Source organism: Salvia miltiorrhiza, chromosome 7 (genome assembly GCF_028751815.1).
Source record: "Salvia miltiorrhiza cultivar Shanhuang (shh) chromosome 7, IMPLAD_Smil_shh, whole genome shotgun sequence".
Taxonomy (NCBI): Eukaryota; Viridiplantae; Streptophyta; class Magnoliopsida; order Lamiales; family Lamiaceae; genus Salvia; species Salvia miltiorrhiza.
In genome coordinates this window covers 52,812,773-52,884,103 of record NC_080393.1, presented here as the reverse complement: position 1 = coordinate 52,884,103, position 71,331 = coordinate 52,812,773, and the positions used below count along the sequence as shown (strand labels likewise).

Sequence of the window (71,331 nt, the reverse complement as noted above, 5' to 3'; positions counted from 1 at the left end):
GGGTTGTAGGTTGCTTGCCTATTGCTGTGAATATTTGATTTTGCTTGTCTATTTCATTGAATCTTTGCTTGCCCATCGCATTGATTTTTTTTTTTTTCATTTGCACAGTGACGAGTTTGGTTTGTATATTCATCATGAAGAAGAAAGATTGTCTGAATATGAGGATTCTGACAAAGAGGGGTTTGAAAGTAGTAACTTAGATGGTCAAGTTGTTAGGAATAAACACCCTAAAGCTGTGTATGATCCAAGGGGAGATATTGTAGAGTTCAAGCTTGTTCTAGGCATGTGGTTTGAGGATACTTTTCAGTGCAAGAAAGCACTAATATCATGGAGCATTGTTAAAGGTCATCCAATTCACTTTAGGAGGGTAAACAAGGATCAGTGTGAGGCTTATTGTGAGGAGCCTTGTAAGTGGAGAATCTATGCTAGTACAAACAAAAAGGAGAGGTCTATGGTGGTGAAGGTCTTGGGTCAGGATCACACATGTACTTTTGCAATTGGTAATAAGCAAGCAAGTTATAAGTGGCTTGGGGAAGAGTACACTAAGGTCTTCAGAGTTAGACCTCAGATATGTGTAGACGAGTTTAGGAATGATGTTAAAAGGAGATTTAACATAGCTATTCCTAATGGTCGGTTGTACAGGGCCAAGGCACATGCATTACAGGTGCTAAGAGGTACTGTGAAAAGACATCACAATAAATTAAGGAGTTACATTGCAGAGTTGATGAGAGTGGACAGAGAGGGCAGATTTGAGCTACTATGTGAAGATGGCACAATATTTCAGGGATTGTACATTGAGTTTTTAGCCTTTAAGAAGGGCTTTTTAGAGGGATGTATGCCTATTATTGGTCTAGATGGGTGCCTCTTGAAAACTCACTTAGGAGGTCAACGGTTATGTGCCATAGGGAAGGATGGCAATAATCAGATGTACCCCATTGCATGGGCAGTAGTAGAAGTAGAGAACGAGGCTTGTTGGAGATGGTTTTTAAGCTTGTTGCTGGAGGAACTTGGAATCAGGGATGACAATGGATTTACTCGTATCTCTAATCAACAAAAGGTTAGTATCATGTCTGAATTTAATTCATTTATTATATTTGTTGACCTTATATGAAGTTCCAGTTAAATTGCACTGATATATGATTATTCGTAGTGATATATTCTTATGATTGTTCCAGTGATGACCTTATATGATTGTTCCACTTAAATTTACTTCATTTGTTATATCTGCTGACCTTATATGATTGTTCCAGTGATTCAACATGCATTGATATGTTTTGATGTGATTTAAGTATGCAGTAAAATGTTTGAGTATGCAGTGATTGAACATGCATTGATATGAAACAGATATGATTTAAGTATGCAGTGAAATGTTTGAGTATGCAGTGATTGAACATGAAACTGATATGAGTGAATGTGTGCTTAATGTAGGGCCTAACTAATGCCGTGAAAGAGTTGGCTCCACATGCGGAGCACAGAAACTGTGCTCGGCATGTCTATATGAACCGGAAGAAACAGTTCAAGGGAGTTTCATTGAAGAACATGTTCTGGCAAGCTGTGAGGGCTACATATGTTGAGGAGTGGGATGTAGCAATGGCCACTCTTAAAACTGAAAATGAGCAAGCATATGATGATATGATGCAGAGAGATCCAACCAGGTTTTGCAAAGCCTTTATTTCCACTTGTTGTGTTAGTGATATGGTAGATAACAATGTGTCAAAGACTTTTAATGGATATATTATGACTGCTCGGGGGAAACACATCATCTAGAACAAATCAGAAGTGGGTTAAGGGAGAGACAATACATGAAGTTGCAACATGTGAACACTATCACTGACATAATAACACCAGCTGTTAGGAGAAAACTAGAGAAACTGAAATGACAAGCTAGGTATTGTACTGCTCACCCTAGTCTAGAGGAAAAATTTGAGGTGTCAATCCTGAACCAACAGAGCCCACACACTCTGAAGACCCTACTCATACCAGAGAGCCCACTGAAGCTGCATCAAGAGGAAGGGGTAGGGGCAGGCCCAAGGGCAGTGGCAAGGGTAGGGGCAGGGGCAAGGGCAAGGGCAGGGATATTGCAATGGAGAGACAAGAGGTATACCACAAAACTTCTCAACTTTCTTATGTTATTTCCATCAATTAGATTGCTATATTCTTTTTTTTTTTGAAAGGGAAATGATATTAAAGATTAAGCAATGTCTTTACTTACAATATCAAGCAACCATTGCGGAAAGTCATCTACCCAAAAGTGAGGCTGCGCACAACTATTACCAAAACGAGCCAAACTATGAGCAGCCAAGTTGGCGTCTCTATAAGAGTGGAAAACCCCAAAAAGGAGGTGTGATCTCACAGCCTCAAAAAACACCCGAATATCATCCGGGATAAGATCCTCGTCCTCATCCGGATCAGTTAAGAGGCGCGCAACAAGGCAAGAATCTGTGAACACCTCAATTGGAGACAAATTAAATTCCAAACACACTGTTATGCCACAGACCACCGCCATGATTTCTGCCATAAGCGAGCCAGATCTCGGTGCTGTTTTTTTTGCCATCGCCAACTTGATTCGCCCGGAATGATCTCGAACTATCACTCCCATGCCAAAACAGCCAACCTCAGGAATATAGCTTGCATCCACATCAACCCGTAGACGTCCCCGTTTCGGTTTCACCCATCTCCTCTCGCCAAGTTTAAACCCCAGCCTGTTTTCTTTGGCATTGATCAGTTTCGCTTTCTGGAAAGATTCCCAAAGAGCCAAGCAGGAAGACTCTGAACCCTGATCCATCAATAACGTATTCTCATGCTTTTTCTTGCATAACATCACCCAAATTTTCCAAACCATGATCACCCACAACTCATATTCATCAATATCAAACTCTCCTCAAATCGCGGCTGCAATATCAATTATGGACAACAGTTTGCATTTACAGAGTACCTGGAAGAACCGACTAGTTTTCCAAAAAAAATTCACACTCGGGCAGAAAAATAAACAATGCTCTATTGTTCCCCATTGATCAAAGCACTCCTCACAGTGGCCACCCACAGGAACATGATGATATTTGAGGTTGACTCCAGTTGGTATAAGATTATTAAGAGCTCTCCAAAGAAACATTTTTGTTTTTGGTAGGACAGAAATAGACCACACATGCTTACTCCAAAACTTGCGATTGACATGACTGCTATGCGCCTCCTCTTCATAGTACCCAATACCCGCAAGATATGCTGTTTTAACCGTGAAGTTTCCTTTCGTTTCCAGTCCCCATTGGATCTCATCTTGTGGCGCCCTCTCATGAATGGGTGTGTTGAGGATAGCATGTTGCTCATGGGGAAGAAACAACAGTCTCACCTTCCTCTCGTCCCAGTCTCCATTGCCATTTAATAGCTCAGCCACCTTCATGTTTCTACCAAACTCGTTCTCTCTTCTATCAGTAAGAAAATGCTTTATTCCCATCGCCCATTTGTCTCTGAAAACTGAAATTCTGCTGCCATCACCAACACTCCACTTTTTTCCATAATTCACAATGTCACGGCTGCCCGCGATGGAACGCCAAACAAAAGAGTAACCGGGTTTAATCGGCGCTGCCATAATATTGCCATCACGGAAATATCGTGCCTGAAAAACTTTACTAACCAGGGCATTCGGGTTCTTGAGCATCCTCCAAATTTGTTTTGCGAGGAGGGCCTTATTAAACGCTTTTAGATCTCGAAATCCTAAACCACCAAGCTCCTTCGGTCGGCATAGCTCAGCCCATTTCCTCCAGTGCAACCATCGTCGGTCATCCTTATCGCCCCACCAAAACCCGGCACAAATTTTATTAATATCGTCGCAAATACCATCAGGTATTCTAAAGTATTGCATTGCGTACGTGGGAATAGATTGAATCACAGCTTTGATAAGGACTTCTTTTCCTCCAGACGAAAACTCTCTCTGGTTCCACCCCATGATCTGGCGTTGTACTTTGTCTTTGATATACCCAAACTGTAAACGCTTTTGTCGTAGGGAGAAAGATGGAAGACCTAAGTACATTTGAAGGCCCTGCGCAGCTCTTACCCCCAAGACTGTTTTCACCTCTGCTGCCACTCGTGGATGAGTATTTGGTGAGAAAGAGATGGAAGACTTATTGAGGTTAATGAGCTGCCATGATGCTCTCTCATAAAGATGTAAAATCTCTTTAACTGCATCCGCACCCACCTTATTAGCCTTGAAAAACAGTAAGCTATCATCGGCGAAGAAAAGATGAGTGATGCTCAGGCTTCGGGGGATAATAGGAATACCTGTCAACCTGTTCTCATCCTCAAAATAGCGAAAAAGAGACGAGAACCCTTGAGCGCAAATAACAAAAAGAAATGGCGAGAGAGGGTCGCCTTGTCGAAGTCCTCTAGACGGCTTAATTGTTCCGTAAATGCAGCCATTCAACAAGAAAGAGTAAGAGACAGAAGATACACACCGAATAATAAGTCGCCAGAATTTATCAGGAAACCCCATAGTCCGCATCACAGCTTCCAGAAAAGCCCATTCCACTCGATCATATGCTATTGTCATGTCGATCTTCATCGCAGCATATCCATCCTTGCCTCGTTTTCTGTTCTGCAACCAATGTTGGCATTCAAAACTTATCATGATGTTGTCCGTAATAAGTCTCCCTTTAATGAAGGCACTTTGTGTTTGGTCAATGAGACGGCTCAGGGTTGGCCTCATACGATTGACAATGACTTTAGCAACGATTTTGTAGCAAGTATTGCACATGCTAATGGGCCGGAAGTCTCCCACCCCATCCGGCTGATCTTTCTTTGGAATCAAAGCGATGAGAGTGGCATTCCACTCAGTGATCTCCGCTCCATCATTAAGAATAGCAAGAACATTATTCGTAACAAACCTTTCCATAGCCGGCCAAAATTGTTGGTAGAAACGAGCATTAAAGCCATCGGGACCAGGTGACTTTGTGGGATGCATATCAAACACCGCTTGTCTCACTTCCGCTGCAGTAAAAGGACTGTTACACTACTACAAAAACGCTCATACATAGCGGATTTTATCCGTTATGTATGACCCCAAAAAACCGATAAGTATAGTGGTGATATCTATGATATGTTTATAACCGTTATGTATAGTAGTATAGATAACGGTATGATGCGCTCATACATAACGGTACATAACCGTTATCTTTAACAATTATACATAACGGTTCCTACCGTTATGTATTAATGATATAACCGTTATGTATTAGAATTTTTAAATTATTTTTTTCATCATAGTTAACGATTTTTTGCACTTTTTATAACGGTTTTTACCGTTATCTTTGATAGAAATACATAACGATTTTTTGCACTTTTTATAACAGTTTTTTGCATTTTTTATAATTGTAATATATTTTTTTCATTTTTCCTGTTATTTATCTCAAAAATTAAAGAAATAATTATAAAACAACAAAATGACATTGCTATCGATAACATATATTGTATAACATCCAAAATATTCATACATTGTCATCCAAATATTCATAAATATCACATACATTTATGTCTAACAATTCTCCCACCATATAAGCACTAGGTTCTTCATATCGCCCAATTTTATACTAACTACACCACCAGGGACAAGAATAGCACCATCTTCTCCATGGAATTAATATAGTTTGCTTCTTCTTATTGAAGTAGTCCCAGAGGCATACCTGTATAAATTTCAGAAGAAAAAATCATGATTTTTTACCAACTATACATCCACACATAATGAAACACTTTATTAGGCATTATGGCAGAATCAACTCTACAGTCCAAAATGAAAATCATCACTTAATTACACCAGATGATACATATAGAATGTATATGGTTTATTTCATTATCAATATATAAAGTATTCATCCAAGAGCTAAGCTTATTTTAAAGTGCTTATAAAGTTGTCAAAGTGTTTGGATAATTGAACTTATAAAGAGAGATTTTTTTGGTTAGAAAGAGATGAACTTTGCAAACCAACAGCACCAACAAGATAGCTGAATAACAGAAAAAGAAGTCCTTTTTATTCATAATCTGTTCTAAGAAACACCACATCTTACAAAGAAACAACAGTGGCATACATATCGAACAATAAAAAAGTTAGAAGAGATAAACTGAAACTTCATTAAATGCATCGCCCTGGTCAAGTATACCAACTAATTCCACATCGCCCAATCAACAATTCATCCTGAGTTTAAAAGATCTAATATAGCAACTTCATTTCACTTCAATCAAGCTATGGTGGAAATAAAAAGCTTTACTTCATCATAAATTTTCAAAAAAGAAGAAAATTATAAGAACTACATGGTATAAATCCCAATGTTAAGAGCTACAGGTACCATCATATCCTCTATGAGATACCCTCATGCTGATTAAGGGCATATTCTAAACTTGCAATACTTAAAAAATCCTTAGATGGCTCTGCATTTTAGTCATCTACTGCATAATCCTAAGAGAGTCATCGTATCTTCACCGTCTACAGCCCACAACCTAGAAAAGGGTAAAGTTTCCAAGAACTCACAGCCACCAATCGAATTTCAAGGAATAAAGTGCATTTTTTCAATACTTTTAAAAAACTTTACCAAACCCTCCAAATGCACAATAAATTTCATGGTTTAAGTTGTTTATAAGCTCAGCCAAACACCCTCCAAATGCACAATAAATTTCATGGTTTATTGCAATATGAATATATAAAGTATTCATCCAAATGCACAATAAACTTACACAATTGAGCAGCCAGTAGTGTTTCGCTTCTTCTGCGACGCCACTTCCTTTCTCCGTGGAGGTTGAAGCACAACCTTGATTGCAGTATCAAAAACACCTTTCACATTCTGCCAAACAACCAACCAAATTAGCATATAATCAATTGAATTAATTCAAGTTGTTGTTGAATACAACCTGTTGAGTCTTGGAGCTGCATTCTATGTAAGCTGCTGCACTAATCTGTTTCCTCAGCTCCTCGCCCAACACAAGTTGAGCCCGCCTTTGTCAACACAATCAAATACCAAATCCAACAATACAAAAAAGAAAGATGTACACACTTGGGCTGTGGTGATGATGTTAGATCCTCCTATATGATCAGCAAGATAACCCCTGTCGTCCCGGAGATCTACACAGGGAAAACGTGTAACCAATGTGAGCCTATTATATCACATATGTCTCCTTTTATACATTCAACCAACTTACAAACTTCAGCCTGATGCCAACTATCCTTTCTTTGATGCATGGGCTGAAAACATGAAGCTAAATAAGCATATTTAACTATGAAAGAGAGATTATGTTAATACACAAGAGCATCTGCCAATTAGTTAACTGTATTAATACAAGTACTATCTGGATAAGTCAAAGGCCTATCTTCAAAAACAATATTAACAATACCTGCACTGCAGTAAATTTACAATGTATACATCAATAGTCACCTGCTTCAAAAACAAGAATATACGAAGCATGTACATTTCTTTACCATCTCAGACATCCACTTACCATCTCTACCAAGGCGTATTTATTTTCCAAAGCGAATACAAATACAAAATTACAAATACGATAGTAGAACAAAACTAGCACCAATGATGGTTGGAAAGCTCCGTTAGAAGAACTCCGGTTGGAGGGATATGATAATGTCAAGAAGGAAAGTTTACGATAGTTTGTCAGGCATAAAAAGAATATTAATAATGTCATCACATACTCTAATGGACTGCTCTTAGCTTTTAATCAAATTCTAGTATCAGATAATTGATTGATGAAATTCATGTTCCTGATAAACTAACACAAGAATAGATAGTATCTATATTTCTTCTTATATTTAAATGAATGACAATATATCTTAATCTAACATTTAGATTGAAACTAACCTGCGAATCATGCTGATTATAACCACTAAACTGGGGACCAAAACGGGCAAGTTTCCCCTAAAATACACGAGGTGCAACTGGAGTTCGACCAGAAGACCATAGTTTCCTCAACAATTCACCAAATGCGAGTGCAAGCTCTCCCTGCAAGATGAGAATAGTCTGAACACTTGCTGAAGAAAACTGAATCTTGATAGCAAAAAACACACACAAACAGAAGAAGTAGTAGAACACCATATGAAATTATTCACATCAATTCCCAACATGGCATCAGCAACGAGAAATTTTTCCGAAATTTAGAGATTAAATTAAACAATAGATAAGTGGTGATGGTTCAGAAGATAATAGCTCATCAAAACATCATTTGAGTTAAAAAGCTAAGCATTTTTCACAACATTTAACAATAAAAAATAGTAAAACTAAAAATTAAAAATAAAATTAGTGAAAACCAAATCTGAAATTAAAGAGAATGAGGGGAGAGAGAGGAGAGCAGAGGCGGCGACGACCGTCAGCGCTGCATGCGCCGCCGCGGCCGCCGCGAACAGGAAAGATGGAGATCGAGATGGAGAACTGAGAGAAGGAGAGAGAAATAGATCTTGAGAGAGAGAGAGAGAGAAAAAAAAAGGTGTTACCTGAGGCAGGGAGCAGCTGTGCGAGGCGGCGGTGGTAGTGGCGGGATTCGCCGGAGGGGCGAAATTCAGAGAGGAAAGAGAGGCTGAAAACCCTAGAAATTGAGGATTTTGTTCTTGGGGAAAAAATAGGGCACAAAAGGGAAGGAGAGGAGGAGGAAGAATAGGGGCCGACCTCGCCGCGCCAGAGGGAGGCTGCGATTCAGGGCGGCCGCTCACCGGAGTCGACAGAGAATGGCGAGAGAGAGGGGTACCGTTTCAAACTTTAGAGAAGAAGGAGACTGTGGGTTCGCTAGTGTGTATTAGGAAATTAGGATTTTAATTTTTTATAATATTATTAAAATTAAAAATAAATATAAAAAATAATACATAACGGTCTTGAGACGCTCATATATAACGGTTAAAACAACCGTTATAAAAAGATGCTCATAGATAACGGTCGGCTTAACGGTTTTGTAGTACCGTTATGTATGTAACTAATAGATAACGCACAAACATAACGGTTTAACTCAAACCGATATCTAAGTGTATGGACAACACTACATAGATAACGATTTTTTGTAAAAACCGTTATCTATTCCAAAAATGCGCTCATACATAACGGTTTTTTAAAAAAACCGTTATGTATGAAGTGTTATGTATGTGCATTTTTGTAGTAGTGTTAAGAGTATCAATATCAGAGTCATTTAGCCGCTCTCTGATGACACTTACCACCCTATCAATGTCTTGAGCAGTCGGCTGATCAGACCTAAACAGATTTTCAAAGAATTCCTTAATAATATGAGCTTTTTCAGTCTCCTCTGTAACCCAAGTACCTTGTGCGGTCCTTAGTTTTTTAATCAAATTCTTTTTCCTCCTCTTCGATGCCTGAGCATGAAACGCACTCGTATTCCGATCTCCATTTAGTAGCCAGTTAGTTCGAGCTCTCTGCTTCCAGTGTGCAGCCTCTTGCTCAACGGCATCCTCTATCTGCCGTGAGATATCAAGAAGATGTTGAGGCGTTTTTTTACCTTCTCCATGAGTCATCAAATGTTGCCTTTCCTTCCTCAGTTTGATGATTTTTCCCCCAAATTATTGAATTTGCTTCCCGCCCATCTTTTCAGAAAGTCCTCACAGTGTGCGAGCCTCCTAGGGAGCTCAACAACTTCTTGTAGGGCAGTCCATTCACATAAAAAGTCGGGAACAAAATCCTTTTCAATAAACCATTTATCTTCAAAGTGAAATCTTCCTCTACCACGAGTAACAATGGTCCGACTGCTTTCCTCCACCCTGCAAAGCACAGGCCTGTGATCCGAGCCAAAGAAGTCAAGATTCTTGGTGCAGGCATATGGAAAGCTCTGCTGCCACTCTCTATTTCCCAGGAACCTATCAAGCCGTAAGAATATGGGATCCTCTGCTCGCTTATTAAACCATGTTGGAGTCTTGTCCTCATATGCTAACTCTTGTAGGCAGCTGTAGATAAGGGCATTACGGAATGAGTTCATCTGACTCAAGGGGCGAGCACGTCCTCCCTGTTTCTCATTGTCCGCAACAATCTCATTGAAATCCCCCCCGTTAAGCCAGGGCCGTGCCTCTCCACATTCCTGATCACTTAATCGTTTTAAAAGCTCCCATGAGAAACATCGTTGTTCTGTAGCCGGGTTCCCATAAAAACCCGTAAACCTCCAATTAGTGTCATCCTTTATCACCAAGCAGTCAATATGTCCAGGAGAATAGGAAAGGATAGTAACATCAATAGGTGTCTTCCACAATAAGATCAGGCCACCTTTTTGTCCAACCGCGTCAACCACAAACAAACCTTTGTACCCTAACATAGCTTTCCAAAACTGACATTTTATAGCAGTGAGTCTCGTTTCACATAAGAACACCAAGCTCTGGGATGTCTCGGCAAGAAGTTGCCAAAGTTCGTGGAATGCATAGGGACTCCCCAATCCCCGTGCATTCCAGACTAGGTAATTCATGGCTCTCGGCGGGGCTGCTCGGCGGGGCTGCTGAGCAGCCTCCGCCGTTAGATCATTGGGAGAAATAACACCACCCTCATCTTCACGTTCAATTCTGGCATGTTTTCCTTTGGGGCCATTTCCTTCTGCATTCAAAAGCAGCCCTCCTGTTCTTTTGATGTTTTTGGCTTCCTTTGAGGGACTATGTGTGTTGTTGTCCCTTCCTCTTCATCCCCATATTTGTTTTCCCTGGCTAACCTCTTCCATGATCGTTTCCCGTTCTGTTTTTTATTCTTAATAAGAGAGGTTGCAGCCGTCTTTGCATTAATCTGCGGAATATTCGCAACCTCCTTCCCCTCTCCCTGTTTAAAATAGATTTCTCTTTCCATACTCTCTTTATGGTCTATCCGATCTTCATGCATCTGTTCCACCCCATAGTTGTTGACCGGGGATTCTTTATCTGTTACCTCGGTGTCTTTACTATTATTACCACCTTCACAGATGAGATTGTCCTCTCCTCCCACAAGATTTGTCGTAAGAGCCATGCTATCATTTTCCACAGTGTGCGTATCAAGAGTCTCACTGGGATGAGATCGGAGAGCCTCTCCTCTTGGTGGTGGCCGTGGACCAATTGGGTTTGCCCTTAGAGACATGAGGGGTCCTGCGCGTGAGGGTGATGTCTGTTGTCTCTGCTGTTGAGGACGTCTATAGTCCACACCCCTCCCAGCCTTGAGCCATATGCCAAAGGTTGGATTTTTCTTAGCTTCCTCATCAAGGTCACAATTTCGCATATAGTGGCCAAGTTTTCCACACGCGAAGCAAAAGTGGTCAGGTAGTCTCTCATATAGAACTAACACCAAAACAGGTTGTTCTTGGCCCTCAACGGCAATTGGCACACATCGAACAAGCGGTTCGGCTATGGATCGTGTTATTTTGACTCTGGCGTACCTGCCTAAACACAAACCACCACTGCCATGGTCCACTTCTATAACCTGCCCAATTTTGTCACCCACGCGTCTCACAATGTCTGCCGTCATGCAAGTAATTGGCATGTTGTGTAACTGCACCCACATCGTAATTTTATCAAATAAAACATTGCCAGCAGTATTATCCGTCTCAGTTTTAGTCAATATCATAAGTTCATGAAAATAATGCCACGGGCCATCTGAGAGAATTCGGTCTCTGTCAGATTCAAGATCGAGTGATATCACGAAGATGTTGCATCCCACCAGTTCAACATCCATGGTACCTCTCGGTTTAAGAAACGTAGGCAGATTTTGACGCAGTGCATCGCGATTGACCAGGCGCTCTGAGAATATCTTGCCCAGTATGAGTTTTTTTGCTATCTTACTTCCTTGATCCTTCTCAGTTTGTGTAAGAGTAATTCCTTTTAAACTCGCCTCCGTTGATAGTCGCAACTCCTCCACCCTTTTTGTGATTTCCTCAGGATCCATAGATAAAAACAGAACCAGAAAAAGAAAACCAGAAAAAGACCGAAAAAACCACAATAACCAGAGAACCACCAGCTTCACCTTCACAATCAGCCAAGGACGACAACCAGGTTCAGAGGAAAATGAGAAATCGACTCTGGAATTCCCAAAATTATAAAACCAGTAAGTAAAGATCAAAGTCGGGTGGTGACGAAAATTGTAATTCAAGAAAGGATTGGGTATGCGTGAGATGTGTCTCTTCCGTAGAAAACCACCAGAACCAGAGAAACCCCAAGCTTCACTTCCAAAATCAGCGAAGGATGACAACAATCCGAGGAAAGAAGACTGCACTCCCAAACCCTAGTCGCCAAGGTTCAGAGGAATTTTATTCAACTAATACTTTTAGATTGCTATATTCTTTAATTGAATGTAAGGAAGCAAAGGAATAGGACACTATATTGGAGAACAAACAGGCAACTCCTATGTTGCAACTGGAAGCTCGGTTAAGCAAATCCCAAGAGGAGAAGAGCTCTCCATGAGAGGCCCTACACAAGAATCACAATCCAATCCTTGAAGAAACTCTGAATTGTATCAAGCCCTATATATTTTTAAACAACCGATTTCTAGGGAAGGCATTTATAAGGCTGATAAAAACAATGGATATTTTGTGTTTGATTTTGTGATAATTTGAATATTTAATTGTAATTATATATAGTTAAAATATTTTTATTTAAAGGTCTAAAGTTTGAATATTATTATAATAAAATATAATATGAGATAATTTTATGAAAATGCCATATTCAAAATTCAGATGCGTAATTTTGATATTTAATATTCGAAAGACTTTTATTTAATATATATTCTCCTCATTCTACAAATATAATTGCAAGAGAGATTGGTACAAATTTTAATAATTGTAATTTAATATATCGTGATTGGATAAAAAGGGTTTATAATAGGAGTAGTTTTAACAATAAATGAGTAATATTGATAAAAGTATATTTTTGTTTCAAGCAAATGCTTCTGATTCTGATGCAAAAGAAACCAAAGAATTTGCAGAATGAATACTTAAAATAGGTGACAGTACAGCCGGACAAAGTCTTGGTGATTAAGAATCTGTTGTGGCATTATCAGAAGATATCCTTATACGCGATGCAACAAATCCAATTGCAACTATAGAGGAAACACATACAATGACGTCATGAATAATGCTTTTGATCCAGAAATGTTTAAGAATAGAGCTATCTTGGCCCCACCAATGAGATGGTTGATATGATCAATGATTACGTCATGTCTCTAATGTCTACCAATGAAAGGAATGAACATGTATTCTTGGTTGAATATCTCAACACAATCAAGTGTTCAGAATTGCCGAGTCATGAAATTAAATTGAAAGAGGGATGCATAATCATGCTTCTCAGAAATATTGATCCATCTAATGAGCTTTGCAATGACACTAGGCTAATAGTAACTCAGCCTGGGGGAACGCGTAATTGAAGGCAAGCTCATTTTCAGAAAGAAAAAAAAAAATGCGAGCAAGATAAAAATACATAATCATATATTTTATCACTCATGCAAAATAAGCGCCCTAAAATACGATGTTATCTAATTGCTCTTACAAGTACTCTTTATCTATATACCAATTTCAACACAAATAAGCATAACATATGTGACCAAGCACATATCCTAAGCTCGTTGACAATCCAAAGCGTTGACCGGGTCGACCTAAAAAGGGTATGGAACGTCCGCAAACTCCACTGAATCCGATTGACAGTATAAAAAGTCGGCTTTGGAATGCAGAGGGTCCAAGCATGCGGGTTATGAATAAGGGCGCTGTTCTTGACACTCCGTCGCCGGTGGAGTTCTTGAATAAAGTGCACAATGCTCAGTCTAGAGGAGCGCTTATGCAAAATTTTGTGGTTCACTCTTCTTCTTCAGACGCAGCTCGAGCTATGTCGGCTGTGGTTTCTAAAAGATGGGGAGATATGCTGGATGACGAAGAATCTTTTGACGAGGATGATCAAATGTTCTCTTAGTCTTGGTTGTTTTTCGGTTATCCGTGACTTCTTGCGGGTGCTTTCGCTTGAACCTCTTTATTCTTTTTTTAATAAACTTTCTATTTCAGCATATGACCAAGCACATATCACGTATCATCTAACATCGCATTCAACTACTATCTTGTTATTCTATAGTCTTGGTCTTGTTCGCCTGTTTTACTTTTATTTATTTTTTATCCTAATTTTTATTAAATTATATATTGAGATTAAGAGTAATGTTTTTAGTTAACTTGAGAACTTGGCACGAATTCCAAAGTTGAGATGAACTTATAGAGAGACATGCACAATGTCATGCCGACTTCTCTTAGGGATCACTGGGAGTATCTGTCGAAAGTCACCTCCTAAATCAAATCCATTCTCAGTAATATTCAAGCGTTCAATTGATTCAGAAACAATGGTTCTAAAGGCTAAAAACGATTTTCCACTCATGATTGATTTGGCATGCTAAAAGTTAGGCTTATTTTCTAGTACTGTTATTTGTCCCTCTTTAAGAAACTCGTGAAACTTTGTCTTGAACCTATTGGGACAGATGCTTGAATTTTGTTTCTCTTCATATTAAAAAAAAATATGTCATTAGATTGTATAAATTGAAAATTAATAATTTTACAAAGCTATTTATTCAATAAAATTGTGGTAAAACTTACCCATTCATTAATAACCAGTGCTTCCTTGCCCAATTTATCTTTTTTGAACCCATAAGCACAAAATTTTGACCACCACATTTTTATTTCAAATTTTTGGATTAATAGCATTCAAACGAATAGATTCATTATTCGTCGACATTTCCTATATATAGAATAAGTAAATCAATTATCAAATACGCAAGCCATAATATAATTTGTCACATTTTAAATCTGAAATCATCGCCGCCGTGGTTCCGAAATCTCAGGCGACGTTGTCGCCCTAAGGCCGACGTTGCTCCGCCTGAAAACGCCGCCACCGCCGCGCACAGAGTCGCTGCTGCTGTCTCTCAGATTTAGGGGAGGCCGCTCAAAATTGAGCCTTAATTCTCCCCCTTCCAGATCGAGCCCTAGCTCTTCTCCTGCCGATTCAGTTCGGCCGTTGCCGCCGCGTGTGGAATACCTGCAAATCGGCGTCCTCCATCTCTCTACACATGAAGTCTGAAGTCAAAGCCGGCTGCTCCTCTCTCTCCTGTAACGGACTAATCGCCGCCGCTTCCACTCCGGTGGAGTCGTCGGGTTCGAGCCACGCCGTTGCTGTTAAGTAGGTAAACTTGCCTATTCTAGGCTAAGTAAGAGTAATTAGGTAGGGTAAATGTGTGTTCTTGATTAGTGGAATAAAAGATAGGCATCAGTAGTTATTCTTGCATCTTCGATATTCATATGTGTGTGTGTGTGTGTGTGTGGGTGTGTTCTTATTCTGAATGTTCTTCAAAACTTAAGCTTGACTACCAAACAGATAATGTTGTTATTTCTTGGATATTTGGCATCTTGGATTGTAAATAGTATCTTCTGCTTATAACCTATAGTTGCTGATTATGTTCTTGCGGCGCAGTTAACGTTGCGGCGGGTCATGGATACTGCAAAGCAAGTCACTAAATCTGGAGAGTTGAACGAGTTCTCAATGGTCTTGCTAAACAATACCCTCTCCTTGGCTTTGGGACTTTTGCTCATTTTTGTTTTCAATGAGGTCGATTATCTTTCACAAACGTGAGTAACAATTTCTGGTATATTATCTTAATTCAAGCAACTAATGATTTGCTTTATGAGCGGAGCATCTGTTATTAATTGATCGGTGCATGCATTTATAGAACTTGTAAATTTATAGGTCAAAATGTGTGAAGTGAGGTAATGGAAAAACAAAGTTGTTCATCTATACCTACCTTGTTTTATTTGGTTTCTTTGTCGGCAATTGCAGACCACTATTGAGACTGCCTACGTTCTGGCTGGTGATGACTTTTAGTGGATTCCTAGGTTTGGCAATCAGCTTCACGTCCATGTGGTTTCTCCATCATACAAGGGCTACTACGTACAGGTAATTTCGTGAAGCTTTCCATTTCTCGACCTTGTGTAGCTGAAGAAGTATTGTCTTGGATATTCTTTCCTGGATAGTGAATGATGTAGAACACGATGCTCAAAAAGCAGAATTGCCTTGCCTTCATATACACAATTCCCATGAACACTGGCGGATGCAGCTTGGAACATGGGGGTGCAGCTGCATCCCCAAAAAAAAAAAAAAAAAATTAGTAGTATTAATATTCATATATAAATTATTTTAGATTTAGTTTTTGCACCCCCAATTAAAAATTTTAATTCAAAATAAAAGAGAAATTCAGTTTTTAAAATCCTAAATTCCATTGGCCCAACTAAAAAGAGAGCTCATCATCTCTTTCTTTTTCATTCTTTTGATCAAGCCCATCATTTAATCAATCAATTACCTCAATTCTTAATTAAACAAAAAAGTTGAAAGTATACATTTTGCATTTGGAATGCAAAGTTATTACTATTATATTTGTATTTTAGTAAAAAAAATGTCTAAAATGTATTGAAGGCCTCAAAAAAAAAAAAATCCGGGGGCTACAGCCCCCGAACCCCCGTAGAAGTTCAACTCCCTCAAAAAAATCCTAACTTCACCAGTGTTTATAAGATTATTTTTTGCACCCTCAATTTAGAAATCCTGAATCCGCCACTGCCCATGAATATAAAGCCAAACAGATCCGTGTACATGTTTGAAAACCAGTTATGTAGAGTTTGCTAGACGAGTGCATGCGAGCGTGGAACATCCTTATATCCTTACTAGACTTTTTGTCACTAGTCCACTAGACTAGACTGTAACTACCTTAACTTTGTGTTGTAACTGTTTCTTTGATAGACCAGCGTAATTGTTTTTGCACATCCTAATTAAGCCACCCAGTTTTCTCTGCGTTTTGTTGGTGTAGTCTTTTTGCTAACCCATTTCACGTCATACAGCCTCGTCGGGTCATTGAACAAGATACCCCTTTCTGTTGCTGGAATCTTCCTCTTCAAAGCAACAAGTTTGGAGAACTCCGCAAGCATTTTCTTTGGTAAGTTTTTATCGATCAATCGTGTTGGACTTTAACAGTAAGATCTTTAGTTTTGATTTGTATATTCTTATTCTTGTCTGCATTGATTGTGCTTTTGTTAATCAGACCTGTGCCACTCGTTTGCAGTTTTGGATGCGAGCAGTTGCTGCCAGGAAGAGCATTTGATAGTCAGCAACTTTATGATGATTTTTAGGTTCAGAGGATGCTGTTTATGACTTGAGATTCCTCTGTAGCTTAGGTTCCTAAGTTTGAGGGGTTTTTTTTTGACTGATCAAGAAAATATTTTCCAGAATTCAGAGAAAAAAAAATGTGAAGGTTCATTTCTTTTCCATTTCTTAATTTGTATGCTTAAAAATAGCATGATCGATCAATGAAACTGTTTGTTCTTTTCTGAAGCAAATATGTGTTTTTCTTACATAAATTTGGCTCCATTTTTCTACAGCTTCTCTGTGTAGTGACTCTCTCTCTCTCTTGTCTGAATGTTCAGGTTGTGAGAATGACTACTCCGACTACTCAGTTCGCGCCCTCCAGCGGCGGCGGAAAATAGAGAAGAAGGAGAGGAAGAAGATCCTGTGTGATTGAAGGAGTTTCTAGAGAAATCCGAGCTCAAAGTGAATGATGAATTCACGTCCAAATGCTTCGAAGTCAATAATAGTTTGTTGTATTTTAATTGTAGATTGAATTGATTCGAATAATATTTTGTTGTATTTTGATTGTTGATTTAGAGGAATTGATGTATTTTGATGGTAGATTGAGTTGTTGTATTTTGGTGTTGTACAACAATTTGATTGAACTATATAATTATTTTTTTAATGTTCTTAAATTCACAACCAAATTTATGAATTTACAGCAGTAGCTTAATGTTTTTGAATTCAAGACCACATCTATGAATTCACAACTTAATATTCTTGAATTCACAACCAGATCTATTAATTCACAACTAAAACTCGAATTCACAATCAAAATAAATTCTAGTTTTAATTGTGAATTCAAACTTTAAAAACTCAAATTCACAACTACTTGAATTCACAACCAAAATAAATTTTAGTTGTGAATTAAATTCTGATTGTGAATTTTACTGGTTGTGAATTCCCAACCAAAAAATTCTTGCTATGTATTAAATTTTGGTTGTAAATACACAACCAAAAAATTCTTGTTGTGAATTCGACTGTTTAGGGTTTAGGGTTTAGATTGGGTTTAGGGTTTAGGTTTTAGGGTTTATGGTTTAGGGTTTAGGGTTCAGTTCAGTTTCAGTTCAGTTGTGTATTCACAACTAGGGTTTAGGCGTAGAGTTTAGTGTTTCAGTTCAGTTCAGTTGTGAATTCACAATCGTAACAATTCACAACTAGGGTTTAGGATTTAGATTGGGTTTAGGGTTTAGGGTTCAGTTTAGTTCAGTTTCAGTTTCAGTTCATCAGTTTCAGTTTAGTTGTGAATTCACAACTAGGGTTTAGTGTTTTAGTTCAGTTCAGTTGTGAATTCACAATCGTAACAATTCACAACTAGGGTTTAGATTGGGTTTAGGGTTTAGGGTTTAGGTTTTAGACTTTAGGGTTTAGTTTTTAGGGTTTAGGGTTCAGTTCAGTTTCAGTTTAGTTCAGTTTCAGTTCAGTTGTGAATTCACAACTAGGGTTTAGGTTTAGGGTTTAGGGTTTAGGGTTTAGTGTTTAGGGTTTCAGTTCAGTTGTGAATTTAATGTTTCAGTTCAATTCAGTTCAGTTTCAGTTAAGTTTCAGTTCAGTTCAGTTGTGAATTTAGTGTTTTAGTTCAGTTGTGAATTCATAATCGTAACAATTCACAACTAGGGTTTAGGTTTAGGGTTTCAGTTTAGTTGTGAATTTAATGTTTCAGTTCAGTTCAGTTGTGAATTTAGTGTTTCAGTTCAGTTGTGAATTCACAATCGTAACAATTCACAACTAGGGTTTAGGTTTAGGGTTTCAGTTTAGTTGTGAATTTAATGTTTCAGTTCAGTTCAGTTTAGTTGTGAATTTAGTGTTTCAGTTCAGTTGTGAATTCACAATCGTAATAATTCACAACTAGATTTAAGAATTCACAACCAGGTCGATGAATTCACAACTTAATGTTCTTGAATTCACAACTAGCTCGATGAATTCACGACTTAATATTCTTGAATTTACAACCAAATCTATAAATTCACAATCAAAATAAATTACTGTTTTAATTGTGAATTCAAACTTTAAAAACTCAAATTTCACAACTACTTGAATTCATAACGAAAATAAATTCTAGTTGTGAATTCGACTGATTGTGAATTCTGTAACAGCCCGGCTCCAGAGTTGACGGTTGTCCCCACAGACCAATACGAGTCTTTTCTAGCGTGTTTTGTCCTCACTCGCACGCTCCCTAAGAAACTTCCCAGGGGGTCACCCATCCCGAAATTGCTCCAAGCCAAGCACGCTTAACCTTGGAGTTTCTTCCGTGTGGGCACCAGAAAAGAAGATGCATCTTATTGATATGAGTAGCCCAATCAAATCCTTTAAGCTCTCCTCGAATATGCAGTCTCATACCTGCATATTCTCGGAATCCCTCTCGTTCGGGTGTGTTCCGGTTCATCCCTGCGCCCCTCCGCTTGGAAGTCTTAACCCGAGCCGCTCTTTGTCCGTGCTTCTTTGCACCGGCGATCACTCCGTACTTCGTCCCCGGGCGTCACAGGCCCACCAACTTCCGCTTGGTTCGTCCCCGAACCACACCGTACTGGGAGAGGTTCGGGTCTGATACCACCTGTAACAGCCCGGCTCCAGAGTTGACGGTTGTCCCCACAGACCAATACGAGTCTTTTCTAGCGTGTTTTGTCCTCACTCGCACGCTCCCTGAGAAACTTCCTAGGGGGTCACACCTTGGAGTTTCTTCCGTGTGGGCACCAGAAAAGAAGATGCATCTTATTGATATGAGTAGCCCAATCAAATCCTTTAAGCTCTCCTCGAATATGCAGTCCCATACCTGCATATTCTCGGAATCCCTCTCGTTCGGGTGTGTTCCGATTCATCCCTGTGCCCCTCCGCTTGGAAGTCTTAACCGGAGCCGCTCTTTGTCCGTGCCTCTTTGCACCGGCGATCACTCCGTACTTCGTCCCCGGGCGTCACAAATTCACAACCAACATAAATCTGGTTGTGAATTAAATTTTGGTTGTGAATTTGTTTGTTGTGAATTCACAACCAAAAAATTCTAGTTGTGAATTAAATTTTGGTTGTGAATTCGACTGGTTGTGAATTAAATTTTGGCTGTGAATTCGACTAGTTGTGAATTCACAAACAAAAAATTCTGGTTGTGAATTCTCAATTCACAACCAGTGTGAATTCACAACCAAAAAATTCTGGTTGTGAATTCTCAATTCACAACCAGTGTGAATTCACAACCAATTTTAGTTGTGAATTCACACTGGTTGTGAATTGCGGGATTTTTTAAAGGGGTGATGTAAAGTGGACATTTTTTTAATTTTTAATATGGAAGGGTATTTTGGTAACAATGGTCATTTTTTAATATTTTTATCTTAGTGGACAATTTTTAATTTTACAATATGAAAGTGGCCATTTTAAAAATCCACTCTTTTATTTATCTGAAATTCACACAATAGATTCTTATTCTTTACATTGTACATCGTAGTCTATAACACACATAATCTACAGTTCAATTTTTAACCGTAACTAATTTATTCCGCATCGCAGTATACGTGTACCTTTGTCTATGATTTAAATGAACGTAATCTATGTTTACAAAAGACCAATATTTTAAAACCGTAGTCCTCATGAAACATAGGCTATAGTTTGCACGTAGTCTATGAGTAGAAAAGCCTACATTGTACAAAAATAAACTACAATTTGCAATATAGTTTATACTTACTAATACGATTTATAACCACAGTAAAATATCGTAGTTCACACTTGTTTTAAAATCTTAAAATCCAAAGCGAAATTAAAATTCAATAAATTTTATTACATTTAAAATCAAATATTTCATCCAGCAATCTTGTTAAAAATATAAATACAAATTTCATACCTAAAATTAACCATCAAATATAAAGTATCAAGTACATATCATCAATGCAAAACCTTTACTCATCAACTTTATCAATCAACACCACTTTATCAACATCATTTTTCTCCTTGTATTTTCTTCACCCATCCACAAAAACAGTTGCTTAATAGAACAAATTCCCTTTCCTTCTATATCTCTATCTTTCCCTTTTTCAGCTTCAAGTTGAGAAACTCTTTCTTGTAGGCTAGTTATCAAGTTAGCATATTGTTCGATCACCTCGTGCCTTTCTATATTCTTGGGATATTTGAATAACACATAAGACATGACACAGAAGGAGTAATGTGAAAAAAAGGCTTTGAATTGTGATGTTTCATCCCCTCGGATACAAGTTTGTCTTAAACTCGACTCACACACATGTGATGCCCAGAAGAAGCACATGCCAACAATTAAAAAGATCTAATAGATGCCAAAGACAAAAAAAATGTTCTCTCCAGTTTGATAGATGTTTAGTCATGACACTAACAAATCCTATAATATCATGGTAGGAACATTAGCACTCACCGGGCAAGAAGAATCAATCCATTTAGACATACAAGAGCAATGAAAGGAGTGATTGCAGATTGTAGCGAGAATTCCAGCAGAGTATCTTGGTCTAGTCACTCTGCAAACCATTGAAAAGTGGTGTAAACCATAAGTTACAAATCTTACATATCCAATATCTGCATCTTATCCATGAAAATGAAGTCATATTTTCCAAAAAGGAATTTCAAAAAACACTACCAAGACAAATTGCGCAAGTAGGCAGCTGTGTAGAGCTTTCAGAGGAAGGCTGTATATTGTATATCTACAGAGAAGAACATGCGGCAGCTTCCCTCCTGCATGCAAGGACAAAAAGGTTAAGAATATGAAGCATGGTATATATATAAGAAAATTACATAAAAAAGCCTTCATTAAAATATATACTGACGAAGAAATTAGGCACTGAAAATATAGTCCACCAAGGTTTTAGGCTCGCCAAATGCTATGATGTTCAAAGCTCTAACTATTAACTTGGCCCCCTCTTCCAGTTTCTCTCGATCTTCTTGACTGATCGCCTCAAACTGTTTGATATCCAGAATTCTGGCATGAGACCTTGCCCTTTCCCGTTTCAGTATGCAAGCTAAGGTAAAACAAAGTTTGCGACAGGATCGAGTTTGTAATGTTGAGAAAAACTTGCTCTCAAATATTCTTCCATATTTCCACATTTGTCTAGTGTGGTCTTCATCATGATTCATCATCAGATTGAATGCAGCGACCAAGGCAACAATTTGGGGATGAAAACTTGGAGAGTATATGGCCCGAATCAGGTCTCCAGGAGAAACATTCATAGCAAGACAAATGTTGTATGCTATTGGTACAATGTGCATCCCTGTATGAGACAGATGAATATCATAAAGAAACTTCTGAACACTTGTAATATTGCCACCTTCATTCATGTTATACAGAATTCTGTATAATGTCGCTTTCATTATATCTGAAACAGAGAAGTGATGGCGAATCTGTTGCAGGACGTTTCCGAGTGGTTTAGGTGCTGTAATAGGGGTCTCGATCAAGTAAAACTTCCGGTGTCCATTCAAGATATGAGTCCAAGAACGGCAATAGTTTTCTGATGATCTTGTAAACATCTTTAACATTGAAGCTGCTATAAAAGCATAAGCTCTTGCTTTCTCAAACTTTGTTCCCTTCTCTGATACTGTACAAGGTTTCCCAGGTTTATATGTAACTGTATTTTCAAGGCTCATCAGTTTAGAGTCTCTTTCTCTTGCTAGCTTGTCTACTGATACAATTCTCTCGGTATTTCCAATTCCTGGAGCATGTAAATGGAAAGCTAAAAGAAGTATGGAACCGACATGTCGTTGCGATATCCCAGCGGTTAAGTTTGTTAAGAGTTCATTACCCAAACGTATGATAGCGTCTTCAGATAATGTCTCTAATATGAGAGCATCTTTTTGAGACCAAGCTCCATCCTTAAAATCATTGTGAGACACTCCTTCGTCACTTAAATCCGGTATGTCCTCCGATGCAGATTCGGTAGTCTCACTTGTGCTTTTGTAGGTGTTTGCTTCCTTAGATTTTGGGGTTTCTTCCTTCATTGTGCTCTCCTTGAATTCTTCTAAAGGGTCTTTATTATTCTTGATGCCCTTTGCACTACAGAACATCTTCGACGCCTCCATTTGATCAAACTGCAAGAAATGCACAAGACGGCTTCCCGAGTTATGAACTTATGATGATAAAATTAGAAACAATATACTATATATATATATATGAGCTTCATTGTGTTGTTTTGTTTTGTGAGTTTTGCTCTCCAAAACCACAAGGTCTACAAGATACTATATATATATATATGGAGAGAGAGAGAGAGAGATCACCTCAAGTGATGAAAAACACTTTCCATTATGGAGAATACAATATGTTCAATATAAAAGAGAAAATTTACACTAAAGAAGGACCAACACTTTTCTTTCGCACTTTGCATCATCATAATTATAATCTAAAACAGCAGACGAAATTCGCGCAAAAAACTATCTCGAAAATGGAAGTACAATAAGAACGATTAATTAGTTCTAAAATGATCTCATATCAAAATTATAGGTTTCAGTTAAATAATCGAGTTCGTCTACCGCAACCATTAGTCCTAAAATGAAAGTAATATACTCCATATTGATATAGTAAATGCAAGTACAACCACGCACATAGAATATTATAATCGATCATTCCAAGAAATCAACAGGGAAGGCGATTCAAAATATTGTATGCACTATTACGATTCATAAATTTAGAAACTCAAAACTAAATACACTCACCTTCAACTCGTCAGGCAGAGGAAGGCGGCGGCGGCGCGGTGACTGGTAACGGCAGCGTGAGAGAGACGGCGGTTTGAGGGAGAGAGACGGAAAAAGGCGACGGGTATGAGAGAGAGGGCGGGTTTTAGGGGGAGAAATACAAAATGAGCCGATTTGTCTTTTATTATTATCACAATCACAATCACAAATTTATAGTTGATGTCTTTTATAATTTTGTAGTTTTATGTTATTATCAAGAATAAATTATAGTAATTATAATATAATGAAACTAAACATGGATTCATTTAAAATATTTTAATAATTAATTGAAACTAAAGATAAATTCTAAATTAAACAAATTAATACCTTAAAAAATATTTGAAAGTGGAAAAACTAAGGGGATTGTATTTAATTCAGAATTTAAAAGATTTTTGACAGATTTTCTTATAATTTGTGGAATCTGTTAAAATATCAGATTTTGGCGCATCGTTTGGGCATTTTCTAAAAAATATCCCACCCTCAGCATAATTACAAAACAATATCCATCGTTTTATTTTTTTCTTATTTATGGCCCGCAAAAATGTCACAGCCCGCCCTAACTAAGGATAGTTAAGCCGAGTGATCTACGACTAGGGATGGGGTTAAAGAAGAAGGGGAAGAAAAGGGGCGTCATTTATAGCCGTAACACTTACTCATCTTAATAAAACTCGTCATTTTTATTCATGAATACTCAATTGGAAATAGTCTATGAAAGACAGCATAAAACTTAATTAATATCATTAATCAAGTTATACATCATATGAAACCATTCTCTTAAGACTCAAAGTATGACATAACATACTATAACATCAACAACATCTTGCAGCGGAAAGTAGCTAGACATATGTATGAAGACATATTCTAGACAGGTTAACTATTTATTAACAACCCTGGAGACTCCGCTCATTGCAGCACCATCATCACATCAGCTCAACCTGCACATTTAGAAAACATATGCAGGGCTGAGTACAAAAGCACTCAGTGGGCACGTATGCCTAGGTATAAAAATACATGCTTCAAAACTGTAAATTGTCATGCCATCATAAACAGTACAGCAAGGGAGTTTTTCGCTAAAAAGGCCCAAGCTTACTAAGTTCATTTGTGATTCTTAAAGTTCGTCTGCAGACTAAGTTCTCTTGTAATCTATCATATCTGGAACTTTGTGCCGGAGAGGTGGCCACCTCTCACGGTCACTTGACCGGCCAACCCGCTAGATGACTCACGGTCACTGGTGTACACTAGTCCTGGCAGGATAGCTATCAACTGCTCAGGACCCGAATTCGATTGCATCATTGGCAAAGCCAAAGCAGATAGATATCATACTAAAATTGAAACATTTTATGGCAAGACAATACTTGAAATAACTTTAACTCAAAGATTTTGTCATGAAACAACTTGCTTGAATGTATCATTTAAACTCATTTGATATATATGAAACTGAAATTAACAGTTAGATCATCTCATGCATTCATTCGTATAAGAGGCCTACGATACGTAGGGGATCTCTATATACGTATAGTAAAAGTAATGCCCACCTGATTGCAGTGTTTTGCTACTTAAGACAATGATTCTCTTTCCTTAGCGCGATAGGTTACTCAGACGCTTTTGTTTATTTGAACCTTTAATAACACGAAAACATGTGTTCGAGTGAATAATAGAAAAGATAACAACAAATGCAGTGAATCACTATTCACTCATTTCTCTAACTACCCATATTTCCTTAAACGACTATATCTAACTCATATACAATCGTTCTTCCTTTATCAAAATACTTCATGTACCTTTGAGGATGTAGGAAATTCCATTTTATATTATTAATTTATTTATCTATTATAAATAAAGAATAATTCTATAAACATAAAACGTTTTCCTTTTCCCCATTTAATAATGCCAATCACCAATATATATATATACACATCAATAGCTCATTTATAAACTAAAAGTGATATTTTATCAACAATAAAACTTTAAAATCCTTAATAGGAATTATTTTGAATCATTTCCATCTCAACAAAACTGTATAGATTCAACTTCAACTAATAAACTGCTTTTACTCCGAACTCGTATGGAGTCGAATTTTATATCAATAGAAACCTCTTTGAGTCTAGTTTAATTGAAAAAAAAGTATGTTGAAAAACTCCAAGTAGTTTAAGAGATATAGCGATTTTCCCATCGCCTACCAGATTCGGCAGTTTCTGCCAACTGAAAGTCCAGATTTTTGAAAAAATAGCAAACGTTACTTGAATGAGCTCAAATTTTATATGTAGATAGCTAACACATATATCTTCATAGAATAAAAATTTGAGAGCTAAATATCAACATATGGTTACTGAAATAATTAACCTAATCATCTGCCTCACGACAGTTTTAGCAGATACGGCAGTAGACTTCTCGAATTTTAAAAGGGTAGTAAACGAAGTTCAAATGATATGAAACTTTGTACGAATATTTACCACACTCCCATCTATACCCCTGAAATTTCCCATAATATAATAGAAACGGGAATGCATCGAAATAAGGGCGTCAACTTACCCTTGTCCAAGTGAGCACTAATGGAAGTTGTTCGCCGGGGGTTTTTCTGGTCGTCGTTCCGCGATGGGGTTTAGCCGCGAAGGTCTACGACTTAGTTTTCCTCGTGCGAGATAGATCAGGCTACACAACGGTGGTTTCTTGATCCTTTTTCGTCGTAAGGATAGTGAGAAACGAAGGCCGTAAGTTGGCCGATGGCTAAGTCGGGAATTCGACGTTGGCCTCCGAAGGATATTGTGGCCTTTGGTCGGGAAAATATAGAGAAGGTTTCGGCCTTTCGATTGTTGGGTTTGGTAACCTGAAGATGGAGGAACGAGTACACGTTCTCGGTTCAGAGCCTAGTGACCGGTCGGCAAATAAACGGTCCGGCGAAGGGAGCTCACTTGAGCTCTTGCAATGAAGAAATTAAGGTTTTCACTACAATGCTTTTGCGGGAGTGATGAGTACTGAAATGATAATTGAAGTTTTTTGATTTGAAGCTGAATCAATCGAGTGAATTTATAGATGAATTTATGCGACAATTGGGGTAATGATAATGGAATTTTTGGCGTAGGGAGTTGGAAGGAAAGTCAGCTGCAAATCTACACTTTTGAAAAAAATAAGATTTGCTAGAAATCTGCAAATCTTTGAAGTCAGAAATCTTGAATTGGAGGGGAAGGTTGAGCATGCCATCTTTGAAAATTTTGTTTCTTTCGTGATCTTCTTTTCCTCATATCTTGGCTTTTTGGATTGCATGGAAGATATTGAGACCTTGAAAAACTTGTTGCAGTATGATGTTGCGTTGAAGGAGAAGGTGGAATAGTGTAGGAATTGATGTGTTGGATGAAAAATCGAGACATACGTGTAGTAGGATTTTGATTTTCCGTGATCTAGTTTCTCCTAGTTCTTATTCGTTTCTGTAATAATTTTCCAATTCCTGCTAATTAAATACTTGTCGTATTTATATAAATTAAATCCTCAATCTTGAGATTTAATACGTGAAAGTCGGAATTAATTCGCGACTTAATACCTTAACACATATAACGCGAAATAATAAAATTATTATGCATATGATCTCAAGTTATAATTCTAGCAATTTGATTTAAATAACACGATTTATAAAATCGGTTATAAATCTAAATTTTCTAATAATATTGATTAAATCAATAAACTGGTAAAACAAAGTCTCAAACGTATAGTTAAACCAATAAATTTAATTATTGGTTTCATTCATGACTGAATATTAAATCGCAGCTCTGTATCTCTTATACAGACTTTTGCTGAAATAATATTATCTGAACAAAATAATCACCATAAATAATTAAAAGAATTTTATAACTAATGCACATATTTAATCTAATATGTATTTAAAAGAGCGGGGCATTACATACTACCCCCCTTAAAATAAATTTCGTCCCGAAATTTGCATACCTGGTATTCTAGCTTGTGATACTAGTCATTCGTTTCATTCATCTCTTTTGTAGCCTTTTCCATCCTGTGATGGTTCCACTACATGACGAGAACAGCATTATTGCCTCGTAACACTTGAACCTTACAATCTAGTCACTAAACTGATTTCTCTTCATAACTTACGCCTTGAGCTTGGACTATCTCATATTTCTTAATCACATACTTTCTTAACTGCGAGACTTAATATTCAGTGTATACATCCACAATCCTCCACTAACCATTAGTGCACTATTCCTGACTTTCGTGAATCCTTTCGTTTTTCTTATTCTTGAGGCGAGACACATTTTCTCACCAATATCCATTTTCATTTCGTGCTTTCATAATCCTTTCTTGCAATTCACACTTAACTCTTGATGCAACTACACAGCTTGATATTGTCTCCGGATGGTGAACAATTACTAAACCGAATAAGGCAATCACCAATCAGTACTTCATATTTAGTGGTGAAACATCTTATCTTAATTTCCAATTGATGGTACCATCATAAATCTTCACTAATTCGAATCGTCTCTGTTGTCTTACATTGAAATCTCTTTGCTCGAAAAAAGCACTTCAAATTCTTGTCAGCTATAAGGACCTCACACTTAACTCCGTAGAGATAGTATCTCCAAATTTCCAACACGTGCACAACCACAACGAGTTCTAAGTCATAAGTCAAGTAATTCAACTTTGGGGCTAATGAGACATAGTGCTCAAGTTCTCTGAAGTTTAAAACAAATACTTGCTTCCTATTGATGGAGCTTTTGACACTTTAGCCGAAACAATCACCCTTCTAGTGTGAGGTTGTTGGCTTTGAGGTTGGGTTGGATCTTAAGTCTTATTCTAAAGTTCTTTTTCTATTCTCGAATTTTTCTGTTGTTTTCTTCATTCCATTTTCTTTCCTTCACCACATCTTGAGGTGGTGTATATCCAGATTGTGTCGGAGTCTTCCCATTCTCCCTTGGTAGCAGTGATTCGATGGTGAGAGTCTTGCTCGTTGGTTGCTCCTACGTAATATTTCTTTGGCTTGGTAGGGGAATTGAATATCTCATGACGCCATTCGTTTGCGAACTCCTTCACGCGTTTCTCATAAGTGTCCACCACATTTGGAGCACGTCCTGAAATTTTGTTGAAAACTCTATCATACTAGTTATCTGTCCTGGTTCTCCACTTGGGATTCCAGAAGTTGCTTTGTTTCTACCGACTATCGGTCAAAAGATAGGTTGATGCTTAGTGTATCTTTCTAACTGTGAGAATATCACCTTCTAGTACTTCGAGAACTGACAGCAAACTAAGTCATTCTAGTCATTACTGTGCTTATCGTGGTAAAATAAGATCTTATTGTGACAACTACATAGTGTGAGTCTATACATTGGGATGACGCCCTACTCAAGGTCAAAATCCTAATTGACAATCACCGAGATCTTAGTTATATGGGCTGACCAGACCCAGCACAATGAATCACTCAGTCAAATGGGAGCTTCGCCCCCAATCATGTCAACTTCTTATCTCTTATAAAGCTCTAAGTCAACTTCTAACTTAAAGCACTTACTAATAAGTGTTTCATCATAAGTTATTGATACCATGAAAGTCCATTCTATGTTGTTCTAGCCAAGCTATCATGACTAACATCATAATCATAAGCAACATAAGTTCTTATGTGAAAAACTTAATCTCACCGCTATTGAAATAGCTCAAGTGAATCCTTAGTCTTAAAGCATTGCCTCTATGTTGTAACATCTCTATGTTAAACATTTCTATCTTACCAGTCTTTACTTAAATCGATCAAGCGGTGCTATCACGATTAACATTCTCAAAGCATTCTTGGGTGGTACTCAAACGGTTTGTAAGAGGACCCATTATTCTAATCGTATAGGCAGCTAGCCTAAAACGACAACATAAAGCTTTTTCATTCATTCATACATACATACTTCTGTTTCTTTTGAAACCTTAACATATATGGACATTTAATGTCCCTTTCATGAAAACTTTGCTTATGCCGGAAAGATTCAAGGAATCTAACTCGACCATACATACATACATACATTGATTCGTTAAGGGCTCGGGTTGTCCCAAACACGAAATACATTCATTGAGTCGTTATGGGTTCGGGTAGTCCCAAACACGACAAAAAGCATTCACATAGCATCGTAAACATAAGGCGCACATTTTCTTGAAAAACTTTCATAACATCTGAATTACATATATGTATATTTTTGAAACTATTATCGTACCTTTGTTGCGGCAGTGTGACGGCGAGCTGAGGGTTACTGACATTCTTAGAAGTCTAGAGATACTATTCTAGACTCGACATCAAAACTTATGATTATCAGAGACATGAAAGGAAACTTATGCTCTATCTCATATTCTATCTCCTTACTCAACTCTATATAAACTCTCCACTCATCTCAAATCCTTAAGTTCAAGGATAGGTTTCAAGAAAATCATGGTTCCAAGTCTCGATTTGTCTCTCATATAAGGCTCGTCTAATCTCATTCAAACACATAGACAACACAATCACCTAAGGCCCATAAGAAAAACACAATCAAACATTATCAAAACATGCTTTGTTTTTACATTGACTCAACTTCAAAATCTAACCTGTTCTCGCCACCTCCACCCACCCTCCCCTACCCCACGCCCCCACCCCCTCCCCACCACCCCCCCACCCCCAATTTTTTTTTTTAATTTTTCTCGCCACCCTCACCCCCAATTTTTTTTTTAATTTTTCTCGCCACCTCCACCCACCCTCCCCACGCCCCCACCCACCCCCTCCCCACCACCCCACCCCCCAATTTTTTTTTATTTTAATTTTTCTCGCCACCTTGACCCACCCTTCCCTACTCCACGCACCCACGCACCCCTCCCCACCAGCCCCCAACCCCCAATTTTTTTTTTATTTTTCTTGCCACCTCCACCCACCCCTTCCTACCCCACGCCCCCACCTAACACCCCCCCCCAAAAAAATTAAATTTTTCTCACCACCTCCACCCGTCCCCCTACCCCACGCCCCCCACCCCCTTGCCCTTTTCCCCAATTTTTATTTTTTTTAAAAAAATTTCTTGCCACCTCCACCCCGCCCGGCCGCCCCCACTCACCCTCCCCCCACCCCCCCAAAACAAAAGTTGGATGGGGGTGGGAGTGACGAGAAAATTTAAAAAAAAATGTGGTTGGGAGGGTGAGCGGGGGGTGGGGGCGTCGGGGTAGGGGGTGGCGAGAAAAAAAAACTTGGCGAGGGGGGGGGGGTGGGTGGGGGCGTGGGGTAAGAGGTGGGGTGGAGGTGGCGAGAAAAATTAAAGAATTTTTTTTTGGGGATGAGGGGGTGGGTGGGGGTGTCGGGTAGGGAGGGGGTGGGTGGAGGTGGCGAGGAAAATTTAAAAAAAAATTGGGGGGTGGGGTGGTGGTGGGGAAGGGGGTGGGTGGGGGCGTGGGGTAGGGGGGATGGGTGGAGGTGGCGAGAATTTTTTTTTTTTTGGGGGGGGTGGGGAGGTGGTGGGGAGGGTGGTCGGTGGGGGCGTGGGGTAGGGAGGGGTGGGTGGAGATGGCGAGAAAAATTAAAAAAAAAATAATTTTGGTTGGTGGGGGGGGGGGGGTGGGGAGGGGCGTGGGGTAGGGGAGGATGGGTGGATATGACGAGAAAAATTAAAAAAAAAAAATTGAGGGTTGGGGGGGTGGGGAGGGGGTGGGTGGGGGCGTGGGGTAGGGTAGGGTGGATGGAGGTGGCGAGAAAATTTTAAAAAAATAAAAATTTTTGGGGGGTGAAGGGGGGGGGTGGTGGGGAGGGGGTGGGTGGGGGCGTGGGGTAGGGGAGGGTGGGTGAAGGTGGCGAGAAAAATTAATTTTTTTGGGGGGGGTGAGGGGGGTGGTGGGGATGGGGGTGGGGGGGGGGGGCGTGGGGTAGGGGATGGTGGGTGGAGGTGGTGAGAACAAATTAAATTTTTTTTTTTTGGGTGTGGGGGGAGGTGGCGAGAAAAATTTAAAAAAAAAAAAATGGGGGGAGGGTGTTGGTGGGGGCGTGGGGTAGTGGGGTGGGGGTGGAGGTGGCGGGAAAAATTATAAAAAAAAATGAAGTATGTCATAAAATAAAATTGAAAGTATGGCATAAAATAAGTAAGTCAATAATAAGGGTAATATTGTCATTTAACAATTTATCCATCATTTTCCCACAAAGAGAACATGTGTATAGGATAAATGAAGTATAGGATAAAAAAAAATTCCATCAAAGAGAACATAAGATAACATGAGTGGAAATGATAAAATTTTCCCACATTTTCATTTCCATCCTTTTCTCATGATAATTTTACAACCAAAGAGAACGCACCCTAAGAAAGAAATTGAAAATCCACCCCTTAAGATCATTCCCAGCAGAAATTCCAAAATTATGCTCCTATATTCCTCCCTAAAGCTTCCCTATTTAATTTTAGGATATCGATTTTATAAATGCATATACCAGATCTCCTATTTTCTACATAAAAACAATAATTATGTGTGGGCCCTACTAATTATAAGCTTAAAATAAATTTAGGATGGGTGTAAATTTAAGATTGAATTTAGGTAGGTGTAAAATTTTTTGTGGCCCTCATCCAATTTAGGGGATCTGTTGGATGCATTTTTTATCTTATTTTCAATTGTTTTAGCCTAAATTTAGAGTTAGTGATGCATTTAAGTGATCTGCTGGGAGTGCTCTAAGAAAAGGGGCAGCAAAAAAATATGGTGCAATTAGAACATATTTCCGATAAGCACGAGTCGGCAAGCTTGTTGCAGCATGAACTGCAAAATCGATCGTCTAGCTCTGGACCGATTCGATCCGGGCCATCGCTACCCTTTTTTGGTGCTTTGTTCAACCCCCTGTCATGCACCCTAGGAGCTTCTAGGGGGTTAGGGCCTTCTTCTGGTTGAAATTGATGGGGGCCTTGAAATAGGAGAATTTAAAGTAATTCTTATTTAAATTCGTGTCATTTTACATTAAATTTGTGTCATTTAAATTAAACTAACGTAACTCTTATTTAAATTTGTGTTATTTTAATTCTTATTCACATGAGTCAACACGATGAGTCAATCCATTACAACATGTGGCTCATAAGTGGATCCGAATCATGGATGAATCAAACATCAACTCAACTAATGTATATGCTCTAAGTTTTCTAGAAATATATGGAGAATTGCATACATAAAGATACAAACTCTTATAATTGGTACAACTCCAACTAATAATACATCTCCAATCCCAAAACCCTAATCATATTAAATGTTAGTTATTGATAACACTCATCTTTTCATGATTTTTAGTGTTCATATGATGTCAATTTTATAGGAAATTGAGTGTTGGATAGTTATTTTATGCTTATATTGCCATATCTTCTGAAATATGATACTTGCTTGAACTTTGATGGAATTTACAGGAATATTGAGTTCGAATTTGGAAAAATGGTCTGAAATATAAGTTGTAGTTCGTCTCGATATGCGTTCGTGAGCGCAAACGGATTGCAAATCGGAGTTCGAAATGAGAGAGATATGACCTAAACAAGAAAGTCGCTCGTAGTAGCGAAGTCGTGGCGACCTCGGCCCGCGGCGACCGCCTTCTGAAGAGCAAAATTTGTGTGTTGGTCGGTGACCCAGTCGGTGACCGCCGGCAAGACCGCTAGAAACTCGGCGACGGCGGCGATCTCCGGGAAGGTCGCCGAAAAAGGTAGATTTTTGGCCAGGAGCGCGGCGATCGATGGGAAGGCCACCGCGCGTTCGGGAAACCTTATTTTTATGCGTTTTTCAGTGTTTTTCGAGCTCTAACTGTATTTTTTCCCTTGTGCCTATGTATAGGTATTTTTCCTGACCTATTGGACACTTCTTTTTACCTCTCTTTTTCTTATTCTTTCAGTTTTACATTTAGAATTCCACAGCTTAGATTTATTTTCCTGCAAAATTCAAGCTGTCATTCAACATTCATTCCAAGTTTTATATAATTCAGTTTTTATCATTGTTTTCTTATTTATTATGCTTTTGATTTATTTTGTGATGTCTAGCTAGTTTATTTATCTTAACCTAGGGTTTGTACATAGTTGATTGAATATGTGTTATTTAATTGATCAATAATTTACATGTCTAGCTGTTCAGTTTGAATCTTGAATGTGATATATAATTGTTCAGCCGATTCAGGAATGCATGATATAGTTTTGCCTTGAGTCTTGAATGTGATAGGTGAGCTATAGGAAGCTATATATTCTTTGTGTGTTATTCAGAGTTAATTTATTCCTTTGAGTCTTGAATGCGATAAGGGGTTTATTAATCTACTTTCATAGTTGTTCGTTAGAGAAGATTATGAATAATTAGTGATCTTTCATCAAGGCTAGATTAAAATTTGTAATTGAATCAATAGGTTGAATGCATGTGTTTGATTAACGATCGTACATCCCTAGGGTACGAGTCTTTTATTATTTGAGTTATTTTTTTTTTATTTGCTATGTTTTGATTTTAGTTTTTATTCATCCATCTTATTTGTGTTTGCCTGAATATTGTTAAAGTTTTATTATGATTATTTAGAATGATTTCGATTGTCAGTCTCTGTAGATACGATACTCAACTTGCTGTTTTTTGCTACAATTACACCGTGTTAGTTACAGTATTTTTGTTGCTATAAAAATATATATTAGTGATCATTTATACCCTTGCTATCAAATGTTGATCAATCAACACAAATGCAATAAGACAACCATTCTCACTCTCTGTAAAATTTTTACTTCTCTAATCGCATGACGTTATATTTATACCCTTGCTATCTTGATCATATATATATATATAACTATTGATCAATCAACACAAATTCAATAAGACACAACCATTTTCTCTTTGTAAAACTCTTATTCTCTCTCTACACTATTTTTTCCGATAATTATCTCAACTAACTTGAGCGTTGGTGAGTGTTCCTATAATCAATCTCTTTGGATCTCTTTGCTGCAGGAGTCTCATGTGTTCGACATCAAAAGAAGGCCTAGCCTAACAAAGCTGGATCATCATACCACTTCATTATCATCATCAGAAAATGGACCGAAGCCCATTGAAATATGAATGGATCAATGCGGCCCATTTTCCTAGGGCGCACTAGAGAGAAACATATACGGAGTAAGAAATTAGTTTATTGTTGAAGCAGATGTAATAGAAAACGTAGGTGAGTTTTTAAAGCTTGATATGACACTTTGGAAATTGAAAATGAGGTTTATGATTGGAGCCACCATAACGACCGAAAATAAAACTACGACCATAAATATTAGTTACGTATTTTTTTAAGATAACGATTGTTTGTAATGGTCGTTAATATACAACGACCGTGTGTAACAATGTTTGCTAATTGTTTAAATTTAAAATTTTAATTAATTTTAATATAAATTTTGTAATATACCCGAATATTACTTTCTTTTTAAATCTTTTTGGGTTAGGAGTAGGGTGCTTGTATAGGCGATCAAATTTTAATCAATTACCACTATTCACAATTTCACATATAAGGCGATCAACTTTGCACCAATGATTTTTGACTAACTCCATCCTTTGATGGAGATAGCGTTGTTTGATCTATGACTAATTTTTACTGGAAATTTTTCTTTGTGAAAATTATCAGATAACTAGTCATGTCAACTTGAACTAAAATATTATCACTAACAAAATATATATTCTCGATCAATTAAACCAATATCTTTTATCTTGGTTTAATTAAAGCTAGGTCTGTTAATGTTTACACTTATTCATACATGGATCAGACCTAGCTAGCTTTTGGAATAAGGCGAGTTGACTAAAGAATTTAGAGAACAGTACAACTTGGCCCTCAAGACTCTTAACTACAACGTTACGACCTCGAATAAGGATTACTTTTACTTTGTTTAATTAGTTTAAATGGCTTTGGCTTGAAACTTAGAGAAAGTATTAACTAATCAGCTGACCTTCTCATCAAGATTCTGAGAATTAATTAAGGTAGACCAGATTATTAAAAGTTATTCGTAATTTTTTTACCATTCCCGTCATATATATTTTTGATTAATTTGGAAAGTATTTAAATATAATTATACTTAACAAAGTATTAATAGAATTACATCAGTCCAATAATATTAATATATCACGACATATATACATTATCTCCATTCAAAAACATTCTTTAGGTAATTTTCAATAAAAATACATTAATTAGACGTTGATAATATATTTATATTTTTATATATCCAACTCATAATTCATCTCCAATCTAACATGATTCCAATAAGGCAACAGCATTAATGAATGCCAACATCTGCATCATCACAGTCTCTCTCTTTTAATTTTTCTCTCTCTCTCTATACATATAGTCTAGACCTCGTCATTATATATGCAGCGGCACAAGACTCTCCATTGGAAACCCTCAAATAGGAAAAGGAAAAATTAATTCCTTAATTAGCTCTAATTAAACATCCGATTCCAATAAGGTAACAGTAATCGAATCCCAATTCAAATAGGAAGCATCTGCATTATACCAGAATATCTATATATATACATCCTCCATCCTACTCTCTACGTACACTATTAACATCGAGAAAGATATATACACAGAGAGAGATGGGGTCTGCAGAATTACCGTCGGAGTTGATCTTCGAGATTCTAAGCCGAACGTCGTTGGAAACCCTAGAACGATGCAAGGCGGTTTCAAAGAGTTGGAAACAGATTATTTACGAGCCTTCTTTTCTCCCTCTCCACTGCCAAAGAACCAATTCCCTCTTCGGCTATTTCTTCCAAGACGTCAGACGCATTGCTAAATTTCCATCGGCGTTGGTATCCTGCGCCCCCGGCGCCGCCGCTGCCGCAGCCATCAAAGTAACTTGGCCGTGCGACGACATGGAGATCCTAGCCTCGTGCGATCAAGGGATTCTTTGCTGCCAGAGACGAATATGCTACAACAAGCGATTCTACGCTTGCAAGCCCGCCACCAGCCAGTGGCAGGCTCTGCCCAATCCCAAGCTCCGCTACGAGACCGACGCTGTCGCCATCGTCGTCGTCCGATCCACCCCTCTCCGCTACATCATTGCTCGATTGTACCACTCCGAGACGATGCAGCATCACTGTGAGATATTCGATTCGGAGACGTGGGCGTGGGAGAAGATCGAGTGCGCGGCTCCCTACGGCGAGATCATAGAATATTGCCGCCGCGCCGTCACCACGGCCGGCCGATTTTTCCACTGGCTCACCGTCAACGGCAACGTGCTGACGCTGGACGTGAAGAGGAGGAGCTTCCGGTGTTCCCCGCTGCTGCAGTGCGACCCCGCCTGCAAGTGGAAGGAGCTAGTGGAGTATGAGGGAGAGCTAGGGTTTGCGCGCATGGTCGAGGACGGAGACAGGAGAGAGATGGAGGTGTGGGTGGGGGCGGAGAGGAAGGTGGTGGTGGACATGAGAGGTATTGAAAGAGCTCTGAAGCATGCGCAGCCGGTGGAGTTGTGCAGCAGCACTGTAGTTTTCTTGAGGTCCGCGGACGGAGGAGGGTTTTATAATATTCAAAACGGCAGTTTTAGTAGAGTGGAGGTTCCTAATGAGCTCAGAAATCCGAAACAAGTTTTCCGGTTTAGATCGGATGGGGAGATTATTGATCTTAAAGGTGGTCCACGGCGTGCGTTCGAACCGAATAGTCCAACACCCGATAAGATTATTTCAAGTGGGTTGATCCGAATGACATCGCTAGCTATGTTATTTTTGTTCTTAGGTATAATTTTTTTCCTAGCTATGTTTCTGTAACTTGGTATAAGTAGTTGAGGTCTTTAGTTTTATAGTATTTTTTATATTTCTAAATTGTCATGGGTTATTGTTATAGGTTTTTCAACCATTAGTCATTAGTCTACATATAAATAAACAAATTGGATAAATATTAAACTTTTTCTACTTACAACGAAGAAACTTTTTTTGAGAGGACAAAAGAAACTAACTTAATTTTGTGTATATGCGAAAACTTTATAAAAGGAAAAAATAAACATGATAAAGAGATTATGGAACAAGGCGCAAAGGAAACAAGCTCATGAACGATCGATGATAGCCAAAGAGATTATGGCTTAATTTATTTTGATGACAGCAAATACCCTATCGTCCTTTAATTTCTATCTGGAACTAATCAACTTATTAAGACTAACATATACTCCCTCCGTCCACAAAAAATATGTCACTTTACTTTCAGCACGGGTTTTAATAAAATGTGAGTGAAGTTGGTAGTGGAGTAAGGGTCTCACTTTAAATGTGAGTGGAATGGTGTGGACCCTACTACTAAAAATGGATGTGGCATATTTTTTGTGGACGGACAAAAAAGAAAATTGTAGCATATTTTTGGTGGACGGAGGGAGTACTAGCTAGACATCATGTTTTGATTATTCCATCTATATATATATTAGTCAATCTTATAACTATATATTTAGAAAAAAGATGGAATTTTTTTGGCTAATGGGCCAATTTTTTTGGTCGGAAATAAATCTGGTTTTATATTTATTCACAAAAAACTGCCAAAATTTTCTTTCATTGTATCATTCCAGAAATATGGTCAATATTTAAGAGAAGAAAGCAAAACAATTGAGAGAAAAATTATTGATGCAAAAGATTGTCGCATACAATATTTGAAGCTCCATATAGTGATGCTCAATATTTGAAGCTCCATATAGTGATGCTCAAAAGATTGACACATACAAGTTAAATATTGTAACACCCCGTTTTTCCCTAACTATGTTTAGAGCAATTTTGAACCTAGAATTAGATTATTCACGCAAAAAAAAAGAAAACAAAAAATTAATTTCAACAAATGATTTGTAAAACTTTTTGTAAATTTTATTTATTTAAATTATTATGCATTGCATATTTATTTAAGTCTGAGTAATAAAGATTATAGACGAATTATTAAATTAACAAGGATTAATAAAGATTATATGACAAGCATTTTAATTTGTCCATGAGCACATCATAGCCTTTTAAATTATTTTTCAAGTACACGAGAACAGTAGCGATAAGCTATGCCTTTCACACTCAACACTAACACTAATACACCAACTTTTTTGTTTCAAAGGCCATACCCTATGTACCATATCTACTGCAACAACAAATAAAAATCAAAATCAAAATCAAATTCATAACTTCCCCATTCATCTTGCTCTTACTCCTCCTGTAATTGCAAGACATACACCAAAACGAGACACCCCTCATCTAAGGATTTATTTTTTATAGATAAAGATATCAACTTTACTTTGTATGTACATGAATTACATGATCTGTTTTTACAATGAGAACATAGAAAGAAAATTTGAGCAATATCCGAAACTGTATAAATCGAACTTGAGTATTGAGTCATGGTTGGGTTGGTGTTGAGTCAGGGCGGCAACGGTGGCGGTTGTCAGCTGCTGTTGTCTGCCGGAGTCAGACTTGAGGGGCTGATGGCGGCGGTGGCGCGAGAGAGATAGGGGCAGAGGGAGGCCAGGGCACGGCGGCTCCGCTGCTGCTGTCCGGCCGAGGATGGAGAGTGAGACGGGGAAGAGAGCGGAGAGGTGACTAAGCTCGGCGGCGGCGGCCTTCCGGCTATGTGGTCGTCGGGAATCGACGGGCAGGAGGCCGCAATTTGGGGATCTAAGATTTACTGAGGGAGAAGAAGCAATCGAAGAGAGAGAGATAGAGAAAGGTGGAGGAGAGAGGGAGTCAAGGGCTGTGAGGCGGCTTACCGCCGTTTCTCCGGCGAGCTTCCGCGGCGACGGATTTCTGAGGGAGGAGGGACGGATTTTAGAGTTTGGGCTTAATTTGGGCCGAAATTATTAAAAGTTTTGGGCTGCAGATTTTAATTATGTTTGGGCCACTCCATTTTAATTAAGCTCTTGGGCCTGAATTATTTTAAAGAATGTGGGTTGCCCTATTTATTTTAGTTGGGTGAATCTGCATTTAATTATTTTGGGCAGTCGATATTTTAATTAATTAGACTATTATTACTTTAATAAATTATTTAAAAGATAATTTACATAATACTATTATATTATTATTATGTGCATATTTTAAGTAAATTACGTATTATATGTTTAAGCATGTCATGAAATTGCATTAGCATTTTGCAATAAATGTATTTATGATTTAAAATTGGCTTTTAATAGATCTAATTAGTGAAGAAAATTGAGTAGAGATATTGTTGGTGTCCTTGACTCAAGAAAGTTAGTTTTCAATCTTTTTAATTAAATTTTGAAACCCGGCGTGACGAATCATAGAATGTTAAGCATTTTCCTTAAGATATTAAGTTAGCTTCACGAGACCTATTAAGAATAGAATTTCTTGTAGGCTTTGTGGATCAGGAGGATTACCGTTGCTATTCTGATTCAGAGTTATGATTAAACGATAGGCTTTGCCTATACAGGTGGCCTTACTTTTCAAATGTATAAAGTATGATTGAGTTATTAAGCTTTAAATGTTTCAATAAATGCAAATTGTTTATTCAATAAAATGCAAATTGTTTATCCAATAAAATATTTTGTGCACTCTACTCTGTTTAAGGCTCGTATAAGTTAATTGATCGATGTTCTTTCTTAACCTAACACGTTATTTAGAATTGTGTACACCTATTAGCTGACCTGGTGGGTTAATCTCCATCAGGCACTAATCGTGTATGAGGTATTATAAGGGTGCTCGACAAGATGTGTTCCAGAGCATTGGGTCCCAAATGGGAACTTGGCTAGGTTACGTCCTCAGTTCAAGTAAGTAGGAGAAAAGGATCCGTCGGTGGCTAAAAGGTCTAGGATCACAGCGAGTAACGGAAAGGGAGTGTGACATGTGCGCACAAATGAAAGAAATTATTTGAACATGCTTAGAAGTTCTTTCAATTTAAAACCTTCTAAGTTATGTCAATTATGATTGGATAAATTGTCTTTACAAAAATACGAAATGTTTCAGAAAATGCATGCCCACTGAGTACATTAGTATTTAGCCCAAAAATACTTTCAGATGTTTTCAGGTTGGCTGGCTAGTGCTGACGGGACTGAGTTGAGGCTATGGTTCAACTTCTTATTTAGACTTCCGCTGTAGCAATAACTCTTATTTGTTTTCTGTTTTCTCAACTTAAGACTTTCATGTTAGATTTAGAATGACATCTCTGATTGATCTTAAACACTTAACTTCTAGTTTTATGCTAATGAATACTGGTTATCAAAAGCATGAAACAAAACTTGTGATCCAAAGGGGGCCTAGCCCGACTTGTTACCATCTATTCGGTTTCAACAAGGATTTTCCCTTGTGTTAATTCCATGAATTGGTTGCACCTTGATTGTATTTATTCATTCAAGAATCGGGATGTGACAAATATAATATTTTAAGGTCTAGATGAAATGATGCTTTCCTATATTCAAAAGTCAAGTGTCGTCTTTCGAGCTCTAGATGACGATCTGGTCTTATATTAATTATTATCTTTAATTTATACTCCCTCCGTTCGCCAAGATTATGTAAAAATTACTATATTTGGCGTCCGCCAAAATTATGTCACTTTCCTTTTATGGCAATGGTCCCACCATCCTCTTTAATATTTTATCGTTACTAACACTCTTTATTTACAAAAAACTCACTCAAAATTCAATCTCAACCACACATCTCATAAAGTGGTGGGACCCTTTCTCCACTACATCAAAATCATCACCAATTTTATTAAATCCCGTGCCCAAGCAATTTTACATAATTTTGGCGGACGGAGGGAGTAGATGAGATGGTGCTTAGATGAAAAAGGGGTCTGAAACTAATTCTTATCTGTCATTGTAAAAAATTAATAAATATTATTTATATGCAATTGATAACAAATGTGCCACATCAATTTCTCCAACACACCCTCCATAATTAACCCTTATCATAAAGTTGACAGGGATTGCCCCAAATTTAAGCCAAAAGTCGATCAATCGATTAACTATTTCCAGCAATTAAATGAGGGGAAAGTTCGGACTCGCATTAGGGATTGTAAAGCCGATGACAAGAGATGGAGAAATTTTGAGAAATGGAGTATCCTCAAGAAATTGAGAGTGGTAATTATATTACGACTATTATCTATTTTGTTTATATTTATTCAGTTTTGCCATTTTTTTATTTTTGTATTTTTAGTTTTTAGAAAAATAGGCCAATTATTTTAGTTTTTGCAAAAATAGGCCAATTATTTTAGTTTTTGGTATTTTTTAGGCCACATGTGTACCCAATCAGGCTATTTTGGGCCACATTTTGACCCAAAAAAAAGACCTATAAATGCTGAATTGAGCTCAAATGTGGCCTAAAAATGCCAAAAACTAAAATAATTGGCCTATTTTTGCAAGTCCGAAAAATAGTGGCCATTGCATGAATTATAGACATTCTTAGATGAGAAGTTGTTGAATTGTTATTTAAGCATATGATAAAGGGAAAAGGAAAATAGATCTGGTGATGCAATCATAATGCTGAACTTTACTGATACATATTGTTGAATGATTGCAAACTCATTATTCCTCTTAATGTGTAATCTTCTTTTGAATAAATCTTGGCTAGTATGGCTACAAAAGATTGGAACCTGGCCCATTTTTGATTTTCTTTGTCAACAAGCTCAACATGCTCATCATCAATTCTGATCTTGGTCTTGTACTGATATCCACGCGCCGCCCAAATAAAGTATCCGAAATTCAAGACGCCCAAGCCGGCGATCAAGAAATACAAGTTCTCGAGCCTTCCCTGGTTAATATCTTTGGTCAACCAATCGGGATGGGCGCGCGTGGCAGTTGTGTGGTGCACGATGTTCACCAACGCCGCAGTTATATAGCTCGCCCCCGCCATTGTGCACGAGAACAACGAGTTTGCCAAACTAGTCATATTTTCCGGGAATTCTTTATTATAAAACTCAATCTGTCCAATGATATTGAATACCTCGGCGAACCCCATCAGCATCAGCTGCGGGGCCAGCCAGAAGACCGTTAGGGTAGTGGTACCGCCTGGTCCAGCGTGAGCTAGGGCAGAGGCCCTTCTCATCCGCTCGACCAGGCCGGACACTACCATCGAGAGGATGGAGAACACGAGCCCGATCCCCATCCTCTAGAGCAAGGTGATGCCACCTTCCACCTTGGTGACCTTCCTCACGGACGGCACCACCACCCGGTCGTACACGGGGATCCATAGCGCCACCGTGATCATCGAGATGACCCCGAGCGACCCGCACGGGATCTGAAAGTTGGGACCGAGGTGGCGGTCCATTGTCAAAACTTGAGACAAGATGAATGTGCTCTGTTGTACAATGGCGGTAAAACAGATAATCCCGGAAGCCCAAATCGGGATGATTTTGAATAGGCATTTGGTTTCTTCCACTTTTTGGACGCTGCATAGCCTCCACGGGTTGGAGTTGGATCCATCCACCCCAACCCCAAAAAATGGCCTATAAATGCTGAATTGAGCTCAAATGTGGCCTAAAAATGTCAAAAACTAAAATAATTGACCTATTTTTGCAAGTCCGAAAAATAGTGGTCATTGCGTGAATTATAGACATTCTTAGATGAGAAGTTGTTGAATTGTTATTTAAGCATATGATAAAGGGAAAAGGAAAATAGATATGGTGATGCAATCATAATGCTGAACTTTACTGATACATATTGTTGAATGATTGCAACCTCATTATTCCTCTTAAAGTGTAATCTTCTTTTGAATAAATCTTGGCTAGTATGGCTACAAAAGATTGGAACCTGGCCCATTTTCGAAAGAAATAGGTCTGGGCCGCGCAACATCTTCCTCACCGACGTCTCTCGCTGCATTCTGAAGATCCGTCCACGATCATCCCTAGCTCCATCCTCTGTTGTAGGCGATTATTTGTATGTCCGATTCATAACTGAAATTCTTCTTCTCTATGCGAACTGAAAATTGGATTGTTGTGTCTGCAGTTTAAGATTTGTAATGTCAAATTCATTGATTAGTAAATGAACTTATTTGTGCTTCTGTATTTGGTAATGTAGGTTTCACTTCTTTTTTACATTAAAGTAGTCATTGCATATTATGTCCATGATGATCTTTTAGAGTTGCAAAGAATATTCACAATAATCTAAAGATTTGGTGCAATGCTTGCAACATATATATGATGAATATGAATCCAACAAAGCTTAGGATTTGGGAATTTTGAAATCATTATGCTTTTCCAGATGCTACCGATACTTCCCTATATATTTGTGACTCAATTTTGCTGAGTGATCTACTCTCGCTCATTATAATAACTTTTAAGACAGAACTTTATTGAGTATACATCTAATATAAATGTTGAAATGGTGTAGATTCATCAATCATAGGCCATGCTCGATCTTTGATTTACTTCAAAGGTCTTACAATGACTAATTGCATGGCTCATATTTTGTACTGCAAAGATATTTTTATGAAGCTCTTTCAGTATCAAACAAATATTTATAAGCTACAATGACGCTTTCAATAGACAAGAAAGGAAAATAATGATGCGAACTCTTGAAGAAATGTAATAAATCTGAATTGAAAGTTTTGGCTAAAAGTGACCCATGCTGCTGTTATGAGTTTAAATTTATTTAAGGCCATTATCTTAGTGCTATTTGCAAAAATAGGCCAATTATTTTAGTTTTTGGTATTTTTAGACCACATGTGTACCCAATCAGGCTACTTTGGGCCACATTTTGACCCCAAAAAATGGCCTTCTTTAGTATTATCCCCAATTAGAAAATGCCAAAACTAACACATATATTAGGCTACTGCAGCAACAACTTGCGTCGAGGGTTGTACTACTACTACTACTAGTTGCAATGCAGCATGTCACATAATACTAAAAAGATTGAAAAATCAATCAATCATACTAGTGATTTTTGATTTTCTTTGTCAACAAGCTCAACATGCTCATCATCAATTCTGATCTTGGTCTTGTACTGATATCCACGCGCCGCCCAAATAAAGTATTCGAAATTCAAGACGCCCAAGCCGGCGATCAAGAAATACAAGTTCTCGAGCCTTCCCTGGTTAATATCTTTGGTCAACCAATCGGGATGGGCGCGCGTGGCAGTTGTGTGGTGCACGATGTTCACCAACGCCGCACTTATATAGCTCGCCCCCGCCATTGTGCACGAGAACAACGAGTTTGCCAAACTAGTCATATTTTCCGGGAATTCTTTATTATAAAACTCAATCTGTCCAATGATATTGAATGCCTCGGCGAACCCCATCAGCATCAGCTGCGGGGCCAGCCAGAAGACCGTTAGGGTAGTGGTACCGCCTGGTCCAGCGTGAGCTAGGGCAGAGGCCCTTCTCATCCGCTCGACCACGTCGGACACTACCATCGAGAGGATGGAGAACACGAGCCCGATCCCCATCCTCTGGAGCAAGGTGATGCCACCTTCCACCTTGGTGACCTTCCTCACGGACGGCACCACCACCTGGTCGTACACGGGGATCCATAGCGCCACCGTGATCATCGAGATGACCCCGAGCGACCCGCTCGGGATCTGAAAGTTGGGATCGAGGTGGCGGTCTATTGTCAAGGCTTGAGACAAGATGAATGTGCTCTGTTGTACAATGGCGGTAAAACAGATAATCCCGGAAGCCCAAATCGGGATGATTTTGAATAGGCATTTGGTTTCTTCCACTTTTTGGACGCTGCATAGCCTCCACGGGTTGGAGTTGGATCCATCCACCCCAACCCCAAAAAATGGCCTATAAATGCTGAATTGAGCTCAAATGTGGCCTAAAAATGTCAAAAACTAAAATAATTGACCTATTTTTGCAAGTCCGAAAAATAGTGGTCATTGCGTGAATTATAGACATTCTTAGATGAGAAGTTGTTGAATTGTTATTTAAGCATATGATAAAGGGAAAAGGAAAATAGATATGGTGATGCAATCATAATGCTGAACTTTACTGATACATATTGTTGAATGATTGCAACCTCATTATTCCTCTTAAAGTGTAATCTTCTTTTGAATAAATCTTGGCTAGTATGGCTACAAAAGATTGGAACCTGGCCCATTTTCGGAAGAAATAGGTCTGGGCCGCGCAACATCTTCCTCACCGACGTCTCTCGCTGCATTCTGAAGATCCGTCCACGATCATCCCTAGCTCCATCCTCTGTTGTAGGCGATTATTTGTATGTCCGATTCATAACTGAAATTCTTCTTCTCTATGCGAACTGAAAATTGGATTGTTGTGTCTGCAGTTTAAGATTTGTAATGTCAAATTCATTGATTAGTAAATGAACTTATTTGTGCTTCTGTATTTGGTAATGTAGGTTTCACTTCTTTTTTACATTAAAGTAGTCATTGCATATTATGTCCATGATGATCTTTTAGAGTTGCAAAGAATATTCACAATAATCTAAAGATTTGGTGCAATGCTTGCAACATATATATGATGAATATGAATCCAACAAAGCTTAGGATTTGGGAATTTTGAAATCATTATGCTTTTCCAGATGCTACCGATACTTCCCTATATATTTGTGACTCAATTTTGCTGAGTGATCTACTCTCGCTCATTATAATAACTTTTAAGACAGAACTTTATTGAGTATACATCTAATATAAATGTTGAAATGGTGTAGATTCATCAATCATAGGCCATGCTCGATCTTTGATTTACTTCAAAGGTCTTACAATGACTAATTGCATGGCTCATATTTTGTACTGCAAAGATATTTTTATGAAGCTCTTTCAGTATCAAACAAATATTTATAAGCTACAATGACGCTTTCAATAGACAAGAAAGGAAAATAATGATGCGAACTCTTGAAGAAATGTAATAAATCTGAATTGAAAGTTTTGGCTAAAAGTGACCCATGCTGCTGTTATGAGTTTAAATTTATTTAAGGCCATTATCTTAGTGCTATTTGCAAAAATAGGCCAATTATTTTAGTTTTTGGTATTTTTAGACCACATGTGTACCCAATCAGGCTACTTTGGGCCACATTTTGACCCCAAAAAATGGCCTTCTTTAGTATTATCCCCAATTAGAAAATGCCAAAACTAACACATATATTAGGCTACTGCAGCAACAACTTGCGTCGAGGGTTGTACTACTACTACTACTAGTTGCAATGCAGCATGTCACATAATACTAAAAAGATTGAAAAATCAATCAATCATACTAGTGATTTTTGATTTTCTTTGTCAACAAGCTCAACATGCTCATCATCAATTCTGATCTTGGTCTTGTACTGATATCCACGCGCCGCCCAAATAAAGTATTCGAAATTCAAGACGCCCAAGCCGGCGATCAAGAAATACAAGTTCTCGAGCCTTCCCTGGTTAATATCTTTGGTCAACCAATCGGGATGGGCGCGCGTGGCAGTTGTGTGGTGCACGATGTTCACCAACGCCGCACTTATATAGCTCGCCCCCGCCATTGTGCACGAGAACAACGAGTTTGCCAAACTAGTCATATTTTCTGGGAATTCTTTATTATAAAACTCAATCTGTCCAATGATATTGAATGCCTCGGCGAACCCCATCAGCATCAGCTACGGGGCCAGCCAGAAGACCGTTAGGGTAGTGGTACCGCCTGGTCCAGCGTGAGCTAGGGCAGAGGCCCTTCTCATCCGCTCGACCACGTCGGACACTACCATCGAGAGGATGGAGAACACGAGCCCGATCCCCATCCTCTGGAGCAAGGTGATGCCACCTTCCACCTTGGTGACCTTCCTCACGGACGGCACCACCACCTGGTCGTACACGGGGATCCATAGCGCCACCGTGATCATCGAGATGACCCCGAGCGACCCGCTCGGGATCTGAAAGTTGGGACCGAGGTGGCGGTCTATTGTCAAGGCTTGAGACAAGATGAATGTGCTCTGTTGTACAATGGCGGTAAAACAGATAATCCCGGAAGCCCAAATCGGGATGATTTTGAATAGGCATTTGGTTTCTTCCACTTTTTGGACGCTGCATAGCCTCCACGGGTTGGAGTTGGATCCATCCACCCCAACCCCAAAAAATGGCCTATAAATGCTGAATTGAGCTCAAATGTGGCCTAAAAATGTCAAAAACTAAAATAATTGACCTATTTTTGCAAGTCCGAAAAATAGTGGTCATTGCGTGAATTATAGACATTCTTAGATGAGAAGTTGTTGAATTGTTATTTAAGCATATGATAAAGGGAAAAGGAAAATAGATATGGTGATGCAATCATAATGCTGAACTTTACTGATACATATTGTTGAATGATTGCAACCTCATTATTCCTCTTAAAGTGTAATCTTCTTTTGAATAAATCTTGGCTAGTATGGCTACAAAAGATTGGAACCTGGCCCATTTTCGGAAGAAATAGGTCCGGCCCGCGCAACATCTTCCTCACCTACATCTCTCGCTGCATTCTGAAGATCCGTCCACGATCATCCCTCCATCCTCTGTTGTAGGCGATGTATGTCCGATTCATAACTGAAATTCTTCTTCTCTATGCGAACTGAAAATTGGATTGTTGTGTCTGCAGTTTAAGATTTGTAATGTCAAATTCATTGATTAGTATATGAACTTATTTGTGCTTCTGTATTTAGTAATGTAGGTTTCACTTATTTTTTACATTAAAGTAGTCATTGCATATTATGCCCATGATGATCTTTTAGAGTTGCAAAGAATATTCACAATAATCTAAAGATTTGGTGCAATGCTTGCAACATATATATGATGAATATGAATCCAACAAAGCTTAAGATTTGGGAATTTTGAAATCATTATGCTTTTCCAGATGCTACCTATACTTCCCTATATATTTGTGACTCAATTTTGCTGAGTGATCTACTCTCGCTCATTATAATAACTTTTATGACGGAACTTTGTTGAGTATACATCTAATATAAATGTTGAAATGGTGTAGATTCATCAATCATAAGCCCTGCTCGATCTTTGATTTACTTCAAAGGTCTTACAATGACTAATTGCATGTCTCATATTTTGAACTGCAAAGATATTTTTATGAAGCTCTTTCAGTATCAAACAAATATTTATAAGCTACAATAAACTACAATGACGCTTTCAATAGACAAGAAAGGAAAATAATGATGTGAACTCTTGAAGAAATGTAATAAATCTGAATTGAAAGTTGTGGCTATAAGTGACCCATGCTATTGTTATGAGTTTAAATTTATTTAAGGTCATTATCTTAGGGCTATTTGCAAAAATAGGCCAATTATTTTAGTTTATGGTATTTTTAGGCCATATGTGTACCCAATCAGACTATTTTGGGCCACATTTTACCCCAAATGGCCTATAAATGCTGAATTGAGCTCAAATGTGGCCTAAAAATGTAAAAAATTAAAATAATTGGCCTATTTTTGCAAGTCCGGAAAATAGTGGCCATTGCAAAAGATAGATATGTACCATATCTTCCCAAAAATAAATAGATTATGTATGGCTTAAATATAGACATATATATATATATATATATATATATAGGGTTGGGTTCCGGTGGATCCCTATGCTTATAATAGATTCGTAGATCCAAATCTAGACCACACATTTATGACATGTGGCGCATCAAGATGGTGACACGTGGCAAGGCATTTCAAGGCAAAATCTGGAGAGGGGTAAAATTGGAATGTAATTTTCGAAATTCAAAAAAAAAATATATATATATATATATATTCTCAAAATAGGTATATTTTAGATGCATAAAGTTTCATACGAGAATGCATAAACTTTCATATAAAAATGCATAAAGTTTCATATCAATATGCATAAGATTTCACCCCACCCCAACCCCACCCCCACCCCCCACACCCCAGAACCCCACCCCCACCCACCCCCCTACCCCCCCACCCCCCCCCCCAAAAAAAATTTTTTTTTTTGAAAATCAGTTTTAAAAAAAATAAAAAATAAAAAATTTGGGGGGGGGTGGGGGGTGGGGGGGGTGGGTCAGTGGGGGTGGGGGGGGGGGTGGGGGTGGGCCAGCAATTAGAAAATCAGTTTTTGAAAAAAAAAAAAAATTTGGGGGGGGGTGGGGGTGGGTGGGGTGGGGGGGCAGGGGGCAGGGGTGGGGTGGCGAAACTACCAGATTTGTTAAAATGAAATGCATTTTTTGTATAATTTAATGCATTTTTATGTGAAAACTTTATGCATTTTTGTTTGATTTTATATGCATGTGAAACATGCATATTTTTGGGGGGTGGTAATGGGGAGGGTTGGGGGGTGGTGTGGGCTGGATTGGGGGTGGTATGGGGTGGGGTGGTGAAAATACCAAAACTGGAAAAATTAAATGCATTTTTCTGTTGAAAGTTATGCATTTCATGTGAAAACTTTATGCATCTTTGTGTGAAACTATATGCATCTAAAATATATCTATTTTGAGAAAATCTAAAAAAAAATATATTTTTTTTTAATTATTAAATCCGAAAATTACATTCCAATTTTACCCCTCCAGATTTTGCCTTGGAATCCTTGCCACGTGTCACCATCTTGATGCGCCACATGTCATAAATGTGTGGTCAAGATTTGGATCTAGGGATCTATTATAAGCATTGGGATCTATATGATCCCATTCCTATATATATATATATATATATATATATATATATATATATATAGGGGAGAGTTCTATGAAGACCACCCCCCTTCGTGAAGAACAAAGACCGAATCTGGTGCGTTGATTCTGTGATATCTAACGGTGCTGATTGATTCTAATAATCAATAGCATTACCGATTTTTTTATACCAAAAAGGATAAGTTAGTAATTAACACTCAATATCCTATCCGTTTATTGTGAAAAACGTATCTTTCCAAATCTGTTAATCATGGAAAATTATAATTAAGATATGTCCGTTACAGAACAGATATCTAATTACAATCAATATTGCGGTATCGTGTTGTTGTGTATATTTTTTGTGAAGAACACCAAAGTGCATTGACGATCTCGAACTGCTGATTAATGGAGACGGAAGGTACGCGCCAAAAAACTCTAACTGCTGAACACATAGATTAATATTCATTGCTGAGTGCTGATTACTAAGAATACATAGATAATTAGGGAGATTGACATGATTTCGACGAATACTACAGTTATGAATACATTAAGAATTAAATAAGTTCACGTGATTCATTCTTGTTGTTGGTCGCATAAAACAAACATGTATTTACGGTGTTCCGTTTTATATTGATTTTACACGTCACTGCACATGGCGCCGATGTTTCTTCGTGTCGAATCAGTGGTGTTTTTATCTATCGGAATGCAGATATTTATATCATATTGTTCTACACAGTTTGCATACTAAAAAATAGTGTAAATTAGTTTAGTTTGTAATATATTAGTTACGAACTTATATAGTCAATGATATTAATGTGTTCACTGTATTCATTGCAGATATAGTATCATCTATAACTCCAGATGGTCGATTGTGTTATCCCATATGTGATGATTCATTAAAACCGCGATGTGGGATGACATTCAATACACTTATTGAAGCCAAAAAGTTTTACAAGGATTATGCCAAAGCGTGTGGATTCGAGGCTCGTGTTAGCACTAACAGAAAATCGAAAGATGGTACAATAAAACGCCAATACGTGGTTTGTAACAGAGAAGGTGTATGGGATAAGGCACAAGAACCAATGGTTCGTGACAGTGGTAGTGAAGATTCTGAATTTCTCATATATATAACAAAACAATTCTTTCTTTTTTTGAACAATTCTTTTATTGTTAAGTGAATAGAGGATCTGCCAATACCTATTGTGTATAGAACATACCAATGTTCATTGATATGTTCATACAGATTTAAACGAACAAAAGAAAATGAACATTTGAAAATTTTTGTCCATGCTCTTCATAATAAGAAACCACTATGTTGTCAAACTAAAAAACATTTAATTTAATTATTTAGTATTAATTATATAGTCCTTCTTACATAATCATTTGCCTTCGTATAATAAGTGATTTAACTCACTTCACTAAACCAAGTTCGTAAGTTAATATGAATATACATTATTCATCTTGCGTACTTTGCATATTTTAGATATTTCTAATAGATACAACCAAACACTCCATTTATTCTTGGAACATTATTTCGATAGTTAAGTGAATAATTCATTCACATTACCTAATTTGCATAGAACACACCAGTGTTCATTACTGTGTTCATACAAAATGAAACGAACACAGTGATTTTCAGTCATATGTTCGCTATAATGAATAAACATATTATTGTTGATCAACGATTATTGATATGAACTTATGAAAGTAAAAATGTTTATTTGTATGTTCATTTATTTTTGCAGGAACAAATCGACGAACATTAGTACGTTCATTTGTTTATTATACGAACACACCGACGAACATAAGTATGTTCGTAAGTTCATATAAATGTGTGATTGGTTACAAAAAATCCAAAACGATGAATTATCGGGTTCCTTGTTTCTTGTTCCTGGTTTCTAATAGTTATAGTCAGACAAATCTATTATTATTCGTCATCCACAAAACCTAATGTGCATATAACATACCAATGTTCATTAATACGTTCATAAAAAATTTAACGAATATATTTATTTTCATTTATATGTTCGTAAGTTCATAGTAATATACATTAAGTATTTTACTATGTAAAATTCGTCTTGTGAATATTACATATTTTCTGTATTTATATCAGATATACCCAAACAATTCATCCTTTTTGTAACATGTTTTGAATTGTTAAGTTACTAATGCATCCACATAATCTAATGTTCGTTTATACGTTCATTAAAAATTAAACGAACAGAATTAAATGAACATGTCAAAATTCATTGATGTGTTCTTTAAATTGTTTAAAAGCACTAGTTTGTCAAATTAATAAACCTAGCAATTTAATTATTTACAATTACTTATATATCCCTTTTTACGTAACCACTGCCCTTGGTATACTACGTGATTTCTTTCAGTTCACTAAACCAAGTTCGTAAGTTCATAGGAATATGTGTGTAATATTTTAATATGTCATATTGGTCTTGCGCAAATTTGAGGATTCGGTATTTCTCATAGATATAACCAACCAATTCCTTTTTCTTTGGTAACAATTCTTTGTTTGCTAACCGAATAATGCATCGACAACACATAACGTGCATAGAACATACCAATGTTCATTGATATGGTCATTAAAAATTAAACGAACACACTTATTTTCATTGAAACGCTCGTTGAACAAAATTAACAGAATAAGGTTGATCGATACTTCCGCGAAAAAACAAAATAGTGCTCGAGAATAAATGATGTGATTTATGTTATTAACAGTTTAAAAGTACTAAGTTGTACAATTTAATTAATTACCATTAATTATACAGTACTTCTTACATAACCATTACACTGGCTATAACAATTTCATTAGTTCATAAACATTACACTGGCTATAACAATTTCATTGTAGATAAACGATTATTAGTATGAACTTATGAACATAAAAAATGTTTATTTGTATGTTCATTTGTTTTTGCACGGAAAAATCGACGAACATTAATACGTTCATTTGTTTATTATACGAACACACCGACGAAAATTAGTATCTTCGTAAGTACATATAAATGTGAGATTGGTTACAAAAATTCCAAAACGATTAATTTTCGGGATTTCTTATATTTGAATAATTCAACTTAATCTGATTTCTTGTTCCTCGTTTCTAATAGTTATAGTCAGACAAATCTATTATTATTAGTCATCCACAAAACATAATGTGCATAGAACATACAAATTTTCATTCATACGTTCATAAAAACTTAAACGAACATACTTATTTTCATTGCCATGTTCGTAAGTAAATAAAACTAAATTATGGGATAAATACGTTCATTAATGAATCATCACATATGGGATAACACAATAATGAAACACTATAATTGAAGGACACATATTCGGTAAATAAAACTAAATTATGTTGATCATCTAACTTACATATTCGTTCTCCTTTCCTCTTTAGTCCAGTTGAATCATTTGGCAAAGCATCTACATATTTTTATTTGAATAATTCAATCACAAATTCTAATACGAACAAAACAAAACAATGTTCATTTATATATTCATAAAAATTTAAACGAACAAACTTATTTTCGCTTATATGTTCGCTAAGAAAAAACAACATCATTTATTCATGTTAATCAATATATCCGCAAAAAACAAAAAACATTTTTTTCCATTTAATTTACTAATGAAGTATACCAGTACTAACATTACAAAAAATATAGCAAATAAAGTATTCCGAAAAATGAAATGTCCCAATAATATATGTATTATTTAATGGTCCCAAACTCAATAATTTAACCAAGAATTTCATGGTACTAAATACCTAGACAATTCTTCAAAATAAACTAAGATGTTACATCATCCTAACAGAACTGCATCAAATTTTGTTGCATTATTTGCAAGTTCAATGACACATTCAGATGAATCTGTTAAAACAGAATCCTTAACCTTATTCTTGTCCCATGTTATTATAGCTACGCAGTATCTCAACCTCAAGACACATAGATTAATATGTGTTGCATTCACCAATCCAGCATTCCAATTATGTGATGTGTCGCCCTCAAACGTCTCCATGTGACGCATCAAATACAACGAACAGTCAATTTGATTTTTTGGGTCTGCCCATTTTAGATCTACAACTAGAAAAGTAGATTTGGCAACGGAGTCAGCACTTAAATCTTCACCATTATGTTGTAGAAACTCTGAGAGCAATGAACGCTGAAATTTAAAAAAAAAAGAATTGTTAATAAAGGTTCGCACAAATTAATAAATTTATTAGACTTGATAACTTACAAACATATCACACAAAATATCGTAACTTGATCCAACAGGGTGCTGATTCAGTATCACTGAACTGTCTAGGATGAACATCAACTCCTTTCGTATGTCAAAACATATAACATATGGATGCTCACTAGGAAACACAAGGAAGAAGAACTGCAAAGCAATTTAATAATTAAAGGATTATCGCCATAAAAAGGAGTGTACATAAGTAATATACTAAATATTACCATATCAATTGCACCAATATCATTGCTTTGATACAAACGCATCTCACGATTCATTGCATCCAAAAATGCCCGTTGTCGTGACGCATATGTCATTCCAGTATCAAAAATGCAATCAATCTGTATATGAATATGACATATTGAATACGTAATCAACAGAATATATAAATTAAATAAATAAAAAATGGACTTACGTATATATCTGCAGAAGCAAAGAAACGAACTGGTTTTTCTGAATGCTCGATAATAGCAACATTGTTGAGAATTATAGACCATGCATTTATTATCGATGGCTGCACTGCACACCCTCTTCGCAGAGACATCAAATCATATCTGCATAACTCAACATCCTTGTACATAAAAAGTACCTTGTCCCTACATAAATGTTTAAACTTAACAAAATAATAACCTAAATCATCAATTATAATTTAACATAACTTAATATTGGGTTCTAATATACTTACTCATCAACACCATCATCGTACATACAGTGCATGGCAATTGCCTTTTCTTTACTTGTCAGTGGTTTCCTATTGCACACAATGTTACTGAACTCCGATTCTCGATATTGCACATTTTTGACAGTGACGTCCTTGCTGACACACCCAATAATGGGTGAATCCCATGCATTGACCTTTTTATACGATATAATATTATTGGTACCTCTATTTGAAAATTTATGAAAACATCAAAAGTATTATTTATATTCATAAAAACTAATGAAAAATATAGATTACGTACATCAGATGGTAAGTTCACAATATTAGTATCCAACGGATGAAGAACATTCATAATCTTGTTTCCAAGAACTGTCTGCATGCATTTAACAAACAATTATCACAATCTATAGTAATTGCGAATAATTAAATAGGAAATGAATTCAAATAAATTTGTATCATATACCTTCTGTGGTGTGTAATACCCTTGATTTTCCTTTCCTGTTATCGTTGAATCACCTAACTTCATCTATTAATTTTGTACACGTATACAAATTCTATCAATATATTGTATCATATAATAATGTACTAATTATAAAGAATATAATTCATACAATACAAAAAAAATTTAAAACCTGATGTGAACTTGTTTTTCTTGAAGAAAGAGGCGTGTCCAATGATCCAGAAACCTTTGAATGTTCATTAACATATGTTAGTTAATAAATCCATGAACATATAACATTAATTTTTTGATTATGTGATATCTAACAGACAAAGAGCATTTACATTTTTTCTACGAAATAGTATTATTGTTACATATATTTTAAAAGTTGTGAAAACATTAAAAATATTATTTATGTTAAAAAATAACAATAAAAAATATACATACTTACATCAAATGGTAAGTTTATAATATTTGTATCCAACGGATTAAGAACATTCTTACTCTTATTTCCATGAGCTGTCTGAATGCATTAACAAACAATTATTATAATCTATAGTTATTTCGAATAATTAAGTAGGAAATAAATTCAGATATATGTGTTTCATAATACCTTCTGTGGCGTATAATATCCTTGATTTCCTGATATCTTTGAATCACCAAACTTAATCTATTTATGTTGTATACAGATACAAAATTAATAAATTCATACTATCATGTCATAATATAATAATTATAAACAATATAATTTATATAATCATTGAACATTCTAAAACCTGATATGAACTGCTTTTACTAGAAGAAGGAAGCATGACCAACGATCCAGGGACCTGTGAATGTTCATTAGCACATGTTAGCCGACAAATCCACGAACATAAACCAATAAATGTTTGATAAAAAAACAGGAAACAATACCTCACTGTTAAATACAACTTGTTCGTCCACATCACACAGATCAAAACTTGGGATATCTAGTTCTTTTCGGTTAATTATCTTCTTTTTAGATATTGCTTTTGAGGTAGTAGCATCCATCCAAACATAAAACTCATCTGGGTAAACTAAATCATCATCCAAATCCACTACAACAGCTTTCGGACTTTCAGATTTTACAACCAAACGAAAACCAATGAGTTTGAACACCTCTTCAACACTATCCTTAAAGGTTTTGGATTGTTTCTCCTTCAGTGAAGCACTGTTTGCAAGAATGGTTAATGCATTCATTCTATCTGCTATATTCTTAGCATCCTCAACTAGTTTCTTGGATACAACAAATTCATCAACTACCCTTGATGCCAATCCACAACTTACTGTCTGTTTACTCTTGGAAATATACCTAGACGGCAATTTAAGAGACTCACGCAACTTCCCTATTCCAAATTTAGGACGAGTGCTTTCAATTTTCTGGCGTTCCCGTAAATCATTGCTAGACCAGTTCAACAGAATTGGGAATAGTCTGCTGGTTATGGCGCCGGTTATGTTGATACGATCAACATAAAAAAGCTGTAAAAAAATGAAATGTTTATGATTTATTTAAATATTATAAACTGCATAATAATATCAGTACTAAACACTAAACACAAAAAAGTAAAAATATATTATAAAATTTGTACTTACCACCAAAAACAATGATGGACCTATATACATCTTTGAATCATATCCACCCCATGTCTCTCTATTCTCTACCAAACTCCTTATCATGTATTCTGCCCAATCCCATTTTTCAAGATTCTCAACATCAAATAGAGTAGATAGAATGTGTGGGTGGACAGTTCCATTCGAAAAGCTCTCAAACAAGGAGAAGCACATGGCAATCATGAAATGCCTCTTAAACCAAATGCCTCCATTCTTGCAGCGAACCATTTCATTCAATACAAGTCCAATCTTTATTTTGTCACGATTGTCAACAGCAAAGAAAGAAACCCATTCATGAAACAAATCACTACTCATATGACGCCCAAATCGTATTATTGTTTTATCTCCTTGTGGCACACCAAATACACGATAAACATCATCTACCGTAACCTTAACTCTAAAAGTAGGACTAATTTCTAGCTCACAAGTTTTAGGGTTAAAACTTTTCAATGCCCAGTATGCAATCCTACCAGGAAGCTCCTTCACCTTTAAATCAAGTATATGACCAAATCCAATGTCCCTAACAGCATTTTTCTGTGCCTCATTTAGTTTCAACAATGTATCATGAAAAGAAGCAAGTGTTGTTCTTGTGTTCAAAGATACAAATTTAGGTTTTACTGTCTGCGATGCAGTCCCAACAGGTATCATTCTGTTTGGTGTTTGCTTTCCATTTTCCTCGTCAAGAACAATGTATTCCTTCCCGACTGAATCTCTGGCAGCGAATTTACATCCATTCTTCGAGTATTGTTTGGGATGAGATGATTCTTTGTATATGTAAAGGACATAAAATAAGTATTATACATTTGCAAAGACATGTATTAAATATGATCACAAAACATATGAAACGACATTTAGGTGAATCGAGCATACCATGCGTCATGCCATTTTCAGTCAGACGACTAGCAGCACGGAATGAAACTGGTCTTTTACCTTAGTAGAAGTGTAAAATATAATACTTTAATCACATTAACATATGACGATGGTCTTGTTAGAATAAAACATGTCTAAATCTTACTGAATAAAAAGTTATTCCACATTATACCTTTATCACTTCGTCCATTGTTTGGATAAATTATCCTCGTGCGTTTCTTGTCCGGCGAAATAGATGAATCGCTGGGTGTATCTGCCAAAATCATAGTACATGATAGATAAAAAAAATATGAATTTGATAAATGAATATTTAAAAATTTCAGCTTACCTGGAACTACAATCTCGTTTCGATGCAGAGGCTCCATAACTACGATGAAAAAAAAAATTCAAAGAAGGTATTAGCATAAACAACCAGATTACAGTATAATAAAATTCATCTCTGTTGATGTTTCAGAATTTGAATTCATCTCTTTGCTATCACAATAAATTAAAAACCTGCAATAGTGATTTTCGCCGGATCGAGCAGAACAACTGATACAATTTCCACGAATTGATTCACCTTTGCAGAAGAATGGACGAAAACCTAGTAATTTCATAGTTTCACACGAATTTGTTTATCTCAGAACGGAAATGGAGAGATTTCCGGGATTCGATCAGCTGTAAGATTAACTAAGAAATGGGTATGACAGAAACACCCTTATCGTAATTATCAATAGAGATAAATAGTCATTTTAATTCATATAAAATAGATTCGGAAAAAAACAGAGACCGTTGATTTAAGTTTTATGAATGGTCCAGATATGGTCTTTGTTCTCTACATAATATAGTGGTTGTCATGGAATGCAACCCTATATATATATATATATATATATATATATATATATATATATATATATATAGGGTCAGCTTCTATGGAGATCACTTCTTATATAGAGAATGAAGACCAAATCAAGGCCATTCATCTCAATTCAATCAATGATCCAGATTATTTCCTGATTTGATTTTTCATGTAATTAAATATTGATTAATTACATTTATTTAATCTAAAAGGGCAAAAACGTCCACTCAAATCCACGAATTATGGCATCTGGTTGAACAAATCCCGAAAATTACTCTCTTCCAATTCTGGGACCTGATCCGTCAATGAACATAATAGGTGAACATTAGTATGTTCATTTGTTTTTCTACGAACATTTTGATGAACATTAGTATGTTCATTTGTTTTTCTACGAACATTATCATGTTCATTTATTTTTCAACGAACACAGTACAAAAAAATCGATAAATATTTTTTTTTTCTACGAACACACTACAAACATGACAATGAACATTATCATGTTCATTATATTTTTCCACGAACACAGTACAAAAATATCGATGAACACATGGAAAAAATCGATGAACAAGGGCGATAGGCGGCGTCCTCACCAGAGGAGCAAGGGCGGCGACGGTGATGTAAGATCTGAAAAAGGGAGGCGGCGGCTGGGCGGATTTGCGGTCGTTGCTGCCGCCGGTCGAAGTACAGATGGGTGCATGAACTAGCGGAGCAGAGGAGGAGGCGCCCACGACGATTGGGGAGGCAGAGCAGAGGAGGAGGCGGCGGAGCAACAGGAGGAGAGATGGAGGCGATTGGGAAGGTGGCGGGGAGGGAGGCGGCGGAGCAGTAGGAGAGATGGAGGGGATTGGGGAGGCGGCGGGGAGGGGGGAGAGTGATTGAGAGAGAGAGAGATAGAGAGACAGCGTGAATTGAGAGAGAGTGAGTGAGATTAGGGTTAAATAGAAAATGACATGCTTAACCTTTTGATTATAAAATAAATGAAAATTAATAAATTTATTCAATTAAACTACCACCATTAGATTAAGTTAGATCAAGGAACCAGATTTGGTCTTCATTCTTTATATAAGAAGTTGTCTCCATAAAACTCTATCATATATATATATATATATATATATATATATAGGGGAGAGTTCAATGAAGACCACTCCCTTAGATAAAGAATAAAGACCAAATCTTGTGCGTCGATTTTGCTTGATCTAACCGCTACAATTCGTCCGTTCATATTAAAGCATTTTTAGAGTATAAGGATAATATGGTCAATTACTAATCTATATACATGTTTAATACCTTAATTCATGTATAACGTATCTCTTTAATTTTAGAATGGTATCATGCCAGATACATTAGATACGTTCGTTATTCCCTCCAATCATTTTCCTGAAAGTTCGTATTTACATTAAAGCAAACTTTTCAAGTTGAATGTCAGCAATGGACTCTCGATTTCTCACTCTCCCTCTGAATCTGCAGTCGCCGCTGCCTTCTTCTCCGACGAGCAGTCGTTGCGGCGCCGACGCTATGGCTGCCGCCTCCTTCTCCATCTCAGCGTCTCTCTTCCTCCCCTCCTTCTCGCATAGAACACACAACAACAGTAAACACCCAAATCTTCTCTCTCTCTCTCTCTCTCTCTCTCTCTCTCTCTCTCTCCCAACTCACACTCTCTTTCTCTCCCACACAGCCGCCGCCTTCCTTTTCCAGATTTGGCAGCCGTCGTCGCCGCCCCTTCCCTCGCCTCCCTCCCCAATCTCTGCCGACGTCGCAGGCGGAGGAGTTCTCCAGGCTTTGTTGCCCCAGCGTCGCCAAGGAGCGGCCGACGAAGGCGGCGATGGTGAAGAGGGAGTTCACGTTCACCAGGCCGTCTAGGGCGGTCACATGGACGCTTGTGGTGGCGATCGCCGCGCCGCCGGCGGATCTGCAGATCTGCATATCGACTTAGTGTTCGTAGAAAATACTAATGAATATACTAATGTTCGTCGATATGTTCGTAGAAAAACAAATGAACATATTAATGTTCGTCGATATGTTCGTAGAAAAACAAATGAACATACTAATGTTCGTCGATATGTTCGTAAGAAAACAAATGAACATACTAATGTTCACCTGTTATGTTCATTGACGGATCAAGTCCTAGAATAGGAAGAGAAGAATTTTCGGGATTTGTTCAACGCGATCCCAGATTTCAGTGGATTTGAGTGGACATATATGCCCTTTTCGAATTAAATAAATATACTAAATCAATATTTAATTATATGAAGAATCAAATCAGGAAATTATATGAACCGTTGATTGGAGTGAGATGAATGGCCTTGATTTGGTCTTTATTCTTTATCTAAGGGAGCGGTCTCCATTGAATGCGACCCTATATATATATATATATATATATTAAAGTTCAAATGTGCAATTCATGAATTGGTTAGAAGTTTGTGTATATATAAGTCAATAATCCTAATATTAATTATTCATAAAAAAATGAATCAACTCACCTAATATTTATTAAAATTCTTATCGAACAAGGGTATGCACACTATTCTCCAAGTATAATTTAATTTGTGAAATAATATCTATATAATATATATAAAAGGAGTCCCCTCCCCCCTAATTTTTTTCCCTCTTCTTCCATCAATTTAATTTTTTAATTTAAACATCATCAAATTTGATTCATAAAAAAAATACTTATTCAATATACATCTTAAATTTAAGTTAATGACAATATCTTTCATATGATATAAAAATCATCAAAAATGAATTTTTAAAATAAATAAATCATGAAAAAAAATTAATTTAAAATATTTTATTTTCTCTCTTTTTATTTATTCGTGTATGAAAAACTTATTTATTTATTATGACGTGTATGTGTAGTTTTTATTATCAACTAATTTAAAATTTTTTAATAACTATAACTATAATTACATTTATACAAAGTTCAATATACATTACAACAAACACGCGATTTAGCGGCAGGAAATAGCGACGGCGGAGATGCTGTCGGTAACTACCGATGGAACGGCGACGGCAATTCAGGCGACCCGCCTTTTCTCAGTCACCGACCAATTACCGACGACAGTTAGCGGCGGCGACGCCGTCGGTAACTATATTATGAACATTATCCATTTAATTTTATAACATTACCGACGGCATTTTTAACGTCGCTAACTAGTGACGGTAAATGCCGTCGGTAATGTTCTAATATTAGCGTGTATAGATACTTTTTTTCCACTTTGCGCCGCACACACCCTGTCCCCCCTTCCCCCCCTACGCTGCTGCTGCTTCTCCGGTCGCCACCCGCCGCCGCCGCCGTCCAGCCGTCGTGCCCAAGTATTTCTCTCTCTCTCTCTCTCTCTCTCTTATTTTAATTATATTTATAATTATTTAATTTCACTAATTTTTTTCGTAGTTCGACGACCCCGTTACGCTACCTTCTGTTGGATTTGTATACTGAAAGCAAGAACCTTTTATGCTTGTATACAATGATTCCTATGTTCACTGTTTAATCTCCTATCTGATTGTGTTCATGATTGCATATGTATGTTCCTTATCTCTATATAAGTAGATTATATGGTGTGTTGTAGATCACAGAAGGCCATATAATTGGAATAACCTTAAGAGATATAAAATAATCACAACCGAGATGACTTTAGGACGAGTCATTGGTTTATGTTGCAGTATAGATGGAAGCAGTTTGTCTTGACTACTTGTCTATACTGATACGTCATAACGTATTGATAGGACCACAGTGAGATGTATTCTTCTGTCTGACTTAAGTGAAGAATCAAGATCTCGGTGACTTAATAGAATCTTAATACTAATAAGATTTCAAATATATATGTTGATTCGTATATCACTTTGATTTACTATGGGTGAGAGTTATATAGTAACTTGAGTACTCTGTATCTTGGGTGATAGCGGTCAATATATGATATTTGATTATCTGTATTTGTACCTGTATCCGGTATAGGATAATGACATCCCCTTAAGGAACTCAATAAGGTTTATTGCGTTAAACCCTGCAGGTTGATTAAGTTCAGACGCAATAATAAGGTTTGAGTGGTACTGCTTAAGTATTATCAAGAGATTAATTAATTTAAGTTGTCAGAGCTCTAATTAATTAATGGATGTCGGATATTTTAAATACGGAGATTTAATAAGTCTAAATACAAGCCCCGACTCATCACCGGTAATAAAGGGGTAAGTCAATATTGGTTCTCTAGTGGAATGAACTAATATTTATAAATTAATTATGGTCTGGGCTGACCATGGATAATTAATTTATTTGAGGCCCCTCTTTATTCCTTGTATCTGGTCCCTGGACTGGCCCAAAGTCTCCTAGCCCTAGAAGAAGGTGAAATCGCCCAGCACAGAGAAGGAGGCGCCCCATAGCTTATTTAATCTATTTAAATACAGCTGTCTACTCTCAGGAAAAACACAGATAAAAATTAGGTTTTTGAGAGCAGAGCAAGAGGCGCCAGACGTGTGGAGCGATTTTTCTCTCTTGGGACTTTCATAGCTCGTTGTCCATCCAACGGCGAAAGTTGAGCGGGATACAGTTCAGAAGGTCAGAGCTGGAGTCGTTCAACACGATCATCGATAACCTCTGCATACAGTTTACAAGTAAGTAATCCTAACTCCAACGTGCAGCACTTAAATTCATAGGAGCATGTTAGGATTAATCGTTGTATGGTAAATTAAGATATCCAAGAAACGATCCCGTTGGGGCTAATAATCCTTCACCTTCTTCACGACACCGCGCCGAAAACCACCACCGTACGCTTTTTGTTTCTCTTATTTATTTATTTAAATATTTATGAATTTATTTATGTATTTATGTTAATTAAATAGTTTTATTTGTTAGATCTAGTTAATTAATTATGAAGAATTAATGATTAAGTTTGTTAGTTTATAATAAATTATGAAGCATGATTAATTTTAAATTATTAGTGTAATTTATTAAATATTAAGCATGATTAATTTTAATCAATTAGTTTAAGTTGTTAGTTTATATATAATGAAATGTGTAATTAGTTTAATCAATTAGTTTAAGTTGTTTGTTAGAATAATTTATATATGTTGGACTGGGATTTATATATGTTGGACTCTGGAAGAAGGAGGACTGGGATTGAGATCTTTCACCCTCATGAACAAAAGCTTTTTGATGAAACTGGCGTGGAATGTGATCAAAGGAGGCTACATTGCTTCGGATGTTCTGCGCTCAAGATATTTAACCCCACATGGTCATGCTAGGAAAAATGTTGCTAACTCTTCCATATGGCTTGGTTTAAAGCATGAGATTACTGATCTGGTGAGCAGCTCTTACTCTGCTGTTGGTAATGGTCGTTCGACCTTATTCTGGACGGATAACTGGCTCGGCTACAGGCTTTGTGACAGAATGGGTATTCCGGGATTTCTGTGGGAGGCGCTCAATCACTCGGTTGCGGATTATTTCTTTGAAGGGGTTTGGCACTTCACGGAGAGTTTTGTTCAGAATTTTCCGGATATCGTCGGTGACATTCTTCTTCTTCAGATGCAACACAACGCTGATAATCGTTTATGGCAACATTCTCTCAGAGGTAACGTCACTTCGGCCCTTGCTTTTGCGAACATTTCTCATCGTTACCCGCAGGTTTCTTGGGGTTCGTGGCTTTGGGATTCTGCAATCCCGGTGCGCAGATCCCTGACTTGTTGGCGCCTAATTCATGGTAGGCTGCCAACGGTTGATTGCTTACGGCGACAAGGTCTCACTACACCTAACGTCTGCTCGATCTGCTGGAACGAGGCTGAATCCATCGATCACCTTTTTTGGCAATGCCAGCGGGTGGCTCCGATTTGGCGAATCCTTCTCTCTTGGTTTGGAAAAGAAGAGCTCATGAGCTGTCAGGACATTATCTCGTTCTTGGTTCTTGCTTGGAACTCCAATTTCAGCACCCTTTTGCATAAACTTTGGAAGATTGGAATCATCACTTTGATTTGGATTATCTGGACGAGTAGGAATAATGCGGTTTTTGAAGACCAGGAGTTTTGTGCGGTTAAAGTGATGAAAGTTGTCAAGACGGCCTATAAGGAGACGGATAACTTTCGGAAACTTGGCTTCATGAGTAATGTTTGGAGCGATTATCTCACTCTTCGCAGCCTCGGGGTGAAGTCTAGGCCTGCTCCTCCTCCGGATTTCATTTCGGTCTATTGGTGGCCACCGGACATCGGCTGGATCAAGGTTAACACCGACGGTTCGGCTTCTGCAGCTCCGGGGCTTATCTCGGCTGGGGGTGTGTTTAGAGACCATCGTGCTTTTGTGTGCGGTTGTTTTCATATTAAAGGTGGTTCTGGGTTTGCCTTTGAAGCGGAACTTCTAGCTGTCATAACAGCGATTGCCATTGCACATGGTCGTGGTTGGCGCCGGATTTGGCTTGAAGCGGATTCGACTTACGTGGTGGGACTTCTCCAACAACGCAGCATGGAGGTACCTTGGCATTTTCGAGCTTACGGGATTAATACTCTTAGTCGTCTTGAGGACATGGTGTTCAAGGTTTCACACATTTATCGGGAAGGGAACGCAGCCGCTGATATCATGGCTCATCCGTCTCGCCAAGAAGGTTGGTGGACGCAGGAAATCGCAGAAATCAAAGATGTTGTTCGAGTGGATATGTCTTTTCATAGTCACACTCGTCGTGTCTAGGTGTCTTCGGTTTTTTGGTGGGTTGTGGCGAGTTCTTTCTCGCTTGTTCTTGTTGTTTTCTGGTTTTGTTTTGTTCGAGCTTGGCAGCTTGGGGGCGATGGTTAGGCCGAAGCTCCTGAAGCTGTCCTCTGCTCTTTTTTTTCTCGTGTTGGTCGGTTGTTTCGTGCACTCTTTTTCCTATATAGGGTTTTCCCACAAGGGTTTTCCTATATAGGTTTTAACGAGGCTCTGCCCTTAGCTTGCTCTTCTGTGCATTCAAGGGTTCTTTTTTACCTTTTTTTTATATAAAACCGATATTTAATTAATAATTTATATATGTTGGATAATTTTGTTAAATTAAATGTTATGTGCTATGTGTTTATGAAATGTTATGTTATTATATATTGTGGGATAGATTTAATCAATTTCTTAAGGATCTTCTCCCTTTGGGATAGAAATTGATTATTTCTTAAGAATCTTCTCCCAACAAATGATTGTGATTAATTTAATTACCATGGTTTTTATTGATTTTATTTGTATTGTATTATTGCTTCGACACTGGGGGGCCGGGTAGACCTAGTATAGGCTTAGTAAATTAGGACCACTATGGTCACTATAGCTACTGGTAGAGTCGAGCACTTGGTAGTTAGGATAGTGGGGTTATGCTGTTGAAATTTTGTTAGATTTCAAGTAATTTTTTATATTTTATTTATTTTTTTCAATTAGAATTTGCAAGAATGAGTGATAGTCGTATGTGGATGTACGCGAGATACAATGATCGTACTGCATTTGAAACGAGACTTGAGACTTTCCTTGAGTTCGCGAGAAATCAAACGGCGTACACAGATGGAGAAGGTAACATTAGGTGCCCGTGTAAGAAGTGCAAGAATCAAGCGTATTTAGATGTACATACGGTCAGAAAACATGTTAGTAGGCGTGGATTTGTCCTGAATTACACAAATTGGGTTTCTCACGGGGAAGCACCGTTGTATATGCTGACAGAACATGCTATAATGGATGAGGATGATGGATCATACAATAACTACGAAAGGATGGTGCATGACCATGCTGAACCTAGTAATTACCAAGATCCTCCAAATCTGGAGCAGCCGCCCAATAATGACGCTCAGCAGATTTATAACATGTTGGATGCAGCGGATACTCCATTGTACGCAGGATGTGACACGTACACACAATTAAGCTGGATGACTCAATTCATGAGCATAAAGGCTGAAAGCCACATGTCAGAGAAGACTTACAATCAGATGTCTTCGATGATGAAAGCTCTATAGTACGAAAAAAAATCTGCACGGTTTGGGTTTGCCAGTAGAGAAGATTGATTGCTATGTTAATAACTGCATGTTGTATTGGGGGAAAACTAGTGAGCTACATAGTTGTATGTTCTGTGACCAATCACAATATAAGGAAAACTTGCGTGCATCTGGAGGCCGCTGAAAGAAACAGGTGCCCGCCAAACAGATGCACTATTTTCCATTGACGCCTCGATTGCAGAGATTGTTTGCATCTCCTGCAACTGCTGAAAATATGTGTTGGCATGCGACCTCAACAGACAATGGGATCATGCGCCACCCGGTCGACTCTCCGGCATGGAAACACTTGAATTCATTATTTCTTGGATTCGCCGAGGATATCAGAAATATGAGATTGGGCCTCTCTACAGATGGTTTTGCCCCATTTACACAATCAGGGCGTCAATATTGGTGGTCAGCATGCAAAGTCAACGCAAGATCAAATGTTGAAGTATCTATTGCATTATCTACAACAACATTAGATCAACCATTTCAAGAAGAAGTGGTTACTATTATGTCTACCCACACAAATGTAGGCATTGACCAACCACTTCTTCTTCATCCCCTCGGTGGAATCGTTGAGATTGAAGATGACGATGAACTAGAAGACGAGGATCCCCCGTTGACATCTGACGACTAGGGATGGCAATCTACTCGCGGGTAACAGATATCCGTGAAAACTCGAACCTATTAGGGTGAGTTTGGATACCATTTGATATCCATGGATAGTTTCGTGGTTGCAATTCACTATCCATTTAGTTCATGGGTATGGGTTTGGATACATACTATCCATACCCGCGAAACATACCTGCGAAAAATACCCGCCAATTACCTGTCAATTATCCATGAATTACCCGTCAAATAACCACAAAAAATTGAATATATATTTTGAGATTATCGGCTAGCATATTATATCTTAAAATAGGCCCAAACAGAAACTGAACTAAGGCCCAAATTCTAATAGTCTAATTTAAATTTGAATTTTGTTGAGCAATTATAGAATTTTGTTGGATTTTATATTTTAGTTGATGAATTTGAATTTAAACATTGTTCTTTGTGGATTTCAACATATGGATTTAAACTATGTTATTTGTGTTGATTTTTTTTTCTATTAAATTTGTTGTAAATTTATATTTAAATTTTATTTCATGAGTATCCGGCGGATAGTAGGTGGCGGATATCCGACGGATAGTAGGTGGCGGGTATCCGGCGAATAGCGGGTGACGGATACCCGCCGGATAGCGGGTGCGGGTTTGTAGATACCCAACGGGTAGCTGGTATCCGCGGGTAGCGGGTTTGGATACCATTTGATATCCATGGATAGTTTCGTAGTTAAAAATCAATATCCATTTAGTTCGTGGGATGAGTATGGATAGTCACTATCTGTACCCGTCGTACTCGATTGCCATCCCTACTGACGACAGTGATGATGATAGTAGTGATGATTATGAATAAATGTAAATGTACATTTTGGTTGACTTTGAGAATATATTCGTTATGTTTGTTAGTTAATGTGAATGTTATGTTTGGCTATATATTTGTTAATGTATTTGTATGCAACAAGTATCATGTCTAGCCGTAGAGGTTTCTTGGGATTTGGGAGGCGATCTACTCAAAATGCGCCGGAAGATACAGGAGACACATCTGATGGATCCGGGCCGCATATTTTTGGGACTCCCGAGACTCCCCATGTCTCTGCTAGTAGTTCACGGGCTAGAAGGCCTAGGGGCCCTACAACTGCCGTGATCAGAGCCCGCTCGGCTAAGGACGCAGGAAGGATTATATTTCAGAGGGATCCTACAATTGGGTAAGTATTTTAATTTAAATTATTATTTCTCGTATAGCATGATTAATTGATAAAATTACTTTTACACAATGTGTTGTTGGAGCCAGTAGGCCTGTCCAAAGCTTGCACGCAAGCATTTAAGATGTTTGATAACTCAGGCGGGTACACATGGAGGTTGACGCCCCCGACGATGAATGATGCGTATTTTGGTGAATTACTAGTTTGTGAAGAAAGAGCAAAACACCGAAAAATATTATTTGAGTTTCCTTAAAAAAATGGACTAACATAACTTTCGGCGTCATTAATCTATTATTTCTTCCTGAATAATTGTTGCACAGGATGCTTGTAACAACCCGCTCTTTTATTATATTTAAATCCAGTAATACGATAATTATTATTTCATCTTTCAGTAAATCAAGCCCAGTAATTATTTATGATTTAAATTCAGCTTATGACCTTGGATTATATTCAATTAAGCAGGATTATTATTTTATTACCAAGTCAGTAGCTTCGCGTAAATAAAACCGCGATGAGAATTATTGAGTAAGCCAATAATTATTTATTTCAGATTCATAACTGACTTAGTAAAGTCATGTTAATTATTAATCACAATAGAATTAATTTTCTATTTTTTTTTTTATTTCTTGAGTCGTGAATTTATTCCGGCTTGTGAAGAATTAAATCTACGATATTAATTTAGATATTATTCCGTGTATTAAATCTAGCACGCTATGTTCCCTCAGCCACTCTATTCTCACCCGTGCTTAGTTTTTATTTCACTCTTACGTAGTCAAAAAAAAAAAAAAAAAAAAAAAATTTGCAGCAAGCTAAATCTCAAGCATTCAACAGACAAATCTAATTTGTCAGCAGCAAATCTAATCTCATTAATTCTTCAACCAAAATCTCAAGTATTCAACAGACAAATCTAATTTGTCAGCAGCAAATATAATCTCATTGAATTCTTCAACCACGCCTAAACTTAGCCGCACTATTCACCATATTTTTCACACTAGCAGCTTCAGTATTTACTCCCTATAAAAGGCATCCTCACTTACCTAAAATCCTTAGCAGCTGCAAAGAATTTTAGACGAAACAGGATCACCATATATAACTCAGCAACAACAACCAACAAACAAAACTTTCAAGGTATTCACTATCTCATTTGCACGCTTCGGTTTAATTAGGAATACAGAATGGTAGAGAACCTACATATGCATAAATGGACATAGCAAATATAGCAAACCATTCGTTTCTGTGATACATAATGAGCTATGATATGTTGTAAAAATAAGAATACAGAAAACCAAGTTTTCATTCCAAAATCAAGTCTTTATACAAAATTGAGTTTTCTGAAAACTAATTCTAATATACGAACCTATCGAGTGATAAAATGAGAGGGAAGATACGGTGGAAAGTCGAAGCTTGCTGCCCATGGCGACGGCGGCACCAGGAGAGGCGGCTGCCGGATTCTTGCTGCCAACGGCAGCGGCTGACGGCGGCGCTCCTCCAGCGAGCTGCTGGCCGTCGATCGCAGGCCAGCCAGCGGCGACTTCGGGCGAACAGCAGCAGCTCCAGGCGGCGACTCCGGGCGAGCAGCAGCAGCTCCAGGCGGCGACAGCTCGACTCCCGGCGAAGCAGCAGCAGCTCCAACGGCGGCTTCAGTGGCAATTGCCGGCGGAGCAGAGCGGCGGCGCGACGCCGGAATCAAGAACGAGAGTGAGAGAGGGATGAGATGGGTGTGTGCAGAAGGAGAAGAGAAAGTTGGAGGGAAGGGAGGAGCAGGACGACGGCGTATGCCGGACCATCGCCGGGAAGAGGGGCGATGGCGGCGGATAGAGAAGGGAAGAGAGGGAGCCGATGGTAGTGTGAGGATAGAGAGAGAGAGAAAATCGATGGTAGTGTGAGGATAGAGAGAGAGAGAGAATCGATGGTAGTGAGGATAGAAAGAGAGAGAGAGAACCGATAGTGTGAGGATAGAAAAGAGTGAATGTCGGTAGAGAGAGAGAGAGAAAGAGAGGAGTGGGCCTTTATCAATTGGGCCGAGTTTCAGCCGAGTTTGGGCCGGGTTTCAGCCGGGTTTGGGCCGATTTCGGACTCTCTTATTGGGCCTAGTTCATTTTATTTGTTGGGCCGGGGATTAATTCATTGGGCCATCTTTTTATTTCTATCTGGGCCGAATTTATTTAATGTTCTTGGGCTGGAATTTATTTAATTCTATTGGACCTGTTTCAGATTTGTTTAGTTCAGCCCAGCTCTTAATTCGTCATTTGGGCCGATTAAAGTGTCTATTGGACTAAGATTAATTCTTTCCAGTCCACATTAATTATTACTTGGACTCCTATTATTTATTAATAATGGGTCTCGAATTTATATTACTTGGGCTCCTACGATTTAATTGATTAAGTCCAATGAAATTTATTTATTTAACCAATAAGAATAATTATTTTAGGCCTCTTTATTAATCCTAATTATTTTAATTAGTAATTAATATTAAAATTTACTAATTATTTTTAAGGGTGATGATGGGCTCACTTATTGGGCTTCATGATTTTATTATCTTGGGCCTCATTTGTTGGGCTTTAGAATTTAATTGATGTTGGGCCTAATATTATTAATGCATTGGGCTTTGAATTTATTCATTTGGACTCAAATTAAATTCCTTTTGGGCCTTGATTATTTTATTTTAATTGGGTCTTCATAATTATTCTATTAAGTTTAATTAGAGAAG

The 71,331-nt window shown here is 37.6% G+C and overlaps 7 protein-coding genes, 1 long non-coding RNA gene and 1 pseudogene across 11 annotated transcripts in view; 3 read left to right on the top strand and 6 right to left on the bottom strand.

Moving 5' to 3' along the window:
* The window catches only part of LOC130994391 (uncharacterized), a 2,287-nt gene extending 92 nt beyond the window's left edge, over nt 1-2,195 (top strand). Inside the window, exons 2-5 of the mRNA XM_057919434.1 lie at nt 109-1,057; nt 1,429-1,655; nt 1,984-2,098; nt 2,175-2,195. Of these exons, the coding sequence (XP_057775417.1) occupies nt 109-1,057; nt 1,429-1,655; nt 1,984-2,098; nt 2,175-2,195 (1,312 nt within the window). The remainder of the gene's footprint in view (nt 1-108; nt 1,058-1,428; nt 1,656-1,983; nt 2,099-2,174) is intronic.
* Nucleotides 2,196-5,462: 3,267 nt separating this feature from the next.
* LOC130994781 (uncharacterized) lies at nt 5,463-9,129 on the bottom strand. 2 transcript variants are annotated; one of them, XR_009091931.1, is made up of 6 exons: nt 8,474-9,128; nt 7,845-7,985; nt 7,180-7,222; nt 6,892-7,102; nt 6,718-6,824; nt 5,463-5,672 (listed from the first exon to the last, which is right to left on the bottom strand). It is a non-coding gene; the product is annotated as an uncharacterized LOC130994781 (long non-coding RNA). The 2 variants fall into 2 exon arrangements; XR_009091930.1 differs by having other exon boundaries at nt 6,892-7,985; nt 8,474-9,129.
* A 5,610-nt stretch (nt 9,130-14,739) lies between these two features.
* Nucleotides 14,740-17,745, top strand: LOC130994780 (GDP-mannose transporter GONST1-like). Of its 3 annotated transcripts, none has more exons than XR_009091929.1 (6): nt 14,740-15,121; nt 15,413-15,567; nt 15,776-15,892; nt 16,828-16,922; nt 17,049-17,237; nt 17,410-17,745. XR_009091929.1 is itself a non-coding variant. In XM_057919847.1 (5 exons), the coding sequence occupies exons 2-5, from the start codon at nt 15,431-15,433 to the stop codon at nt 17,135-17,137; spliced, it is 438 nt and encodes a 145-aa protein (XP_057775830.1). In that variant the 5' UTR covers nt 14,740-15,121; nt 15,413-15,430; the 3' UTR covers nt 17,138-17,310. The 3 variants fall into 3 exon arrangements, 1 of the variants encoding a protein (XP_057775830.1); XR_009091928.1 differs by having other exon boundaries at nt 14,740-15,125; XM_057919847.1 differs by lacking the exon at nt 17,410-17,745 and having other exon boundaries at nt 17,049-17,310.
* A 3,510-nt stretch (nt 17,746-21,255) lies between these two features.
* LOC130994779 (uncharacterized) lies at nt 21,256-23,905 on the bottom strand. Its single transcript, XM_057919845.1, has 3 exons — nt 23,762-23,905; nt 21,886-23,140; nt 21,256-21,793 (listed from the first exon to the last, which is right to left on the bottom strand). The coding sequence occupies exon 2, from the start codon at nt 23,129-23,131 to the stop codon at nt 21,893-21,895; it is 1,239 nt and encodes a 412-aa protein (XP_057775828.1). The 5' UTR covers nt 23,132-23,140; nt 23,762-23,905; the 3' UTR covers nt 21,256-21,793; nt 21,886-21,892.
* Nucleotides 23,906-36,310: 12,405 nt separating this feature from the next.
* On the top strand, nt 36,311-37,576 carry LOC130994390 (F-box protein At5g49610-like). Its single transcript, XM_057919433.1, has 2 exons — nt 36,311-37,445; nt 37,554-37,576. The coding sequence occupies exons 1-2, from the start codon at nt 36,311-36,313 to the stop codon at nt 37,574-37,576; spliced, it is 1,158 nt and encodes a 385-aa protein (XP_057775416.1).
* Nucleotides 37,577-42,160: 4,584 nt separating this feature from the next.
* LOC130994388 (protein NRT1/ PTR FAMILY 2.13-like) lies at nt 42,161-42,931 on the bottom strand. The gene has a single exon (XM_057919432.1). It carries the CDS (start codon nt 42,773-42,775, stop codon nt 42,161-42,163), a length of 615 nt encoding a protein of 204 aa, XP_057775415.1. The 5' UTR covers nt 42,776-42,931.
* Nucleotides 42,932-44,403: 1,472 nt separating this feature from the next.
* Nucleotides 44,404-45,799, bottom strand: LOC130994387 (protein NRT1/ PTR FAMILY 2.13-like). The gene is made up of 2 exons (XM_057919431.1): nt 45,747-45,799; nt 44,404-45,400 (listed from the first exon to the last, which is right to left on the bottom strand). The coding sequence occupies exons 1-2, from the start codon at nt 45,797-45,799 to the stop codon at nt 44,536-44,538; spliced, it is 918 nt and encodes a 305-aa protein (XP_057775414.1). The 3' UTR covers nt 44,404-44,535.
* An 880-nt stretch (nt 45,800-46,679) lies between these two features.
* On the bottom strand, nt 46,680-56,168 carry LOC130994386 (uncharacterized; annotated as a pseudogene).
* Nucleotides 55,656-58,323, bottom strand: LOC130994385 (uncharacterized). The gene is made up of 9 exons (XM_057919430.1): nt 58,199-58,323; nt 58,027-58,086; nt 57,139-57,920; nt 56,440-57,024; nt 56,301-56,354; nt 56,138-56,194; nt 55,976-56,047; nt 55,718-55,771; nt 55,656-55,670 (listed from the first exon to the last, which is right to left on the bottom strand). The coding sequence occupies exons 1-9, from the start codon at nt 58,290-58,292 to the stop codon at nt 55,656-55,658; spliced, it is 1,773 nt and encodes a 590-aa protein (XP_057775413.1). The 5' UTR covers nt 58,293-58,323.
* Nucleotides 58,324-71,331: the final 13,008 nt, after the last annotated feature.

Coding starts and splice junctions, on each gene's coding strand:
- LOC130994388 (XM_057919432.1), bottom strand. CDS start 42,775: ATGGGGATCGGGCTCGTGTTCTCCATCCTCTCGATGGTAGTGTCCGGC.
- LOC130994779 (XM_057919845.1), bottom strand. CDS start 23,131: ATGGAGGCGTCGAAGATGTTCTGTAGTGCAAAGGGCATCAAGAATAAT.
- LOC130994780 (XM_057919847.1), top strand. CDS start 15,431: ATGGATACTGCAAAGCAAGTCACTAAATCTGGAGAGTTGAACGAGTTC. Junction 15,568..15,775: donor GTCGATTATCTTTCACAAAC/GTGAGTAACAAT, acceptor CGGCAATTGCAG/ACCACTATTGAGACTGCCTA. Junction 15,893..16,827: donor ACAAGGGCTACTACGTACAG/GTAATTTCGTGA, acceptor CACGTCATACAG/CCTCGTCGGGTCATTGAACA.
- LOC130994385 (XM_057919430.1), bottom strand. CDS start 58,292: ATGATTTTGGCAGATACACCCAGCGATTCATCTATTTCGCCGGACAAG. Junction 58,087..58,198: donor CAATGGACGAAGTGATAAAG/GTATAATGTGGA, acceptor ACTTCTACTAAG/GTAAAAGACCAGTTTCATTC. Junction 57,025..57,138: donor GTCCATCATTGTTTTTGGTG/GTAAGTACAAAT, acceptor ATTTTTTTACAG/CTTTTTTATGTTGATCGTAT.
- LOC130994390 (XM_057919433.1), top strand. CDS start 36,311: ATGGGGTCTGCAGAATTACCGTCGGAGTTGATCTTCGAGATTCTAAGC. Junction 37,446..37,553: donor TATGTTATTTTTGTTCTTAG/GTATAATTTTTT, acceptor TTATTGTTATAG/GTTTTTCAACCATTAGTCAT.
- LOC130994387 (XM_057919431.1), bottom strand. CDS start 45,799: ATGGAGCTAGGGATGATCGTGGACGGATCTTCAGAATGCAGCGAGAGA. Junction 45,401..45,746: donor GAATGCAGCGAGAGACGTCG/GTGAGGAAGATG, acceptor AGCTCAATTCAG/CATTTATAGGCCATTTTTTG.